This window comes from Durio zibethinus, chromosome 12, assembly GCF_047325235.1.
Source record: "Durio zibethinus cultivar Kanyao isolate XHJ-2024 chromosome 12, ASM4732523v1, whole genome shotgun sequence".
NCBI lineage: Eukaryota > Viridiplantae > Streptophyta > Magnoliopsida > Malvales > Malvaceae > Durio > Durio zibethinus.
The window spans coordinates 6,835,591-6,905,720 of NC_143173.1; the positions used below are offsets into that span (position 1 = coordinate 6,835,591).

Genomic DNA, 70,130 nt, shown 5'->3' on the forward strand with positions numbered 1-70,130 from the left:
AAGATAAAGATTATTTTTGCTTGATCTTTCACCCTTCTCATCCTAAATAAATAAAAAATGTATCATCATTGGCTTATGTTCCTTTACTTAAAAAGTTAGATCCAAGTTTTTTCTAGTTCAACGATAAAGGATAAACAAATTGATGTTGCTACTAACCTATTGCATGTATTAAGTATCATCAAGAAGGAAAAAAACTCTTATTCAAACAACGTAAATTCTTGATTTAAAACCAAGCGTTGGTGCTAATAATATTGAGATAACTTCTAATTTTAAAGATTTTGAAAGTAATTTATTTTTTTGTTGTTGATTATAATCTTCCTATTGCAATTAGAAAGTTTGATAGAAAGTGCACCCAATGGCATGTAAATCTATTGTCTCACTTTATGTCCTATGAAAAGTTATTTAGTGATCATAAGAGTTTTCTTATCTATCTCATCACTATTATTATCCCAAAAACTATCATTGAAGCATTGGAAAATAAAGAATGAAAAGAAGCCATGAAAGTTAGAGTGGATGCACTTGAAAAGAACAAAACATAACACTAGTTGAAAATTGTGTGCACATTGAAAAAGGCACTTTATGACATAAAACAATCTTTTATGGTTTGGTTTGGTAGGTTTACTAGTAATGAAAGCTTTGGTTTACAAACAAAATTAGGGTGATCACATATTGTTTGTTAAGTCATGATATGAATAGGCTATGAAGGTTTTATAGCTTAAAAGATAAAGAGAAAATGCATATTACAACTATGTATATATCATGTTGGAAATATTTTCAAAATAGTGAAAGATATATTAGTTATGGTATACTTAATCAATATATTCTTTTAACAATAGCTAATAGTTACTATTAAACTTTGGTAAAGTGTTATAGCTCAAAAATCATGATTTTCTATAAAAAGGAAAATGGTTTCTCTTGGAATAGGTCATAATCATTCTTATGTGATTTTTTTATTAATAAAAGATGAATAATTATGTTTCTAATTATTCATAATTATTCAAATAGATGTGTTTTTAAGTAAATAATGTGATTGTCGAATGAAATAATTCAATTTAAGGGATATAACCCTTTGATCAAACTTATATAAGTAAAGATGATAAGATACATTTTAGAAGAGTTAATGAAACATTTAAGTGAAACTCTTGTTGTATTATTTTTTTCTCATTTCTAGATTTGAAAGATGATTTTGCCACTTATAAAATGGTGTTTAGTGGTTTGATATTATTAGTGCAAAGTGATATCAAACAAGGGTTTCATTATGTCTTATAGGCTTTTCTGTTAGCTTGCTGTGTAAAATATACATAAAGAATAAAATATACATAAAAAAAGTGGTATTTGTTGCATCCCTTAAAGCAAAATTCTCTCACATTGTGACTTTCCTTTAAACCTACAATTAACACCATATTTATTTCTCTAACATATCTTTATAATCAAAATGTGTATTTTGGTAGTTATTGTCCTTTATTTATAAAGATTAGGTCTTTAGTCTTAGTAGAGTTTCCTTTTATAGCTTAGGTTTTTCATATATATTTTTATACATTCTTCGTTTGAAAAATAAAATATTTTCTCACATTTTGTCACCATATGCTAACATATTTGATAGGTTAAAATGGACTTTAATAAATGAAATGAGTCAAATTTTGGATAAGTATTTTGAAGTGTCAATCTGACCCAACCAATCTGAATATGGTATATAGACATTTCTAGGCTTGACCCCAACGTTAAGTGTGAATCAAATTCCAACCTCTTCTTTTGTAATGTGGTGGCAAAATCAAATACAATTCATGACTAAAAAGTAAAGGTATGGACAAATCCTTGCTCTTAGCTTTCTTGTGCTCAAGTATGTAAAAAGCTAGAAATTATAAAATGTTTGAAAGCACAGATGAAATGAATACTCTTATGAATAGCCATTAGCTTTTTAGAAAAACTTAGAAAAGTTAGAAAATACTACCTTTTGTTTATGGATTAGCCTCCCAAAACAATCATTTTTCTAATTGACAAAAATCTATCCCCTTTTTGCTAAAATAAACTCAAATGTTGATCATGAAAATTCAAATTTTACTAATAAAAGTTGTTTGTCGAGGTGACAAAGAACATGTTTTGCATGGCCTTGTAGTTGCAATTGTGAATTCTTTACATGTTAGTATTAGATGTTGAATCATCAACTTTGGTTAAAGCTTGAAAGCGTAAAACTGGCTATAAATGAAAGCCTGCTCTCAATTATTTTTGGATCAAATTTGATGTAATTAATTGCTTAATGAATTATGAATAATGCAATAGCCTATAGCCCATGGAATGTGTAAGTCCTCATTAGTAGAGAAATATTAAGACATAACATCAGTTAGTTTAAATTTCAATATTTATAATTCATTTTCAACATTTGCTGATAATGAACGCATGATTTTCACATTTATAAAAAATAATGATGCTTGAAAAATATGTTAAATTCCAAAATATTTGCTTAATTTGGTCGAATATGATACTATTTTTACTTTTAATAGTTTTTGAGAAAAATAATTTTACCATTAAAATTTTTTATTGTTTTTTATACTCCAAGTTAGGAGAAAGAAAAGAGGAAAAAATTGCTGATTATTTATGGTTTGTATATGGTGGCAAAGGCTAGGGATTGAAATGCATACCTTTGTTGAAATTAGATAGAAATTAATTTGATTACTAAAAAAACAGATGGAATAGATTATGAAATTGAAGCTGACAATGATTTTAGGAGCACATAAGCATTTTTAAGAATAGAAATGAACCACAGAGTCTGTATTATTGTTGGTTTGAAAACAAAAAAAATGAGTGTAGAAGTAGGATCCATCCCTTATAAATACAAATACAAGTCGTTTAGGACCAAAATATTCAAAGAAAAAGATTAGACACAACCACCACAGCTTGATCCCATATTCCCCACTCTTCATTCTCACTATGCTACGATTTCAATTTAGTTGGATGAACGATGAGATTAAAAATATATGTTAATTTTAAAATGTCATGAATGAATTTTAAATTATAATAAATGTGATATTTAGAAGATTTTTTTATTTATCATTTGAAGTTAGCTATATTAAGAGTTAATATCATATTAGTTAACAGGTTCATCATTCAAGTACTATATTAAAAAATTTTAAAGTTCAAATATCACATTAAACATTTTATTATAATTTAACGATCATTAATAATATTAACCTTAAAAATAATAAAGAAAATGAGATTAATTATTATAGTGAAAAAATAAAATCAATAATAAAAAGTATGAACAATATGTATTTAAAGAATACAAGTCATTAGAAGTGATAAATAAATAAATCAGATCAGATTTGGGTTGGATTATTTTAAGTTAAAGGGAAAATCAGATAATTTTAGGTTCAAATCAATTTGAGTTTAGATTGTTTTGATCTTGGATTAATTCAAGTTAGAATCATTTTGGTCTTCAATAGTTTTGATTTTGGATTATTTAAGTTTAAATTTCGAATCATTCTGAGTATAACACTAAGTTATTTATGTTCAATTTGCAACTTCTAAAATCAAATACATATAATTAAATTATAAAAAAAATTAAAATATACAAATTAAATGATTTGAAAGTCATTAGCATGAAATTATGTTGTATTAAATATAAAATTAACTTTTATGATGAAAAATTATTAATAATTTTATTTTGGCTGATATTTAATATTTATTTTTAATATTTCATTTATTTATTATTAAATTATTATTAATAAGTCATTGATATTTCATACAATTGTATTTGTTCACATTAATTATTATTATTTTTTACTTTAGTTGGATGATTCCGTGTGTTATAATTAGCTTTACAGATTTATTATTAATTTTTTAAAATTTATGAATTTTTTAAAGTTATTATTTATCTATTTAATTACTTTTCACTATATTATTATGAGTAAAAGAATAAGGAAATGGTTTTTAATTTTTAAATATAATTTAAAAAATAGTGGTAAAGGAAAGCAATTGGAAAGATAATATAAAGTAATTAAATTTTAATAAATTAATCATTTTTGTTTTATTTATTATTTTTAATTACATTATATTTCTAAAAATAAAAATTATGTTCCCCAATTAAACTTTGGCATTTGTTTAATTAATTACCAACAATCAACTCTGTTCATTTCACCTCGCCGTCAATATTTTTTTTCTTCCTCGTGCAGCTAATGCAGACATCCTCCTTTGTTTTGCAACTGAAACCCCAAAGTTTATCATAAAAAACTTTCAATTTTCAAAATCCATTAGTAACAATTCTCTATGATTAGGCTCAACACTAGCTTGGCATCTGATCAAACTTCTGTACGTCTTCAAGTTATCACCAATGGCTTACCTGTTTCTTGCCTCCATTTTGTATTTTGTATTTTGTATTTTCTGCTTCAACCTTTTGCAATTAGCCTAACCAAATTACAGAGTAACATAGCGTCTCATGATTCTAATAAATATATTAGAACAGGAAATTTACTTTTGATTTATGGATTTCTTTGCTTTTTCTATTTTACATTACATATTACTTTATTTGTTGTAAATTGCTTAATATATGAATTAGGACTCACTGCAATCAAATTAGAAATGTCATAATTTAAAAAAAAAAAGATATAATACCTTATTTAAATAATTTTTTTATTGTTTTTCTTGGTAAAAAAAGAACTTTTCATCATTCAATAATTCAATATTGCCCATTGATGGGTTGCCCGTGAACCAACGGCAACAACTACTTTGGACGCTTAAGAAAACTGCCTTGGCAGTTATTAAGTCCGTTTCCGATAACGGGATGAAGATGTATACAATTTCTTCCCACCGGTGCTCCATTGCTGCTTGACTCCCTCCGAGAAGCAACGCTCCCTCCCCAAAGATCTTTAGTCTTTTACTTTGTGAGAAATGAAACTATCCACCCAAAAAAAAATTTGTTAATGTTGTTTTGAGACATTTGCCCTTTGTATTTGCTTAGATTACAAGGAAGGGGTAGAGTTGATTCAAGATTTGAAATTCGAAAATCAAGATAACTGCTTATGGGGAGTTCCTTATTGTGTCAGGTTAATTATACTTGTGCTTTCATATTTTATGTTTTCCCTTTCTTTTTTATTATTTGTGAAATTCATGCCTGGTAATAGTGTTTCTGTCGGCATTCAGGTATATATCCTCCACAAGTGAAAGTATATCAACTTAGGCAATTTTCAATGAAGTTTGAGAGGCGCCTGAATTCGGAAATAATCGATTTTCAGGTATTTCTCTTTGTTTATCACTCATTTTTGCAGTAATTTAAAACTCTTGGCTGCTGCATTTGTTGCACACGTGACTTTTTTTCTTAATTTCAAATTTTAATTAATTGTAAAAAACACTTTTTTTCAATTTATATATGATACTAAAACCTGTTTATTATGTAAGGGAAAATAATACCATTTGCTGCTAATTCTTGGAATAGATAAGAATTCTCTTTCTCACTCCTCCAGAATCTCCTTTTTGTGCCTTATTTAATGTAGTTACAACCTTCATTCCAATATAGGCTTCCTCTTTGCTTTTTATGATGTTTGTCCTCAAAAACAACAATCAACTAAACCATTTCGAAATAATTGTTTGTTTCTTAAAAAACTGAGGAAGAAACTTTAAATATATCTATCCATGATAAGGCATTTGATTCCAACTTTTTTGGTGGCATGAACTATTTTCTGATTAAAAGGGTAAAACTTCTTTGCAATTTTGGTAGGACACCAAATATGGATGGAAATAGTGTAAAGTTTTCTTGGCAATTGTTTAATTTTTTATAAGGTGTCATATGCTTCAATATTGGAACCACTGTTGTATCTTCAGCATCATGTTAATCAATTGTTTTTTTCTTCTAATTTGTTGACCCATCTCTTTGTAGATTGGTTAAGCCTGGGTGCTTCATATAAATGCAATACAATTCTTCTCTCTTTTTCCCTGAGTTTCATTGGGTTCCTTCTTTCAAACTTTAAGTGCTGAAACTCATATTACACCTAATTTACATACGTATCAAAAAATGAATATCTCCTTACCCTTGCTCACAATTTTCTCGTGTGGTACATTTTGATTTGGCATTTTGATGTATATATATATATATTTATATATATATATATATATATAGGTTTTAGGTGATGACTATTCAAAACTTGCATTCCTATGTGCTGATTGTTCTGTTAATCTACATGTAAAATATGGGAAGCACTACAGTCTGTGGATTTCAAAGTCTTGTAGTGTTTTAGTTTTTGCTTTTGCTCTGTTTGTTTTTTGAATTAAATTTTGTCACAGACCATCTGTTGCACATACTTTTTCATTCTAGATCAATGGTTGAGTTTTAGTGATCAATATATTTTATAATTAGCTCCTGGCACAACTCATTTGTATTCCAATTTTAAGGATGTTATTATTGCTATTTTATGTTTATTTGGGAAAAATGTTTTCTAACGGAATCTGCCTCATCTTTTCCCCTTCTGCACCAATGGGAATGAAAGGGAAAAATGAAGAAAAATAGAAATCAAAAGGAAAAAATAAAGAAAAACGAAAAAAAAAAATGATAGAAACGTGCCAATTAAGTTTTGACTTGTCATGCCGGTGAAAATCTGTTGGTCTTGATTGACCAAATTTATGGGATCAATGTTGCAATAATAATAAGGTTGAAGATTCAATTGGAACAATTTAAAAATTAGGAATTCAAACACAACCAACTTGAATGGTTAAAACTGCTTGTGCAATTTACCCTCCCTATGTACATAATGTTTTCTTTGCTCAATGTCTATCAAGACTGATTGTTGAATAAGAAATTGAAGTTATACTACCTAAAAGGGTCTTTGCAATTGCAATTCACTTCCTTTCTATATTTTTACGCTCATTATCCTTACAGTAGAAGTTGTCGTTACTTATTGTTCAGGATATATGTATCCTCTTTGACCTTTACTTATGCATGACAATTGCTAATTATTGGATCATTTTTGAAGAGTTCCCCTTAATTGTAAACCTTTTCCTTTATATGTTTGCTTACACTTGTCATCCTTGCAGAAGTTGTGGTTAGTTGTTGTTCCAGATGTTATTTGCTTTGACCTTTATCACACATGGTATTTACTGACTAGTTAACTAATTATATAACTTTTTAATGATGTTATCTTGTCCATCTGATGCTTGACAGGATGGGAAGGGATATTACATATGATTGCTGGTCCTGTGACTTGCTTTGTGCTGCTTCGTCTCCAGATCTATACAAAATTAATTTAGAACAGGTATATCATTGAGATTTTTTATTGAGTGGTATATCCCTTTATCATCTCTTTTTGCCCTTATTTGATATTTGAGATTTCTATCAACTTTTGATTTGCAATAGAATTACAATTATCTTGTAAAGATCCAAGCATACTGTTGCACAACTAGTCACTTTTGATTTAGCCAATAAGTTTATTTTTGTTGTATATTGAACAGAACCATATTAACAGCCATTTTTCTCAATTAATGTTTGTGGATTTTCCTTTGAAGAAATATTGGTAATTGGGTTGAAGTTTTGCAAGGAGAAACTATAGATATTTGTCGACAGAAAATTGCTTTATTGAATGTCAAATCAAATGCACAATAAAGAAAATTCAAACAAATTTTTTTGTCATCCTTGATAAGAACTTATGATCTATTTTTAAAGAGTTTGTGAGTTTGTTTATTTTGTGGATGGGGGATTATACTGCCTATATAATTGTTTGCGGTCCTGGATAATTTTTGGGAGGAAATTGATTATTGTTAACTGATGCGTCTTCAATATTGAAGAGATGGTGAACCTTCTTTTAATTTATTTTGTAGTAGGAGCTTTATTCAGTGTATTTTTTTATGAGTTGCTTTAGTGAATTAGCTTACAGGGATATGTTTGTTTTATGCTTGGAAAGGAAGTTTGGCTGAGAGAACATGATTTTGTTTAGGGCTATCATCTTTGATGTGGTGAGTTTGGAAATAATGGTATTAGAGGCATATAAAAATGCTGATTATACAGGTTCAGTAATTGATAGAAGATTTACCTCAGTTTACTGCACTTTCCTAGGTGGTAATCTTGTAACTTGGGGAGGAAAAAACAGAATGTGGTGGCAAGATCAAGTGCTGAAGCAAAGTTTAGAGCAATGGCTCAAGGAATTTGTGAACTATTATGGTTAAAGATTATCCTAGAAGACTTAAAGATCAAGTGGGATGGACCAATAAGACTCTACTGTGATAACAAGTCTGCAATAAGCATTGCACACAATCCTGTGTAACATGAAAAAACAAAACACATTGAAGTTGACTGACACTTCATAGAGGAGAAACTAGACAATGGGTTGATTTACACATCGTATGCATAAACCAAGGGTTAACTTGCAGATGTATTGACTAAAGCTCTCAGCAGTGCAACATTTTCAAGAAATGATTTCCAAGCTAGGAATGGAAAACACCTATTCACCAACTTGAGGGGGAGTGTGGGAAAACACTTAATTACAGCTGGTTGTGATCTGTATATATTTGTATCCCTAGAATTATGGAGAGAAAATTAGGATAGACAATCCCCTAATTATGGGATCAATTTTAGGAAGATTTAGTTTCCTCATTTACCCTCTAGTTAGCTATATGTAAACCTATGGCGCTTATATAATTCTGCATAGAAGTTTTCTATATACTCTCAGTTTTTCCACAAGTTGACTTTTTGGTATTTGTTCTGCATATCACTACAGAGATCCATGTCGCAGCCTAATGTGTTTCCTGCAGTTGATACTGTCTGGATTCCTATTATGTTCTTTCACATTTAAAACTCATATTGCTACTGCTTGATTTATAGGAAGTCATTGCAATAGAGTTTGATGAGAATGGAGGTTTTCTCATAGGTGCTGTAAGTAGTGCAGGAAAGGCATGATGCATTAGTAGTGATAATTGATCTCATCATGCCTGCATTTCTTTATATTTTTGTTATATCACCTTAAATATCTCATGGGGTTTCATCATGTGCAAGTGCTGATTCATGACTTACGGCTTCATCACCTATCCAAGCTAAGGATCACATGTAAGTGAGGGTACTTATTAACATTTCTATTTCCCCCTCCTGGTGAGGAAATTATGGGTGGGTACGTGTGTGAAGTCTTCTTGCACTAGTGAGCTCAATTTTCCTTGATTCAGTTATTAATTTTTGGAAACTGTATCACTGTTATACGGGTATGGCTGCCCAATATTGGATATTAAGTGGCACAGTACTCTGAACTTTGAGCGACAAAAATTAATTACTGCAGATAGACATTGTTAAACTTTGGGATCCTGAGACGGTAATTATCCTCCCTGTTCTTCAGGAAATTCATATCTCATCTAGATATACGCACAAATACATGTCTATGCATTTTCATGTGTGTTTCTGTCTGTTCAAAACTTTCCATTTGTCCATGTTTTGTAAAAGATGATGGTATTGTTTAATTACTTTCAAGTTTAGGATCTATATTTATCATGCTTTATTTTGAACCTACTTGTATTATTTATAGTAATGGTGGATAAATTTTCTAATCTCTAATTTAACGTCATGGTGATTTGTTCATCTTTTGTTGTTTAGATGATACAATTTGATGTATATTTTTATGATGTCTCCTTTTATGGCAGTTTGGTTCATCCATTGGTACAAGCTTTATCGAACAAGTACATCATGTTAATGTAAGAGAAATCAAAATTGTTTGACTCTGTTAAAAAATAGCTATCTATAAATAGTATCCTCTTGAAATTTATAACCTTTTTTTAGTTATGTTTGTAAATTGTTAGGGGCTTACTAAGGTAAGTGCCCTTGATAAAATTGAAATTTCATTAACATCCCCACAAATCTCCTTATATCATCTCTCGAAGGGGTACAGTGGCAATTAGAACTTCTATGGGATGGGCACGATGGGATTTATGAAATGAGAGAGGACTATCTTTCATTGTAGAGCCAAATATCATATGTACCAAAAAACCCCTTTGTCAGTGTATTAATTCTTCAGATCATTATTGCCATTGGCGGTAACGCTATCATAATTATTGTTTTTCAGTTATTGGAGGTATATCACTGTTCTCTGGAATTGTTATATGCATGCAATCTTACATGCACACAGGTGTACATATATGGATATGATGCTTGCCTACATACATGCATATGAATTGTTTTTTCTTTCGGGGACGTAAGAGGCCGATGAATTCATTGTGCACACATTGACGACTTGGAGTACAAAAGCATGTTAATGTACAACCATATAAATCTAATGTGTTTTTGGTGTATGTAATATATCCTCAGTAGTAGTGGAAAACTGTCTGCATCAATTTCAAAACTCATATCTAACTTTTGAGTTATTTTCTTTTGTCAAGGGAGAAGGTATGACCAGCATTGAACCAGCAGCCGGAACAATCATTGATATCCGTGTGTTGAAAGAGAGTGGGCTGATGGTACTGGCTTTGGACGGTAGCCAGATACCTGCTTATTTCATACGTGCTTTGGGACCTTTTCCCAAGTGGTGTTCTTCGTTGGATCTTTGTTGGAATCTCTAATGGTGTGTTTTAAGTCGTATCCTTATATCATTTTTTTGTTTTATACTTTTATTAGATGTACTATATTAGGATCTGTAGATATAGTGCTGGTGCTTACTTTGTGTATATTTTACAAGAAGAGCTTGAGGAGGGTGGACTATCAAGCATATATGACAATTATAAATTTCTAATAAAAGAGGATCTTGAGAAGTTGAATTTGACAAATCTAATTGGGACCAATCTTCTGCGAGCCTACATGCGTGGGTTCTTTATTGACTATCGGTTGTAAAAAAAGGTGAGACTGCTGTTCCTCTTTTTTTTTTTTTTTAGGATATTATGCGGTTTAAAAACTTATTATAAAATTGCATTGTGCCACCTGCTGGAAATTTGTGTTTGGGTGTTTGAAACTTGAAATATTGAGGAGCACAGAAAAGTTAAGATGCAGAAAGCACAAATGAAGTCAGAGTTGCCAGAATAAATTCTGGAAAGAGAAAAGGGACTATTTTGTGTTAATATACTATTTGCTGCACACATCGTGGTTTTTCATGCTCAATTTGGTAATGTTGCGCCACTCCTATCATTGCTTTGCTGTTTAATCTTTATCTTTCACATATATTTGCAGGCACAAGCATTGGCAGATCCTTTTGCTTATGAAACGTACTTAGAGCAGCAAAAACAAGAGAAACTGGAGGCTGAACACTGCAATCTTATTATGGTCAGTATTTTCATTCCTCAAATGAATTTTCTTATTTGGGTATTTTATAAAGCTTGGAAAGAGAAAATAAATCAGAAAAGAAGAGGGGGAGGAGGGGAAATGTTCACGGTGCTAGAACATGTATTATTTTGTGGGTATTGTAATTGTCTAGTAGCAGAATTTTGACTTGGCATTGTGTTTTTTAGGTTAGATAAATTTTAAGGCATTTTTACTTTTGATAATGGATTTTGTTGGATTCATAATGTGGTCATGACTCATCATTTTCTTGTATTAATTCTTTTCTGTGCTTTTATGGCTTCACTGTCCCCAACATATGAAGTAGATATGTAATTAATAAGCTGCGAGTTGAAAAATTAGGACAACATCAGTGGAGGAAAAATACCTATATCAATTTTACAAATGTTTTCATTTGTGTGGCTGGGCTTGGAGTTTTAGTGGCTAGTTTCCTCTTTTAAATTTTGCTCCCATTGTTATTTTGCCTTGACTTATTCCATAAGCCCTTAGGTTTGAGATATAGAGCTCCTGCATGTGCCCAAAGTAAAAATTTTGGAAATTATAAGTTACGCACCCGATAATGCCCTAAGAAACCTTAATAGAAATACCAATTAATGCTGATGGGATGGAAGCTAATTGAGAGATGAAACATTTTAAGATTTATTTTGTTACTTCGTTACCTTTTATGGGCTTAATTGCAGCTTTCATATATATTGAGATAGGAATATGTTTTGTTGCTTCTTGCTGGTTTATGATGTATCAAGTGATGCATTCTTTATATCATGGATGTTAAAAGACTGGTTATACTATATTTGCTTAGAAAAGTGCAGTTAATTCTATTAAATTATGATTTATCTTGCAGATTAAGTTATCATAACTTTTTAACAACCCATGTTTCTTGACATTGTTCATTGCTAGTATTTTAAACTTGAAAATCCTCCAGCTAAACAATGCCTTTGGTATAAGATTTTTTCTTAATACAAAGAATAGCTTTGTTTCAAAAACTTGACTTCTGGGGCAGGAAAGGTGATTATTATTGATGCTGGAAAATATAATGCCATTTACTAATTTGTTGGCGAGTCAAGATTTGCAAATATTATAAACTGTCTCTTTCTTCTTTCTTGACTACTAAAGATGTATCACGGTTCTGTCTATATGTAAAAACATGGTGGCAAATGAAAGCTTAGGAGTTCTGTTAAAATGCTGTTAAAACTCCTTTTTTGTTTAGTTACTGCATCCTTTAAAGAAAGAGATCTTGAGATCTCCTCAAGCTTCCTCACTGATACAACTGTTATAAATCAATTCAGAGTTAGGTAATCTACATTCGGTTGATGAGGCTTATATTCTTCTTTTCTTTTTACCACAGATTAAGAGGAAACTACCAAAGGTTAAGGTCAATCAAAATCTTGCAGAGCGGAACTTGGAGAATGAAGAAGCTGAAAATGAAAAGAAAGCACTGATGATAATGAAACTAAGAAGACTTAAAAGAAGAAGAAGAAGAAAGGTGCACTTAGCACTGATATATTTAAATATGATTGATTTGCCCAAATGTTTGAAAACAAGGTAAATAATCTGTTCATCTAGTCATGCTACTAGTAGTTTTCAGTTTAATCTTCACTTTTTTCTCCAGTTTTCTTGTTTTTGTAATTTTTTATTGTCAACTCAAATTACCATGGTAATTGTTATCCCCGTTGAAAAGTAGTTGCAGGATCAAGAACTGTGGCTGAGTATTTTTAATTGACAATGTATCTAAGAATGGAGATAAATATGGTAGGCCATCTTAATTTTAAGTTGTCGAAAATCAGCATGAGGAAAGAAAAGGTTAATATAGATAAAACAAAACTTGTTCTGTTTTTTTTTTTTTTTTTTTGAGTAAAGCATGATCTAATATTTTTAAATTACATTAACATATTAAAGCAGAAAAAAAGTTGTAAATAATATTAAAAGGAAACATATTTCTTGACTCCTTTTGGTGAATAAGAGTTCAATGTTTGATGACAAAAAATAATATTATAAGTATTAAGATTCAAACATTAAATTCATAGGATGTCACTTTTAAAATAAATATATGAATCAATTATTTTTTTCCTTAACTTCTAATTTACCTTTGATTTTCTTATCTCACTACTTATTTCATTGAATTAAACATTAAACGCATAAATTTTTTTGAATTTGTAATCTTCAAATATCAATTTTAATAATGTATCAATTAATGCAAAGATAGTAAAATGGATCGTTAAATTTTGAGTTTAAAATATTTCTCTAACTTTACCATATAGAAATTAAAAAAAAAAATGAGGAGAATTTCCTTATAACTTGCTAAATTTGGAGTTCTGGTACAACAAAAAAGCAACAAGGAACTAATTATGCCAATTGGCTGTTCAGCTTATCAAACATTTAGATTTAATGAAATGGCCTACCATATTTATTTATAAACTAATTAAAAAAAATCCAAAAAATGTATTTATATAATTTCATTTAGAGTTGACCTTCACATTAAGAATTTTCTTATTCGGACGGTCAAAATGGTGGGTTTTATTTTCGTATTTAAAATTATTAAGGATGAATTTTGATTATTAAAATTATGAGCTTATCTTTTTTATTTTAGTAGGAAAAAGTTCATCGAAAGAAAAGGCCCAGTGTTTTCATGTATCTTGCAATCATGTCGTAAATTAAAATCAACGGTTTGCTTCTATCCAATTAAAAACTTGATCAACTTTCCGAGGATATCCAATTATCTTCAGACCTAACTTTAGGTGGCCATTAAAAAAATGTTGAACAAATCTCGATACAGTTGTTTTATATTCTCCAAGGAGATCTTAAACGACAACCCTATCCCTCAAAACTAATTAATGGCCTTGGTGCCGGGTTCACTGTACCTCTCTACAACTTTTTTTTTTTAATATTAATTTAGCAATACTATTGTTTGTTGCACCTGCTCCTCAAATCCCATTATGTATATATATATTTTTTAAAATTTTTAAACTGCCCCATAATGTTACTTATTACAAAATTTGTATCATTTAATTATTTATCCTATTTAACAAAAAAATTTATTATTTATTCATAAAATAAAATATTTCAAGTAAAATAATTTATCCGGTGATGTCAATAAGAAATGATGGTGAATTCCGTCCCAATTGGTGGGTTAAGGGTTGGGGTTTTTAATATTATCATCTAATTCACGTTGACTTCAGCTGATGGCCATCAGGCGTTGCAAGTCAATTATTAAAAATATTTGCTTTTCAAAGTTCAAATTAACTCCATTTTCCCATTATAAAATAATAATTATTTTGTTTATTGGCTAATACTTTGAAGATGAATATCTCATTACAAACTTTTCTAAGTCTACCATCTAAGTGCCATTTGTAAGCTATAAAGGCAATCATGATTTAAAAAAAAAAAAAAAAAGCTCATAATTTGAAGATAGAAGAATGCATTGTACGTAGTAGCTGATGTAAATTGATAGATAGGGTACCCAAGGATATTTAAATTTTTTAAAAATAAAAAATTTTGGAGAATTTTGTTTAAAATATTTTAAGATTTTGAATAATAAAAAATTAATTGATATTATTTTTTAGATGAACATCATAAAAATATTATAATTTTTTTTACATATAATCAGATCTCATATTTAACTTTAATTTCGTAAACTTATATAATTTTTTTAAAGAATTTGAGTTAACTTTAGGAGTTTTTTTAAAGAAAATAAATTCAAATATGTAATCAATTGCATTTAAATGAAAAAAATTAATGATAAATTTTTTTGTTGTATCTAGTAGTTAAATTTTGATAATGATAACTATTAATATAAGCATGTTAATTATTAATAAAATATAAATATTTAAAAGAATAAAAATATATCAATTACGCTTACAAAGATTTTTAAAATATAAATTATGTAATTTATGTATGATTATTTTTAATATATTTAATTTTTAATTTCAATTTTATTTTATTATTAAAGTTATCATTATTGATAAAAATATTATTATTAATTAAATATAATTATATTGATATTCACATATATTAAAATTCATAAAATAATATAATACTTTCAAAACTTATTTTTGATATATATTTTTTCATAAATTAAATTAGTTGAATTTAGCCACCAATTCAATACCAAACAAAATAAACTTTCCCCTTCGTTGCCGTGAATTGATTATCAAAAAAAAAAAATTAACCACAAATGCAATACTAACAAAAAAAAAAACTCGCTCTTCAAAAATTTAGTTATGCTTTCATAGCAAAGTAGGATGTATTACCTAATTATTATTATTATTATACTCATAATAGTAGATTGAATTAGATTTGGTTGATATCAAATCGAATCTTAATGAAATATAGTTAGCAATTATAACATATGATGATGAGTTCCCACTTAATGTGGTAACCTAAATCAAATGTAGGCCATCTTATTTGTGGAAGCAATTTGAGTGAAAAGGGGGACCATTAAGCTAAAAAAGAAAAGGCCCTATCTAGAGACAGGGAAATAGGGTGGGGGACCAGATGCTTGTAAAAAAGGGGAGTGCTAACCAATTTTAATCAATCTGCTAAAAACCTGAACGAGATGAGCCATTTGGTGACATGAACGAACGAACCAATGAATGAATGGATGAATGTTCTTGTGCACAAATTTTCTCTAAGCTATTTCATATTTCAATTATAACAAAAAGCTTCACTTTCTATGAACTTTTTTTTTTTTTTTGTGATGTTTTTTTAATGATATTGAAACATGAATCAAAGGAAACATAAATAAGCATTGAGACTCCATTTGTTTTGTAAAAAATGATTTTTGAAAAATAATTTTTATATTTTTAAGTATTTATTTAGTGAAAAATTGATTGATTAATAAAAAATAATTTTTTGATCAATGAAAAATAAGATATATATATTTTTAAATTATCTTATAGATTTAAAAAGAGAATACATTTAAAAAAAAAATTGTCTATAAGTATAACTATTTATCAATACTTTTGAGCATAATTTACCTTATAAAAAATATTATATTAATAAATAAAATTATATATATAATATATATTAATAAATAAAATTAATAAATAATAATATTATATTAGTAAATAATATAATAAAATATTATTAATTTAATTAATAAATATTATAATAATATATTAATAAAGAATATAAAGAATAATAAATAGTTTTATTTTTAAGTATTTTTTATATTAACATAGTATTTTAATATTAAATATTATTATTAAAATATAATTTTTTTAATATTAATAATTTTAGTGGTAAAAAATTTTAATATATTTTAATAAAAAATAATTTGTAATATTTTAATAGTTATATTAATATTATTTGAAAAAAAAACAGATTTTTCAAAAAACAACAAATAACGAAAAATATTTTTCATTAATTTATCTAAACAACAGAAAATCTCTTTTAATTCAAAAAATAAAAACATTTTTAAGAAATCATTTTTCAAAAATTATTTTCTGCAAACAAATAGAGCCTGAATTTGTATTACAAAATTTTTTTGATATGTTACTAAAATATATGTACTAAATATAATTATGATAACCGTAAATGTTACTTTTAAAAATGAATAGTTTTGGGTAAAATTTAAAATAGATAATTTAATTCAAATATAAATTTTTAAATAAAATTTGCGGATTATATTCTGTATTAAGTAATGAGTAGCTTTTCATTCAATTCAACAATTTTTTTGTTGAAAATTTTCTATTAAGCCGTATTTAAGATGAGTTATAAAATATATTGAAAAATTAAACTGTTGAAAATTATCTTTTTAAATGCATTGGAAAATTTCAATTCATTATCAAACAAACCCTTAGGTTCTGTTGATAAACTAAAAAATTAAGCGTTAAAAAATTAAGTACTAAAATTTGATAAGTATTGAATTTAAATTATAATTAAATTTAAATTATAATAGAATTTAAATAAGTACTGAATTTGATAAGTACTTTTTTTCTTGAAAAAATTCTTTTAATTGAATTTTAAAATGTGTTACGAAACGCATTGAAAAAAAATAAGTACTGAAAATTTTTATTTTCAACATAATGAAAAATTTTATTAGTTTATCAAATAAGGCCTTAATCCAAAGAATTTATCAAAATCTTTTTTATTTTCAATTTGTTCTAAATCCATCCTTCCATCAACATACTGTTAAATTTGGATGAAACTTGTCATATACATGTCCAACATCATGTTTCATTCAAATTTTAATGGGGTAATCATAGATGAATGGATTTGGAATAAGTTCAAAAGGAAATTATTTTCTAATAACATGTCTCCATGCATATTGAGAAAATATAATATTTTAGGTATAACGAATTTTATATCGTTTAAGGCAATAGGTATATTTTTTGCTTTTAGGTTAACAATGATTTCTTTACCATCGATACCTACTATTATTATAAGATGCTTCATGGGTTGTCATTTGGTTGACGGCAAAGCATTAGGTCGACAGCTAGAGATTGTTGCTCCTGTGTCGATCAAAATATTCAGAAACTTTTGAATTTTTATATTTATGTTTATTAATTAATTATTTTGTTATATATTATCAATCTAGTGATACTACATAATTAGTATAAAGACCCATTTTGATGGACGGTGATATTAATTCTAGTGAGATTAAAAATAATAGTAGAAGTAAAATTAATTATTATAATAGTGAGATTAAAATTAATGGTGAAATGAATGTTTAAAAATAAAAAAAGCTACACCAAAGAGAAGAATTGTAATGAGAAAAGAAAATAATTATTAAAGATATTACATTAAAATTTATATATAATAAAAAATTTAAATTATTAATATTTATAAAATTAATAAATAATTAAAAATTTATTTAATTATTTTTATAGTAAATAATAATTATGTTAATAAATAATTAATAATTAATAATAATATATCAAATAGTACTTTTATTGTATTAAATTAAAAAAATTTTAAAAATTTTAATTAAAAAAATCAAAAGAGAAAACAACAAAATTAAAGTATAAAAATATGTTTGTATTTATAATAAAAGTTAAAGGATAAAAAAAAGAAAAAAAAATTAATGAACTGCTCGGTGAGCCTAAAAATGATCAGTGGCCAACTGGGATTATTTTTTTTGCTGTCCAATGAAATCTAAATGCATATTTTGTACCATACAATGCGGTTGGGCAAAATCTCATAGCAACAGGGGGTGCCACTAAATCCAAAGACATCCTAAGTTCCCTTGAGGTTATGTACGGAAAATTAATTAGTCTAAATAGAAGTATATAAATCATTCATTTTATCATAAAAAATTCTTTATTTTTTGTATAATCCTCCAACCAAACCATAAAATGTCAGCTATAAAAAAATGCATTTTAATAAAAATTAAATAATTATATATTTTTATTATTTTATTGTAATCGCATTTAAATATTTATTTTTATTTAATTAAACTCTTAAACATTTATTTTGATTTAATTGAGCCTTTAATTGGATGGAAATATTGAGGGTTAAAAGGTTAACTTATTTTTACCTACTAAATATTTAATTGACAAAAATAAATATTTAAAAACTTAATTTATTACAAAAAATTAATAAAAATTTAGAAGATTATTTAATTTTAATTCAAAGATCTTGTTTATGTTGGGAATAGTAACTTAAATCCTATAAAAGATTTATTTGAAATTGGTTAGATATTACTTGATGGACAAGAACACTTGTAAAAGAAAAATTTTAAGAAAAAAAAGATTTTAAAAAGATTCTTGATAAGCAAATTAGAATGTTTATAAATAAGTAAAATATCCATAGGATTATATATAAGAAAAAAATGTAAGAGAGTTCTAGGCTTTTTATTGGGTAGACATTCCAAAAGATCAAAGGAGATTGAAAGCATTTTTATGGGTGTATATATTTAAGTAGACTAGAGAGAATGAGATGGTCCATATAAGTATAATGCATAAGTGCACATAGGCATGTGTTTATTTGAATTGAAAATACTCTATAAGATTAAAGGAGAATAATATGGTCTATGGGTATTAATTGTGAGTAAAATTGATTTGTTTCAATATAATTCTCCGCAACTAGTAAATCTTTTTCTCATTCATAGAAGTATGATGGTTAGGCTGAACCACATTAAATTACTATATCTTATATGGTTGATTGATTGTTTGATTATGATTTTGCTTTGTTGGATGTTTAATTGGATTAAAGCTTTTTAGCCTACCAACTATTATTAGAGCTGTTATGATCCTAATAAATAGTATAAGATCGTAGGTTTGATACGTGAGAAGAGACAAGCTTAAAGGAGCTCAATTAAAATGAAGAGTTTGAATTCATATTTTGAGAAATCGATTAGTATAAAGCATGAAGACACAAGAAAAAGAATGTTATGAGACTTTCATTGTAGGTGGAACGAAGCATATCTAGCATAAAAGCTAATGATTTGATGAAATTTGAGTCAATGTGAATATTGTTAGGAATAGTGACTCAAATCCTATAAAATATTTTTTTGAAATTGATTATATATTACTTGATAGATAATAACACTTACAAAAGAAGAATTCTAAAAGAAAAATGATTCTTGATAGAAAAATTAGTATGCTTATAAATTGGTAAAGTTTCTATAAGATTAGATATGAGAAAATATATAAGAAAATTATAGAGTTTTATTTGATAGATATCCCATAAGACTCGAAGAGATTGATACTATTTTTATAAGTGTGTATATTTGAATGAACTAAAAAAGAATGAGAGGATTTACATAAGTGTGGTGCATGGGTATACATGGGTATATATTTATTTGGTTTAAGAATAATTCACAAGTTTAGATGAGAATAAAAAAGTCTATAAGTATTATTTTAAATTGATTTGCTTTGATATAATTTTTTACAATTAATGAATTTTTTTTTATCTGTGGACATTCCAGTTGGGTTAAATCACATTAAATTATTGTCTATTATGTGATTTATTGATTGTTTGATTATACTTATGTTATGTTAGACGTTTAATTAAATTGATACTTTTTAATCTAATAATTGGTATAAAAACTATCATAATCCTAACAATTTATACTTATGCCTTATATTATTTATTTTTTTATCAATTACTTTTCAATGCACCTTTAATTGTTAAATTTATTTGTGACATGAGTTCAATAATTTATGAAAGAATCTTACACATGTAAACAATGGTGATGGATATGTTGGAGAGTAATACTTAAAAAGTAATGAACATAAATATCAAAGGCATTTTGGATTATGATTTGTTGGTACTTTTATAGTTTTAAAATTTATATTTTAATATTTTTTAAACTTTCAAATTCATAATTTTTAAAAAATAAAAAATTACAAAATTATTTATATTTTGGTTAGAAATGTTTAATGGTTAGGCTATTTACTTAAGCTTATGATTTTGACTATATCGAGTCAAACTTGGTTATAGATTTTTAATCTTGCACTTGATTTGATTATATTGTGTTATCAATAATTAGTAATATATTTTTATTTAATTTTATTTTTTTAACTTGATGAACATTTCTAATCATAATGGTACTCATCAGATTTTAAACTACTTAAAATCTTTTTCCTAAATTTGTATTTTTGGTATAAAAAAAATATTTTGGATTTAATTTAGAATTTCTCTAGTTTTGCCCAGCATTTCTACCACTTGAGTTAAGTCTTAACGATAATTAAAATATATTCTTTAATCTTACCTTCTTATCATTTAATATTAGAGATATTTATTATTTCAGATTAAGTGAAATTCAATCAGTACTTCTAAATACTTAGTTCAACTTACTCATTTAGGCTCCATCAATAACATTAAAAATATTATTAAATATACAAAATAATATTAATATTTAAATAAAATTATTTTATCATTAAAATAATATTTTTAGTTTGATCAAAGTCAAATTCGAAAATTAATGTTGAAGATCCTGGCTCAAATGAGGCCAAGCTTGTAATCTTGGTGGGCCCTACATCCATAGACAAATCTACCTTGTTTGTCGCTTTTCTTTGCCAATTTCATGGCTTAAACTTATAATTGAAGTAGAATAGTCTTTTGCTTTATAAAAATTTATTATTATTTTTTTATCTATTTTTCTCATAAATTTAAAAATGCGTATGTGAAATTTGGACCACTTTTACCTAGAAAAGAAAACACATATAATCAAAACCTTTTTATGCACCCTTTGCAAAGGTTAATTATGTCCAACAAAGTGAAGAAAAAGGGAAGAAATTACTAAAAAGAAATTTAGGTTACATTGGCCCACTAAGATTTATACCTTACTTCACTATCATTGAAAGTCTCTTGAGATTATCTATACACTTTTATAATCTTCGATAACATACAATTAAAATTTTCTTTAAGTGGAAACAACTTTCAATTTAAGTACAACTCATCAATTAAGTTGCTCCATTGATTGCCACATTATAATTAATGTTTGATTAAAGTGAATAAAAATAAAAATATTAAATTTATACATAAATATAGTGAACATGATTTTAAATCTTATGTTTATTCTATATTATGTTATAAATATAAACTTATATGTAATCTTTTAAATAAATGTGAATGAAGTATGATATAAGTTATTATTTTTATTATTAATAATTGAATCAAATTTGAGAATGAATAATTTGATAATATAAAATTAGTATTTTTTATAATATGAATATTTATATAACTATGTAATTAGTTATTAATAAAGTATAAATATTTTTCAAAAATAAAAAATATATTAATTATGTCATCAATAAGTTCATGATATGAATTATGTAGGTTATGAATAATTACAATTAAAAAATTTTATTTTAATTTTATTTCATTATTGATGTAATTATTTTTATTAATGAAATATAATTATATATATTGATATTCACTATATTAATATTTTCAAAATAATATAACATGATTAAAAAGTTATTTTTTGATAAGTATAATTTTTCATAAAACAAAGTACATATTAAATTATTTTCATGAATACTGAGTCATTTAATATATATATATATATATTATATGAATGAAATGAAGAAAATAGTATCATATAGTTAAATTTTGACATAGGATAAACACTTTTTTAATTTATTTTTGGTGAGTTAAATAAGGATAAGTTTTCTAGAGGGTCAATCCGGTCTTGTTGTTAGATTCTTTAACCCTTTTGATGACAATTTTGAAGAAACTTGTTTGCATATAAAGACAAAGGAGAAAAAAACAAAAAGAATCGAATTTTGTTAGTCAATCGCCAAATCTTGAATTTGGGATTTTTTTTTTTTTTTTGAACTTTCCATTCAACTTACAATATGTTTCCATAGCAATTCAAAAACGGAATTGAATTTGAAACTTTGGGGAAAACCATGGGTATTTTCATCAGCTACCACACGCTCTGTGGATAATCATATCTCTTTTGACTAAGAAGCTTCAAATTCCAATTTTTTATTCTTTAAAGCATATGTATTTACAAAAAAATTAAGATTTATATAGAATTTGTTAAATAAAATCCATGAATTTTTACAATTAAAAATAATTAAATGAAAATTAAAAATTGAAGATCAATTCAATAGATTATTAAAACTCGTTGATTAAATTCCATATATATTAAAAGCCAAAATGCCGAGCCGGACAACAGAAAAGGTGGTGTTGGAGCGGAGCATCAAGGATATTGGATTCCCCCAAAGCTTACAAAACGTAAAATGCACTGTTAGGATTAGGAGATATCAAAAAAAAAAAAAAAAAGATCAAATCATGACATATATATTGTTGTTGGAAAGTTTATTCTTTTGGCATAACTGAAACATCGTTACTTCAGGGCAATTTGTCATCATACCCACCATTAGAATTATTCATTAGCTTATTCTTTCTCTAATATTTTTTTTTTGTAATAAAATTTTCTTCATCACCATAAAAAAATAAAACACCTAACATAATTCTTAAAAGATAAGGGAGAAAAAGCTTCTTGAAAAAAAGAAATTAACAAATACTAAAATTTAAACTTTAAATTTATTAAATATAATTTTCTAATAATGATTGAATGAACTATTCAAATTCAATTTTAAATTAAAAAACATTTTTAAATTGTTAATTCAGTTTCAAATTCCAGAACAATGACCAAAAATAATGGAATCAAGGAATTTTATTTTCCTTCATGATGAATAGAATTTTATTTTATTTTTATAACATACAATCCAAATGATTGATTAAAATTAAATCTTAAAAAACTTTAGATTTGGGTTTCAACTTTTTTTTTTTTTAAGCTTTTAATCTATCCTTAAATTTTTTTATCTTATTATATATATGATTAAAAAAATATTATGCATCTTAACTCTCTTAAATTTATAATTTTAAATATCAACTTCAATAATATATTAATTAATCCACAAAATAATTTTTTTTTTTAATCCCAGAGGTTGTAGGTGAAATTAAATTCAGTTTGAAAACATAGAAGACCTAGTCAAAAAAATGGAACGTGAACAATCATTTCATTCCAAAGTATCGTTGGATTTTGGAATAGAATGTGTCAGCTGATCTGCCCTTACCAAAGGGTTAAGATAAGATGCATGAATGAATGGGTGAACATGGATAGAAGGATGGACGATGGATGGCTGACCATAACATACATTCATTGATAAGGTCAAGAAGAAAGAAAAAGTGTTTTAATTTAGATGAAGTTAAGCATTGCATTTTGACAAGAACACAAAAATAATGATGGGAATGGGTGCAATGGGCATGCATGGGAAACAAATCTTAAAAGGGGATCAAAAGCTCTTTCTTTCTTTCTATCTTTCTTTGCCTTTGCCAATTGCCGCCACTCCCACTCCTCCACCCAACCTGCTCAGGATATCGTAAGCGCCTCAGGATTTTATAGATATATTAATTTAAAACAAAAAACAATGATATAATATAAAAAATTAAAATGATGAAGATTAAAATTTAATATATTTTTTATTTTTTATTTATACAAATTTAATTATATAATTTTTATGTAAAATATACTCGTATAAATACGTGAATTATCTATACTTTATAAATTCATAAATTCCCGTTTAAGGAAAAAGCACCTCCGCTGACATCATCTGTATCTCTTGGGAAGATTTTGTTGGGCCCACTTAACCCCCCTCCCCTCCTTCCGTCCCTCTCACCTCTCCGCTTTAGCTCTCATCCAAAACTTTTTTTTTTCGTTTCTTCCAAATTATTTCTCATTTTTCTTTTTTTTTTTTTACGGTATTATAAAATATTTTTGTAATAACCTTTCCTTTTATAAGCAGTTGCTCTTGTCTACCTCACTCTGTCCCTTGGTCTTTTACATATATAAATCAAGACCACCTCCCCCATTCGCTCCTTCAAAATCCTCATAGAGATTTATTTCATTATTTTATTCCTTTGTTATTTGTCATTCTGTTTTATTTTTTTCTTCCGTTGCTTGCCCTGTAATTCAAAATCAATCAACTTGGAAAATTTACAAGATTTGGGTTGAAATCTGGTCGGATCTTGCTTTGTGGGGTGTGGCAATACAAACTCTTTTTCTTCTTCACCTCCTATAGAACCAGAACAATTAAAACACCAAAACAACCCAATTCCATTGCTCTTAATACATAGTCTATCTCTGGTTTTTGGGATTGGATCTTTGGAACAATGGGCATGGCAGCAGAGTCACAGTTTCATGTTCTGGCTGTTGATGACAGCATCATTGACAGAAAGCTTATTGAGAGGCTACTTAAAACCTCTTCATATCAAGGTACTTGGGAAATTTTTGTTTCATGAATCATGGGTTTCATTGGTTGTTTTTTTGTTCTGCTTCTATCTAGTTCTAAGTGTCATTCATCGTTTGATGCCAATTGCAGTTACCACAGTTGATTCTGGCAGTAAAGCTTTAAAATTTCTGGGTTTACATGAGGATGGCGCAACCAACCCCAATACGTCCTCTGTTTCTCCTAACAATCATCAGGTTGGTCATTTCTATTTTAATATATGAGATTTCCAAACTTTTTTTTATGCATTCTTTTCTATCATTTTCCTTTTTTTTTTTTCTTGGTTTGTAAAATTTCTCTGCTTGTTTTTGTGGTGTGTACAGGAAGTTGAAGTAAATCTTGTCATTACTGATTACTGTATGCCTGGCATGACAGGCTATGATTTGCTCAAGAAAATCAAGGTATGCTTTGTTTCTGATCTTTTTCTCTTTTCTCTTTTATCATACATATTCCCTTATTCCTGTCCAGATCTTTTTATTGTTCAAGCCAGGAAATTTTAGGATCTTTTTAATAAAAAAAGATCATTTCTAGATTTGAGATTTTGCCATGCCAAATTATTACTATACCATATTGTAATGAAAAAAAGGTTGCCAATATGGGGTCCTATTGCTGCCGCTTGCTTGAGAATGTCAATGAAAAATCTTTTGGAATATTTTGCCTCTTGCTTTAGGCAAAGTCAGGCAACATAACCAATGGAAACATGATTTCATGATTTCCTATGTCTCTTTCTTTGTTTTATATTACTTTCCATCATAAGAAATAGATCTGAGAAGTTTACAGGATTTTTTTTTTATCTAATTTTGCAGGAATCTTCATCTCTAAAAAACATACCAGTAGTTATCATGTCATCTGAGAATGTCCCTTCAAGAATCAGCAGGTAAAAAGACCAAATCAAATAATCGAATTACTTTTGAAATTGCTTTAATTGCAAATAAGAAGGGTAGAAGGGAAGGAATTTGATTTTTGAGGTGAAACTTATTTTTTGGTATAATTTTTTTTTTCCAGATGTTTAGAAGGAGGTGCAGAAGAATTTTTCTTGAAGCCAGTGAGGCTATCAGATTTGAATAAACTTGGGCCCCATATGTTGAAAACTAAATTCAAGGATCACAATCAAAAACGAGAGAAGCAAGAAGAAAAAGCAGCCTTTCAATCTCCAAAACGACAAGAACAAGAAGAGCAGCATCAGCACCAGCAACAATTATTGCAACAACAATCCAACAACAACAAAAGAAAAGACATAGAGGAAGGGCTTTCACCTGAGAGGACAAGACCAAGGTACAGTGGCATCACAGCTGCGGTTTAATGATCTTGAGGAAAGAAATATGTCATAAATTCTGGGTTTTATTGAACATGTAATTCAGATAAGTTTTCCCTTTTTTTAGGGTTTTTTAGATTTTTACTGTTGGTATACATGTTCTAGAGGTGTGTGGCGATAAAGTTCTTCATGCATACAGCTTACATGATAAAGAAGAGTTGAAATTTTCCAATTTTGTTGTGTTATTTGAATTCCCAAGACAAAAGAAACGAAAAAAAAACAACAATACAAAACAAGTGTCAAATAACAGTATGATTCGAGATTATCTGAAAATTGTAAATATCAGCACATTTTCTTATGACAGAGTACAGACTGAGCGTTCTCCTTTCTTTTGCCCTTTTTTTTTCTTTGAAAGAAAGGCAGAGTCCTTTTGCAGGCTCTTTTTTCAATGTGTAATTGAACTTGCTACTGTCACGCAATAATTGGTGAGTGCATGAAATTGATCAAAGGCTTGCTTTGGTGTTTGTTTTGGATGATAGAGCAGAAAGGCTTGTTTTGGTTAAAAAAATCGTTTCTGGTTTTCAATCAAGCAATGAGTTTTGTTTTCGGATGTGGTTTGGTGGAATCAATCCCATTGTCACGCAATAAGTTTTGTTTATAACCCACTACTCAAAACAAGAAAAAAATTCAATGATTTTATGCCGCGTTGCCTGCAAAATGATTCTTTCATTCTGATTTTATTCTTGTCTCATCTTCCTCTTCATTGCCCTTTTACGTTTTTTATTGTTTTATTTTTTCTCAATTAATTTTTATCCTTTTAATTCTATTTTGTCCTTTTTTTATTTTAATTTTTTAGTCTATCATTGAATTCTTTATCTTTTTATGGATCTAATAAAAGAAGATATTATATATATAATTTTTTTTAAATCGGTAATCTTTAAATATTAATTCTAAAATCATATAACATATTCAGAGAGTTCATCGATATTTAATTTTTAAAATTAAACAAAATAACTCATTGAAATTTTTATTAAAATTTCACTTCAGCATAATAAAATATTTTTTATTCCACATCATTCATTTGTGATTTGCCAATAAAAATGTACATGTCAGCATACTTATTGTTACATCAGCATAATTAACAGTTTTATTTAATGGCAATTAGTCACAAATGAGAAATACAATAATTAAATTACTCAAAATTGACGTAGACGGATTGATATGCTCTTTTTATCATATTGTAGACTTGCCGGATACTTACAGGGTGTTTATAATAGGGTTTAAATTGAATTAATTATTAAATTGAATTAATTTGATTAATTAGTCAATTATTAAATTAATTTTAATTGATTATTAAAAATAATTTTACAAAAATGTTAGGTTTTGATTAATTTGATTTAATAATCAAAATTAATTGCAATATAACAAAATCTTATATAAAACTAAAAAAAAAAATGAAACATTCATTTTATAAGTTATTAAAGATTTTAAGTTAATATTTCGATATTTAAATATTTTGATGGATGATTTTTTTTAGTTTGTTTTAAAGAAAAAATTTTAAATGATGTTCATAAAATTTTTTAATATAAATGATTGAATTAAAATTTTAATAAAAAATTCAAATAGATAAATTAATAAAAATCAATAAGAAGATCAATAATATGCAAAAAAGCATTGAAAGTATTGTTTATAATTCAAATTTAATCGATACTTATTCAACGATAAAAATTTTATTAATTTTTTTACTAAAAATGATTATCTAAAAAATATCAAAATTTATTAGAATTTTTTTCAAAATGTCTACACTTGATTTATGCAACAAAATTTTTTAATTTATCAATTTTAATTTTTAATTTTAGTTTTTTATTTAATCATTTTTATTAGAGAACTTCATGAACTTCATATAAAAAATTTTATCTATGTCTTCTCCTTGTTTTAAATATGTAAATTAAAAAGTTTAATATATAATTTAATTTGAATGTATTTTATTATTTGACTAATCAAAAAAATTGATTGAATAAATTTAATTCAATATCATTAAGTCTTTAAATCATTAAGTCTTATATTTAAATATCATTATTTGTGGGTATGTTTCAATTTTAGGTTGAATTTTTTAAATTAAGTTTTAATTTGTTGATTAATTTATTTGATTATAATTGTAATTTATATTTATAATTTCATTTAAGAATAAAAACAAGGGAAGAGGGGAGTGCTTCCACCAAATCCCCATACCACATCCTCTTCTTCATTTGGGTTGCCATCCAATCATCTGTCGCCAGTTTGGCCCATTTCATTTCCTTTGACCTTTGGGCTTAAGTCTGATTTGTTTTTAAAAATTATTTGATATACGATCAGAGTTTTTATTTTATTTTATTTTATTTTATAAGAGCGATTAAAAATTGATATTATCATTTTAATTAATTTTTTATTTTTAATATATTTTAAAAGATATATGTTATTTTGTTAATTTTGTTTGTGGAATTTAAAAACTTTAATATCAGTATATTTAATAATTTCTAATTATTATTTGATTTTTGATTTTTTGTTCTTAAGAGTTTTCCCATTGTTTCCTCATGTCATGTTATAGTAGTTCTTCTCAATTAGTACCATGTGAAACTGAATCAAAGGTCCAAAATTAAATAATCATAGTATAAAAATAGAAAAGGCCCATATAGAAAACAAAAACAAGCCCAAATGTAATCCAAGAGGCCACAATAATATTCACCCTTTTAGAAAAAAAAAAGGGTGGGGGGGGGGGGGGGGCGGGGGGGACTTTCCAAAAGGCAAGAATCGTCTGCCAACCTGCCAGCCCTTTCCACCGGGCTTCTAATTTTTTTTTTTAAGGTAAAAAAAAAAAGAACACCGCCACCTTTTATGATCTTCCCTTTTATTTCCGTTTCCAAATATTTTCTCAGCTGAGTTTTGTACGGATCGCCTTCCAGGTGAGAAACCTCAATTCTCTGTTACTTTATTTTTTTCTTTTTCCTTTTTTTTTCGCAAATCTTTACTACTTTATTAAACGCTCGAACCGTATCCGGTACGTATCTTTATGAGATAAATCCGCGTTTCCTTGCATGCCGCCAGAAATTGAAATGAAATTGCTTCTTCAATTTCTGTATCTTATGCGATTTTCCCCCTTATTTTATGTTTTTAATTGTCTTTTGTTTCCAATTCAAATGAAAAAAAAAAGAGAAGAATCATGTTGATCACTGCTTTAAACTTGTACTGTTAGATGAAATTAGAAAACTTTGAGCTAATATAATCTATTTTTTAATCGTAATCAAGTTTGTTGTTTGTAAAGTTCTTTTTTATTTGATTGCTGTTAAAGGATTTATCTGTTTTGGTGCATATGATATTGGAGCACACGAATTTGCTGTTAAATTGTTGTCGACCTATTTAAAAAGCTGTTAAAACTGCTAAGGCATGTATCAATTGTTGATGAAAGATTGATCAAGAGTGAATTTTGTATAGGTATATTAAATTATTTATTCTTGAATATTTGCTTTTTGTGTTTGATGTCAAATTGTGTCCGTTTTCAGGTATATAGCTGCAGGCAAGGTTGCCTGACTCGTTGTTTCAGTAATCTGGCAAAGACAATTTGTAATTCTTGGTATATTTGTGTTAGGTCAGTATCTTACTTTGTTTGGAACGTTGAGTAAAAGAAATGTCGACTGGAGCGGTAAGAAGGGTTTCACGTCAAGATATACAGCTGGTAAGATGTTGACCTTGATCTTTACGGTTAAAGAACAATCATGTATAATAAACTGTACACTTATACATTAATTTTGTCGTTTGTATAAATTTACATATTGATTTTGTTTTTTTCCTTTTTCCTTTACGAAAACTTACTAAATTTCTTGCTAATATTATTACTTTGTGTCAGACAGAGTGGAGTGAGGTTATTACTGTGGATTGAGTGCAATTATGTAGATATGTTTGTTTAGTTGGTAATTCACATTTTCAGAAATTTTTTTTAGTGATTCTATGATTTCAAAATTTTGAAGCTGTTTAGAGGAACGAACTATTTGGTGGAAATAATATGAAGGACAAAAAATATGTTTGGTAAGCTTACAAATATGTAAATTTAAAAGCAAAATCATAGCCTAAATTATTGAAATTGTGGAATCTACCTTTGATTTATGGAATTGGTCCTTGTTTGGGTCAGATACTAGTATCATCCATCTTCATAGTAAACAAACGTTTTTCAAGAGCAATAAATTATCTATATAATTTGTAGTTCATCAGAAATTTGTAATTCTGACAGGTTTTATATTAATGAATAATTACATATTTGTGCAAAGATAAATGTGAAAAAGGAACAGAAGCTAGCTTGCTTTTTACCATAAAGTGGAAATACACAAAAGATAGAGGCTAGTGGAGATCTTTTAAGGAAAGTGGCACTTGACATTGAAAGCAAAATTCTAATGGCCTAGAGATCTCCGTGGATTTTTCTTATAGCCAAGCTATTTTGATCCATTTTTTTAGATGGGCTGCTTTTATTTCACTATAGAAATCACAAGCAGCTTCTAATCTCAGTCTTCATATATTCTCCTTCTGATTAATCCCACCTGATCTACCCTACTACTAACATCTCAGACCTAGAATCTAAATCTCCAATCGTCTCCAGTGATATGGAAAAACAGTCAAACAAATCCTTGGTGAGTCCTTGCAAAACAGTCATTGTATTTCATTTTCACTCTGTAGCTTATATCAAAATAAAATGTTGTGCTTTTGAATTTTGTTTTCTGGGATCAACCATCTTATGGGAATGCTGGAGAAATGGTTAGTCTTGGGATTCTGTTTCCTTGAATTTCCAACTGCATGGACTTTATAATGTTTTTCCTGATTATATGTGGCAATTAGCAATGAATGCATCTTCATATGCTAACAAAGCAAAGTTCAGATAACTGAGAAAATTTATAATTTTAACTGATGTAAGTATTACCTGTCATTTATCCCCTCTTGATGAATATCAGGAATAAAGTTCTTGACAAAGTATAAGCCATTCATTTGTTAAGGAGAGAGGAGTGGATAAATGGGAAACAACACAAACTGCATAAAACTGTTTCTATTTTGTTCCCCATGTAAAATTAAAATGTATATCTGATGTGCTATTCATTCCACATGGTTGGATGCTATTCATCCTTTTGTGTGTGTGTGTGGATGGAGGTGTTTCTACTGTCTTAGATTTGTTTGGCATGTCGGCTCTGAGAGGTAGTGCGCTGTCTAAAGTGTCTAATGGTGTTTTTCCTCTTATGTGTGATTCCAGGTTCAAAACCTTATAGAACGATGCCTTCAACTCTACATGACACAGAAGGAAGTTGTGGAAACTCTGCTGGCTCAGGCCACAATTGAGCCTGGTTTTACTGAACTTGGTAACAGACAGTTTAAATATTTGATTTTGCCATAACATCCACACTTTGTTCTGGTTGTCCGTCCTTATGAAACACCACTAACTTGCTAGATATAGCCTATTATTAATCACATATTAGAGAAATTACAAGAGATACACTAAATCTATGCTATGACTATATCTTCCATCTGCCAACACTTACAAAAGGAAAAAGAAAAAAGTAGGTCCCAGTATGTAGGAACAGGGGTGTCAATACAGTACCCATTGTTCGCATAGATTGCCTTGCCCTTGTGGTAAAAATCCATTTTTAAGGGAAGCTTATAGGCTTGACAATCCAATCCCCCTAATTTACTACCTAGCTTTAACTTATTGTTCGGTAATGATTGTTGGTCAACTAATGGATAGATAGTTGCCGATCAAGGGTTTCTGCCAATATTTTACAGTCATTACATAATATTATTTTTTTTTTAGTTTGCTTTCACAAATATTTCATGCTTGTCAGTCTGGCAAAAGCTTGAAGAAGAGAATAGAGAATTCTTCGAGGCTTATTATCTGAGATTGATGGTGAAGCAACAAATAATGGAATTCAACAAGCTGCTTGAGCAACAGGTGCAATTGATGCATCAGATTCATCCAACTGGAGTTTCCTCGATCCCTAATTCTAATGGACCTCACATGCCACCGAGTAAGATTGCTTTTTGTCTGGTTGGACATGCTATTCTCATTTTTGTTTAATTGCACGGTTATGCTCCAAATTTGTGAAATTGGGACTTTCTGAGTGTGCCTTTTCGTCTGTTGAGATTTCATTTATTAAACAAGCATTATACATTTTTCTAGCAGAAAAGATTGAGGGTAGTTTTTTATGCTCTTTTTATGTTAGTATAACAGTAAAGACTGATGAAAAGAGAAGAAATATGAATCTTGTCTAAATTCTTCTTTAACACTGAGTGTTGACAATATGCATAAAGACTTCATTTTAGCTTCCTCCATATCAGTAACTGTGGAATTTGGGTATAGGTAGGACTAGACGTCAGGGTGATTACTTCCTATACACTTATATTTCCATATCCACCTTTGATAAAAGAGACCAGATGCTGGAAAAATCTTATTGTTGCTCACCTTGTTTTCATTTATTAACTGCCCCAGTCTTCTTTTATATTTCTTGCATTTTCATTGATTTTGAGCTTATAGCAATCCCATGATAATTTGATAGATCACTTTTGGTGTGGTAGTTGGTATAATAGTTATTACTCTTACTAATTATTGAGTTTCCCTAAGTTTAGTTGCTGAAAATCTGAAAGCCAAGCTTTGGCTTTCTCCAATTTTCAATTTTTTTGCAACTGATATAGCTTTCTTTTATAGTGCCCCAGAACTCATCCTGCTATGCCCCAGAGAACACAGGAGAAGCTCTGAAGCAGGAGAACATGCACCATCCCATGGGATACAGTTTGCCTAATGTATTCACTAATGGTAGTTTGTCATTGCATGCTGGAATGCATTCTCCTATTGAGCTGCCTACCCATGCCAGCAGAATTGAAGTCCCACCAGCCATGCTTTCAACTCAGAGTTCAAACATGGGTCTTATGCAAGGAATAAATGGGAAAATGATAAAATCAGAAGCTGGTTATTCGGGCAGTTCTGCTGACATGTTTGGTGCCGAGAGCAATGTTCTCGAGGCACGGCCAACAATTGGGGATACGTCTTTCAGTACTGTAGAATCAAGCACACAACCACTGAATGAACCACTTCTGGATGCTGACATTTCTTCATTTGGATTTTTAGGCCAGATCCCTCGCAGTTTCAGTCTTTCAGATCTCACAGCTGACTTTTCTCAGTGTTCAGGTCTCTCTCTTTCTGTCAGTTGTGTGGGCATATGCATGTTCCCCATGCCACATTTATTTGTGTGAACGCAAGCATGTGTGTTTGCATCCATATCTTCATTGTGAGTTTATTTTAAACCTTGTGCTAGACTTAGCTGAGTTTGGGGGTCTTTTATGAGTTAGCTATCTAAAATATATAGTCCTGTGCATGAGCAAGTATTCGGCCTAATTAGCATTTGTTAATTCATATATGAAAAACACAATATTTTAAGAATAACCTCTTAATAATTTCAGATATACTGGAGAGCTACCCCCGGTCACCTTTTTTAGCAACAGATAATGAAAATTTCCTGGATTCTCATGAAAGAGAACAGCAAGGTGATCGTTTTTCCTCCTTGAAATATTTATATATTGAATTTTGTTAGTTGTGATTTATGAAGTTTGTGACATTTTTGTCTTTGGCTTATAGGAGATAACAAAAGGTTGGACACCATATCCGAGGGATTGAGTTATGAAGATTTTAGAAATGAATAGTCCTACAATGTCGATGGTATTGATTTACAAAGATATATATATTTATTTAGTTTCTGTTTTCATTTATCGGCTGTGCTAGCTACTGTTTTGGAATTTACTTGCATGTTGGATCCTTTCGAGATGATTTTTTTGCATCTGCTAAGATTCTTTTCTGCCAATGTTATTGCGTTTTCTCAGTTTCATTTTCTTTTGTCAATATATTTTTCTGTTTTGTATTATATCATAAAACAACCAAGTATTACTTAATCTTTGATTTGAGCCTTGAATATTTTCAGTTAAATATTTGTTCAAACTATTACAATTTAACTATGAGATCTAGAAAATGTAGTTGGTTATCTGTTTTTCACCTCTTGTTCTTTGTTTGACTTTTTTTTTCTTTATCGTCTAGTAAGTTACAAAAAGTAGTTTGATATTCAGCATTTTGATACTTTTTTATGCTCTCCTTTTCAACTTTGATTAATTGCATTTGGGTTTTAACACAATGATCTAAATATCTAATTCATTCTTCAATAATAAATTTGATGAGCTTCTTTCAACCACAAGAAAATGCTCGCATAAATTGAAGTGAAACTACACTTTTCACTGTTTCATATTTGTCCATTACCATGCGATGTCTTCTATATTCACTTGTGCACATATGCTAGTTAACTGAAGAATGCTCATGGTTATTGTTTGAGTTCAAGTAATGGAATGGATTAGTCATTTTATTACAAGGTAGTCAATGTGATCATATTTTGATTCTTGTTTCTCTCAACTCACAATGCAGTGTTACTCTTAGACTGCTTGTTTCTTAACTAACAAAAATTCTCTGCTGTCACTGCACAAGCTTAGTGAGAAAAGGTGATTGGTCATCTTTTATTAAGAAAACAACCAAGACTTTCATGTCATATGTATTAAAAACAAAAAAGAAGAGGAAATAAAAAGCAGTATGAAATTCTGAAGGAGTTATTAATAATTTAAGCATTATCATTAGTTTTGTGTGATCAAAATTTTCTTCCTTGGCATTTTTGTTTTATTTGGTGGAAAGCAATCACTTACAATGCATTTTATGCAATGTTTTACTGCAGGTCCAGCTGATCCCCAAGGTAAAAAAAAAAAAAAAAGGGTTTTTGTATGTAGCATTTTAGAACTCATCTGCTTTGATTGATGGATTGAAGAAGTTCACTGACCTCATTCCGTAGTGATGAAAATAGACAATAGGACGGTTTGGAGAGGCATAAAGAGGTTAAAAATAAATTCAAACAAAACATACAGTTTTTTTGTGCCAATAATGTTTACTATATAATTAATGCCTTTTGTTTTTGAACGGGGATTGTGGAATAATATAATGTTTTATTATGTGGATTATGTTCCAAAATAGTTTTGTGGGGTTTAATGTTAAAAGTTTATTAACCAATATGCAGAAATATGAATATCAGACGGTTTTATGATCTGGTTTTAGATTTGTCTGCTGGAATGGTTTAAATTTGCCATTCTGCCCATAATTTGCACCCCCTGATTCTGTACGACTAAAGTTGAAGGTGACCATTTCATGCCGTTATTTTGAGTCAGAGACGGTTTCACCCTCAATTGTGAAATTGTAATTTCTATTTCTATTTGATGATTTGGTTTTAGCCAATGCCAGCGGAGGGATATCAAGTTGACTTTTAACATGCAACAACTTTCAACTTATGCTGCACATAAGTTGTATATGTTTGTGTAGCACAGCGATATCAAGTTGTATTTGTTTGTTAATTTATTTTCCTTTGGTCAAATGAGGGCATATCTCATGCGCTCTAAAATTGAGCCTCCATGATCATCTATTAAGGTACCTTTGTTAATTTCAAACATGGTATATGGATATGATACAAATAAAAAATATGAAATGATATGGTTTAAAATTTTAACAAAAATTATAAATAAATTTAACAAAAAAAATATATATTTTATGATTTCATGTTGACATTAAATATAAAACATATTTTGTTATGTAAAACAAAACATGAATGCATGAATTTCTAATATTTTACATCACATGAATATATGAATTGTTAGTTTTCTTTCAACCATTATATATCAATAGCTTTTTTTTTTTTTTAAATAAAAACATTTAAAAAAAAATAAAAACATGTTCAGTTATTGTAGATTTGTCCTTAATCCCTCTTATAATTATTTACTATAATATTTTCGTATCATAATTATACAAATATCCCTTTGATTTAAATTACTATAATGTCATCATATCATAATTACGAAAATATTTTCTTCTCATAAATGATTAAAATTATTATAATACTTTTTCTATCATAATTACAAAAATACATTTATAAATGCTTAATAAGAAGTTGATATGTGACATTTTGTTCCAAAATTAATAATATATATTAAAATAATCCTCTTCATATAATAATCCTTTTTTTATATAATATTGACATGTATTCAAATTTACTACAATACTTTTCTATCATAATTATGAAAATATTTTTCTTATAATTAGTTAAAATTACTACAATACCCTTCCTATAAAAATTAAGAAAATATCCCTAGCATAATTAAACAAAAATTACTATAATACCATTCATATCATAATTATGGGAATGCTTTTATAAGTACTTCATAGGAAGTTGATATGTGTTTTGTTTTTCCAAATTAATATAATACTTCTATAAAATTATATGTTAAATTTTAATATATATGAAATTAACCACATATTAAATTATTAATATATTCTTGCCATTGCTTTATAAAATTTTGACATTTGACATTTTATTTAAAAATTACTACAATATTTTTATTAAATTACATATGAATTTTTAATATAATATAAAATTAATTACGTATTAAATTACTAAAATTTGCTTGCCATTGTTTCATAAATATTTGACATGTGAAATATTGTTTGAAATTTATTGTAACACCCCTATCAAATTACTTATTAAATGTTAAATAATATGTATTAAAATAATTTTCATTAAAATTACTATAATGCCTTTTTATTTATTTAATATGATATTGACATGAATTTAAATTTATTATAATGCTTTTCTATTATAAATTCAAAATATCTATTTTTTTATACTTAGCCAAAATTATTATAATGCGGTCCAATTATATTTATAGAAATGCATCTCATACTATAATTTGTCAAAATTACTATAATACCTTATTATCATAATTACAAAAATACTCTTTCTAACATAATTGATCAAAATTATTATAATATCTCTTATACCATACTTATGAAAATACCTTTCTGCCATAATTGACCAAAAATTATTAGGGGCAAGCAATTAATCAATTCAGTATGTTCAGTTTAAAAAAATCAATAATTAAATTAACCTGACTTTTATTTGACAAATATCTGAATTGATCAAATATTTTTAAATAATTGATCATAACCAAACTTATCAAAATTGATTTGGTTCGATCAATTTGGTTAAATAACCAAACTTTTTATCATTTTTTCTCCTATTATGAACAATTATTAAGTTAAAAATTTAATCCAATAAAACTTAAATTTAAGTATCATTCAAATTAAATCACTAAAAAATTTAATAATTTCAATAATAGTTTACAAGAAAAAGACACATAAAAATACTCATATCAACTTTTTTACTCTTACTTATTAGAAAATCAATTGACTCGATCGATTCGATTGTCAATTTTAAAAATCGAAATTAGCCAATTTAATCAATTTAATTGATTTAAAAAATCGACTATAACAAAATTGAATAAACCAAACTAAATTGATAATTTTTCATTAGTTTCAATTGATTAAATTGGTTTGAACCAATATTTTGCTCACCCCTAAAAATTATTATAATGCCCCTTATACTATATATACCCTTATGAGTACTTTATAAGAAGTTAACATGTAATATTTTATTTTAAAATTATTATAATACTCTTATTAAATTAAGTATTAAATTTTAATAGGATATAAAATTAACAAAATATTAAATTATTAAAATATCTTTGCTTTTGATTTATAAAATTAAACATGTGATATTTTATTAAAAATAATCAAAATTAAATGATCAAGTAAATCAGATAATTATAATTTTCAAATATCGTATTATTACTTACTATTTAAAAAAAAAGAATATTATTTTGCACAAACTGTGACGGTGGAGTTTTAGAACTGAACTTAGAGCACGTGTCGTGAGCTTTAAAAATTTCATTATCTTTTTCAAAAAAAAAAAAATCCATTATCTTGAGTATATGTAATTTTCCTTCTAAAGGGTTTTTAAATTAAGAAAAGCATGTTATATAAAAAGTTTAAAGCCTGTATGGGCAAACTCCATACAGCATTTCACCAAGTACCTAAGCTAACAAACATACTAAAACTAAACAACAAAAGTCACCAAATAACATACCAATAAGCTTTGATGGCTTAATCTCGACAGCATGTATAGCAGGCAGCAACTACAAAGGGCCAGTTCTGAGGGCATTGTCCAAATCTGCAATGAGGTCATTTATATCCTCGATGGGACATGAAGCAAGGCATGCTTACGAGGGATTTCACGCTCCCTAATAATTTAATGACAACCACATAGTGAGTTTCGTTCGCAGTCCAAAGGTTCAACAAGTTCAACCATCTGAAACATTAGTTAGCATTATATCCACCAAAATGTTACTGCCGCTATCAACTATCTTGCAACTTATTTTGCAGAACAAACGCAACTTGATAATCCTATTCGAACGCAAACTTAGCATAATAAGATTCAAAGTGATCATGGTGATGTAAAATATAAAAATATTATCCATGAAAGCATGCAAACTGTAACAGGTGAAAGATTCTCTCCAGCACAAACAATCCTTTGTCCTTCCATCAACATTTAAGACTCAAGTTATTTTCTCTTCTTTTTCCTTTTAGGACTTATCTATATGGTTTTCCCCCATTCTTCCCTTCAAGAAATGGAATTTATTAAGGCAAGCGACACAAATTCCATCACAGGAAAAATTTCAAAAGTTCGGATTGACAACTGAAAGTGTTGTTTTTTTAAAGAAAAATATTTAGTACTAAAAGTTCGATGAATATATTATATATTTTTGGAGAACAATGTGGATCCTCACAGAATACAGATTTTGGTAATCATTTTAGGATTGTTCACGTGAATCTCATAAAGAAACCAATTGCTCAAGATTAAGATTTATGCAAGGCATGTATATATACTTTGGTTAGGAAGTGTTATTACCGTAGCTAACCGTTATGCTGAAGTATTTAGTAGTCTCAACAACATGCTTCGAGAGTGCCAGAGAACCTGGCAAAAAACAAAGCACAGATCCTGCACCCTTTGCCTGCAAGAGCAAGTTTAGGGTATTTAATGCAAGGATGATAACAAAGATGTTGAAATTGGAATTTACATCTATCACCAGTACCTGAGAATAATGTAAATCATGTCCAGGGTGATCAAGAAGACCAGCATCGTTAGCTTTCTTCACTAGTGAATGGAAAGAAAGGAACTCAGCTATCTTCTATGCGTTTTCCTATCGGGGATTCAGAAACCTTCGTTTCAAGTTTGAACTCAACCAATTTCAACTGTTGAAAGTATGGGAAAATAGTAACATAGCAAGATGGAAGATTGCTAAGCCAGAACATAACAAACAGTAAAATTCTTCAGTAGCCTTAACTAAAGTAGATGATCACTGCAAAAATAATGTCAGGATACAGTTAACAGTGACAGAAAATGTGTCTAATTTGTCAAAGTACAAAACTGAACATCATTAAAACACACTAGTGGCAGGGGCAAATCTTCCCCCTCCCCTTCCAAGCTATTGCAAATCCCATGAATTTCACCCTTTTCTCAGCCACAACAAATAGTAAAATTTTGTTTTGACCCTGCCTTATAAAAAATTTCCATTTCAATCCATATGACATAATACCCTCAATCATTTTTGTTGTGACAGTACCGGGGACATAATACTGTTGTCCACCAACACAAGGGGCCCTTAAACATTAGCCATTTCCACAATTCTCTGGAAATTAGACAAACAGAAAAAAGCATTTGCTATTAGAATTTAGAGGAAGCACCTTGTAATTATGATTTCAGCAATGAAAAAACAAACTTAAGTACAAAGGTGTGCACACATATAACCACAACAAAAATGATTCAGGGTATGAAAACTGACAACAGATTTAAATCATCCACAACCCATCTATATCTTGTCATGTGCAGAAAACATAACAGATATGCATTATTAGATCAATGCATTTTAGCAAAATGTCAAATTAACATATATCTAACAACTGTAACTGAGGGACCAACAAAATCTAAACATTCTTGTCAACGAAAAGATATATAATTTGAGAAAAGAAAAACGTCTTACACGAATATCAGCAATTTTTTGTCGCAGGTTGGTAGGACTCTTCAGCTATACAAGCTTTGTTTTGGGGCCAATAACTGCTGCAACTCCACGCAGATCACTGGTGTTTACTCGTCTAAACATTTGAAGCAATTTATTTCAGATTTATATAGTAGTAGGATCACAGTGAAGAAAGAAGAGAATAATACACTAACTTCACCACAACTCCTGATTTTGGAGTTACTTGAGATGATAAATGATCAGAACCACCATAAATGTCATCTCCAGCAACAATTTCTAGGCCTAAGAGGAAAAAAAAATTATTAAGGTTTGCTTAAAGTGCACGAAAATATGAAAGGATTTTACAGAAATAAACTACAGACTCCCACAATTAACCATATAAAACATGCACGGAGCAAGGACCATGAACAGAAAGGAAAAAGTTTGACTCTTATAACCACATAACAAATAGTAAAAGGGAAACAAGTGGATTGAAACATTGTCATGCGGATGAGAAAATACCATCATAACCATTCTCAAACTTTCATAAGAGATTATAAGCATTATAAAACTCAAATGAAATATACTGCAAAAGGAAACAGCAAAAGTAATAAAAAAAAAGTACCAGTTCCAACAAGATTAGCAACAGCAGACAAAGCAGCCATTCCACTGGAAAAGAAAAATGCTTGATCTGCCTTCTCAAGCTTTGCCAAGACCCTGTGAGATAAGAATACAAACAGCTTAAAACTCCAGAAAAGTACATGAAAGAAGGTGAAATGCTTGGTTTCACTGATGATGGATAAAAGTCCTTCAACAATGCTGAGTATGGCAAAATGCAAAATTACATCTTTCCAAAACATTCCGTATAGGATTTCCACTTATAATATAATCATAGGGCCCATTTTCAGTTGCCGAAGGCGTCAAAACAAAATATAGAAAGCAGTAATCAATGTCTCACCTAACTGAGATGCGACATATAGGCAGGAAATAGATAATAAGCACTCCTGTCTTGCTGTATATTCTCAAAGTATTTCAAGATTATTAGCTTCTGATATAGAATTATTATTAGGACTGCTGTTTTGATTAAGTATAAAAATATACTTATCATTATTAAAATTAAAATCTGTTTTAGAAATTAATTCATAAATAATATCTTCTTCATAAACTTCTTCACCAAAACAAAAATTTCAATTTCGTTTTTCGAGAGTTTTAATAACTTTTTTAGTACTTTTTCTTTATTAAGACATTGATGTGCAATATGATCTTTTTCATCACAAATGAAATATTTGTATTTAAATTTGTTTTTAGAAGGTTTATTTTTTTAACAATTTTTTTTTTATCAAATTTATCCCTTTTAGGCTTCCATTTGACCAATTTATATCCTCTTTTTTTTTTTTTTTGTATTTCTTTGAATAGGTTTTAGATTGAGATTTACATTCAAATTCCCATTCATAATCTAATATTTTTGTACATTGTTTATAACTTAATCTACTTTTAACTCGCTTAGCTATCTTTGTTTGAAGGCAATGTTCTATAACTTGTTTAGAAGCAAAATAAACTCTATTTCCTGTAGCGTCTAAGTAATCTCTATTTTTTGCTATAGGATTATGAAATTCCAAATATTTGAGATACTATTGATTACAGATTTCATTCCACAGTGATGGTAGTTTATGAAAATATTGTTCTTTCTAAAATTTTGAATGTGATTCCTTTAATTTTCTATATTTATGAATATATTTTTTAAAAAATTCTTCTGTCTTATATCACATAATTTTATCTTGGTTAATACATAACTAGCTTCATTGTTTTGGCCAACTAGTTCCATTTTTTCACAAAATTTATTTTTTACTAAATTTGTAAGATTTTTTAGTAAATCTGATATAGTTGTCATTTGATTTAGAAGAGTTCCTTTTTGAGCTTTTCCTACTTTTGAATTTTTCTATTTGCGTAAAAATTGCAAAACATCTCCTTAAAATGTTTCACAAAAATAATTTAAAAAATTTTCTTTAGAACAAGTGTCTTTGTAGTTGTTTATTACAATAGTCATGGATTTTGCCCAATCTTCTATGGTTTTTCCATAACTATTTAGGAAAATTTTTGAAAAATCTAAATATGCACCAGTCTAAGCTACATTTCTTTCATTTAAAGATTCAATATAACTAGATTGCGATACAACTTTTATAATAACCCCAGAAGATGTTCTTGTTGTTTTATTTCATCTTTAAAAATATCATCCTCGATTTTATTTTCAAACTTATTTTGATCATCCATTTCCTGGTTAGAAATTTCTCATACTTTTCCTTTTCCCTTATCAACTGTTTGTTGATCGAGGTCCATAGGTGTGGATTGAGTATCAATTTCTTCTTCTACTTTTTCATAAGACGAAGATTTGAAACTATTCGTTTCTTTTTCTTTTACTATTGGATTACTAGTTAAAATATTATCTTTGTCTTTATCTTCTTCATCTGAGTTGCTCTCATCAGTAGTATCATAATTAAGCATATAATGATAGTTAAATTTTTTTTAAAAAGTTCTAAATGTGTTTCGTATAGTTCTTTTATTATATTTAAATAATCGATCCTTTCTTTAAGAATTGTTACTTTTTGTATTTTATATTTAAAATGTTCTATAAGGCTTTTATAAGAATTCAAATCTAATTGCTCGATTTTTGAAAACTTAGTTGGTTGGGAAGATAATGGTTTATCATCTTTAAGCGTAAGAATAGCATTACCATAATATAATAGTCCAAAGTTATTTGTGTGACTTTTATTTACTTATAATAATTTTAATTTTTGATTAATATTTACTAATAACTATTTAGATTTTCAGTTTAAATATAAACTAGTAATTTGTCCTAAATTATCTATTTTTTATTATAATATATCTAACTCTATTAAATAATTTTTTTAAAAAAAGTAGTAGATAAATCAATTTAACCATTAATACTATGATTGATTGCCAATATATAATTTTTTAATTCAGGATCCACATGCAGACTATGATTATGAAGTTTTTTTAAATAAACGCAATTTTTAATTTTTTGCTCCATGTTTTTGGTATTTAAATCTGTTTGTATACCATAACAAGATTTCAAAGTTAGATTAAAAGGCAACAACAAAGTCACAACACTAGCACAGAGATAATAAATAGATATATAGGTTTTAGAACACAAAGCTAAAAATTAAACGCTGAAACAATAAAGAAATACTTATAAGGATAGCTGTAAATTGGAGACCTCAACTAGAATATATATATATATATATATATATATATATATATACATATCAACTTTGATTATACAAACTAGAAATAGATAAGGTTCTTTTGATCTTAGACAAGGCTCTGATACTGATTACAAGAGAAGAATATAAAGGTAAGAAGAAGAAGATACAATGAATTTGGAAAAGGAAAAAATCGGATGAAAGATCGATGCCCTCTCTGATACATGGTATCCCTTATATAAACTAACCAATTTTGTCATTATCTATTTATGACATAATTATGAGATTAGGTAGACAATATTTATGAGTTAGATCTCCTATATTTATAAGTTAGATATACATATCCACCTTTTTAACATATTGTCTGGTCTATTGTTAGGTCGGCTATGATTATGAAGTCTTTATAGACAAATATATTTATGAAGTTGAGCCTTTTATAATTTATTACTATTTGGGCTTTATCTTTTTTCTCTCAGTATGATTTCTTACCATAAATGCAAGGCTTGAATGTGGACTAATAGTGGGTTTTATAAATTGTTTTTGTAAAAGCTTATTGATTTGTATATCAAATTCATCTATATCTTATTTGGTATAGATAATTGGTTTTACTTTAATTATTTTCTTTCAATCAAAAATTTTTAAACTACAAAATTAAAGACTTCTAGACTATAATTTTAATGGTTCTTCACTAAAGGTTTTTTTTTTTTTAAGATTTTTTATAACCAGTATGTTTCAATAATGATTGATTTAATTTCAGTTTGCTTAGTTTCAGCAAGTCAAAATTTAAGGTCACATATATGTTTATGAATTTTTACTAATGGTTTATAGATTCTTTATCAACAATAAATACAATTTTATTGGAACTAAACAAAAAAGGTAAATAATTATTTATAAAATTATTTTCTAATAACATTTTGCCATGCATAAAAGGAAAACATAAAATTTTTAAAATTATGAATTTTTCATTCATAAAATAAATAGAAACATTTTTTGCTTTATATCCTATTATAGTTTCTTTTCCATCAATTCCTATTACTGCTATAGGATGCTTCATTGGCTTTTATTTTTCTAAAGGTAAAGCATTACTTCTACAACTATATAAAGTTGCTCTAGTATCTACTAAAACATTTAAAGAGTATGGTTTATACTATTTAAATTTAAATTCTACTTCTATATAATTGTAATACCTTTTTGGTTGATTTTTTGAAAATATAATAACTTCATCATTACCAATTTTATATTGGTTGATGATAACCAAACTTTGAATATTATCTTTTTTAGTATTTCTAGAAGAAATTGAATTTAAAACAGAGTTTACGAAGTTGTAAATCAAATTATCTTGATTTGACTACTTATATCTCCTGAAAAGATATGAATATTTATATTTTTTGTTCCTATAGATTGTGGTTGAAATTGAAAATAATGTTTTTGAAAACTAAATGATGGTTCATTTTCAATACTTTCAATATCTTCATTATCTTTATTTGAGAATTAAGGTATGAAAGAGGGTGATAGTAAAACTAAATTGTTACTAGAACTACTTTTTTCACTATTTTTAAAATAAAGGTTATTTTTTAAGGCAAAAAATTCAATGGATTTTATTTTTCTATTAGAAGGAGCAAGTTCTGTAATTAGTATCTTTTCTTGCTAATTTCCTAAACAGGCATAATGGATCGAGGTAAAAAACCTCGATCAATTCTCAGACTAGGCTTAGACTGAGAATTAGGTCTACCAAAGTGCTTAGACTAGGTTTCTAAGAGAACAAGCTTGAGTTGGGTCCACCACGTGCAACCCATTTGGTTTGCTATGCCTTTTTTTTCCTTAATGAGCTATTTTCAGATTTCACCTTTTTAGCCCCCTTTGACTTTTGTAACACCTTTTTCTTTCACTTTTTATTTCTTTCTTTCCCAAATTAATTATGCCTTTCCTCTCTTAAAATTAACGAAAAATATATTTTTTTAATTATACTGCTTTATTTTTTTTTATTTGCTTGACTTTGGTTCTTCACTTTGGTGGGCACTATGATTTTTTTATTTATTTTTTTCTCATTTTCGAAGGAACAAAAAAAGGATTTTTGGGTCTATAACTGGTGGTTTTGCTATGGATGATGAAGTAAGCCAATAAATGTGTAATGTTAAGTGATAAGGGTTATTATATGAGCGATTTTCGACCGAGATGCATGTGTTAAGTGGAAGAAGTGAAAGTAGAAACGATTTTGGTTAAGTAAGTTTTAGGGATGCTTCAGGAGTTGATGGTTTGGGTGCAGGGGTTGGCATGGTGAAAGTGGTTTTCAATGGTGTTGGGTTTTAGTATTTGTGATGAAAAATGGGTGAAAGGGTTAGGGTTTTTGTTGGATGTTAAGAGTTTTTGCTTGATGGTTAAATGGTCTTTGAGATTTTTTTTTTGCTATTTTTTCTCCCCCAGCAAACTGCAAATTTGGCTTGTTATTGTGGCATGGGTAGGCAGCTTGTTGCCTTCTAGTACCATGATTGTTGACCACACATTGTCAGCTTTAAATTTGTCGATTTCATTTTTTTTCATTTTTAATAGTTTTTCATTTAATTAAAGCAATTACAGAGAATTGGGCCCTAAAATTTTGAGCTTTAACTTTTGATTTTGGATTTTGGGCTTTTAAATCCATATGACCTAATTGTCAATTGGCCTAAATTAAATTAGACTTGACTTTGGTCTATGTAAAATGAAAAAAATAATTAATTCGAAACAAGCCTAAATGAAATCAATTCAATTTAAAAGCTTAAGCTAGCCCAAATAAAAACGTTTAAACCAAACACAAAAAATTGAATAAACTCGAATCGACTCGAACAAAATTAAGTGCTACAAATGAAAATACAAATTGTTTCTAATGGCTAACCTTTTCAAAAGCCTTGTAGAAAGTAATGTAATTGTACTATTCAACTCCCCAAAATACGAAGAGAAATTTGCCCTAGTCTCGAAGAGAAGTTAGCGATATCTCCTAATTGGATTTGGTATTATTTTGGCAGAAATTTGTAATAGTGCTTGAAACCGATTTGTTTGATTTTTTCGCCCTTTTTCTCCAAAACAGGCATCTTTCCCTCTTCTGTATAAAACATAAATATCCATCAAACTTCAATCTTTTAATGATTGACTCTCTACTCTAAAATTTCACTAACTATTTTTTATTCTTTTTCTTGTCAATTGCTTTTTATTTTTTTTGTGACTTTGATGTTGATCTCATTCGATTTATATAGTGATTAAATCTTGATATAGATTAGATTAAAAATTTAAAATTACATCTCATCTATTAATCTGATTTCAATTTCAAATAAGTTTAATCCAAATTTTCTCAAATTTCAAAACTTTTCTTATCTCATCATTTTTTTGAATTTTTTTTGTTTTTGCTCTTTTTTTGTCTTTATCCTTTTTTTTTTTTAATAAAAATAGGTGAAATAAAATAAAATAAATTAAGCTTTTGAACAACCTAAAGCATTATAGCCCAAAAATAAGTCCCACAATGTTATGGTCAAAACATGACTTGGACTTAAATAGATCAATCTAATTCAATTTTAAGCTCAATTCTTATCCGTAAACAAACAAGTCTAAAAATTTTAAATATTTTGAATTAAATTAGGTATCTATAGTAATTTATATAAAAAATAATATTTTATAAATATAAAATATTATACAATAATAATAACAAATTAAGTCTTATATCTCATAATTCTAATATATACTATATAAAAGGCAAAAAAAATTATATTAGATCATAATTTTAAATAATTTACATCATTTATTTCTATTAATAATCGATGTTACAATATTATCAATCCCAAGCCCGGATGAAATAAGGAAGGTTGAGATAGACTGATGATTATAGTAAAATATAATCAAGCTATTATGAAAGACCAAAATAAAAAATATATATTATATTAAATTTAAATTATTAAATTAATTTTGATTTGGATTAAATAAATATATGAATAGAATATGAAAAAAAAATAATATTTCTGGTGTAAAGTCAAGCCGGAAGGAAGTGTTAATATTGAAAAGAGAAAAATCCGCTCCAAGCCGATGGATGCCATCCATCTCAATGGCCCTGTAGCGGTAGTGTAGCATCATCATTTCATAATAAATAATAAAAATTGAAATTTGAATCCTCAAAACTAAACCGAGAAAAGAATCTTCAGATTCATGGCGTCGCGGTTGCAAATTAAGGGCGATGACTCAGTGCTGCTCCGAGTCACTCACTCTAATCTTAAAAGCTTCAACACCGATGTTCGATTCTCTCTACAGGTTCCATTTTCAACAGGTTTTTTTTTTTTTTTAATTATTCCTAAAGTTGCTTTTTTTTTTTTTTGCAAAATTAAAAAAAAAAAAGTTGAACATTTTCTTTGGTTTAAAGATGAGCGTGGAAGCGGTGAAAGAGAAGCTATGGAAGAAATGTGGGACTTCAGTAAATTCAATGCAGTTAGAGTTATACGATGATTGTAAAAATAAACTTTGTGATTTAAGTGATGATTCAACACCTCTCGGTTTCTATTCTCCACTTGATGGGTTAGTCTTTTACCAATTCCACTTTTATTTTTATTTTTTATTGCTAGCTATCATTGTATTGCCTTTTGATTCCATTGTTTTACTATAAAAAAGGTTCCGAATTCACGTTATAGATCTTGATCCTTCATCAGTAACCTCTGGAGGATGGCTTGAAGATACTTCATTAGTCGAAAAGTACTCTATTTCTGAAGATGAATACAATAAACGTTCCGGTAGGTTAGTTACCTGTGAAAGCTGGTCATGTCAGAATGTTTATTCACGTGGAAAATTGTTATGTCTGCTTTCTCTTTCCTGTTAATTTAGCATGTAGTTGTGTTGGTTTGATCTTGTTTGTTGTTTCAGGTACTTTTAGGAAATTCAAGGAAAAAATGGCATCTCAAAATCCATCTGCATTTAGGAATAAAGTAAGTATCTCTTATTTGATATACATATATGTACATATATATATATATATATGTATATGTATTTGTAGCTTTAAGCTATATGCAACTGCAAGTAGTCACAAGCAACGATACCTTTTATATTATTATTATTATTATTATTATTATTATTACTACTGGTATTTGGAGCTGTTAGGATTTGATTCCAAATTATTACTAAGTGTAATCATGCACAAATTGCTGCTATTGTTGTCTTGATCATACTTATTTTGAATTCATTTGCAGATGTCAGATGACTACATGGAAGACCTCTGTGCAAATATCAAGGTTGGTTATATATTTTCTTTTCTCTTCTTCAAGGATACTTGGCTTTTTTGCAGAATTATTAAAATGCTTTTTGGAATCCCAGTCTTTTAAAGAAAACAAAATATTGTTCAATTTCAATATGTGCTTTCTTTTTTATAAAGAAAAAGGGAGCAAGATAATACCTTAGCGTTTTATTGATTTATTCCCTTTGAACACATGATAGTTCTGGCTGGAACTATACCACGTCTGTCCACCATCTTGACTGATGAAAGAACTTAATAAAATTCAATTTTAGCGAACTTTTCCAATTTCATCATCTTTATGGATCAGAGATTAGTTAGTGTTCTGCTTGGTGCTTTTCTTTTTATCCTTTTGAAATGTTACTTTGGTACCTAGTAAATAATCATTAAAACATGTGGTTTTTCATTTCTTGATGCACAAGGGAAGCTAATGAAGATCTTAGACTAATTGATAGGGTACTTTGTTACTGTGGCAAAGAAATGGCTAATTAGAAAATTTATAGTTATGGGAGGATGAACTTATATAAATCCTTCTGTTCTGTGTGTATTGCATGATTGCTAATATTTCTTTGATAATATACAAATCCCAAAAATGTTGCAAATAATGTATGCAAAAATGCTTCTTGGAATTACTGGTAAGTCAACTGCACTATGTAAGAATCATTGGTAGTTAGTTTTTTGATTGTGATTTGGTTGACAAGAAATCTGCTGTAACAGCTCTTGACAATATTTACAGCTGAACGTGGGAACATTTTTCAACTCTTTTCACAGTCAGTGCTTGTTTAATCAAGAAAAGTTTAGTTGTACCTTTAGAAACATAAAAGGATTTTAAAAGGCCAAAATCTCAACAAATTCACCACTTCATGCTTGATAATGCTTACCTACAAGCAAGCATAGTTTTGATGTCTTAGATTCAACTATATTAAATGTTTTATTTACATATTACTTCTAGAATTTGTTTTGCATCATTTTTTTCTGTAGTTAGGAATGTCCTTGATTCCTCCCTCCTGTTTCTCAACATATCAAATGTCTTTTGGGTTGTTTTGCCAGCTTGCTTCAACTTATGTGCCATTCCTTCTCTTTTCATTGTATCAAATCAGGTAGGAGACAGATGTGAAGTTGAACCAGGGGAGAAAAGAGGGGTTGTCAAATATGTGGGTCGAGCAGAAGCATTAGGGCCAGGCTTCTGGATTGGAGTTCAGTATGATGAACCGTTAGGAAAACATGATGGCATGTATGTAAACTGTATTCTTATTTTCTTATTGCTCTCATCATTTTTCGTATGGTTTTTCCATTATTTTCTTGTTATATATACTTTTTTGTTGTGTGATAGAAAGTTAGAAACTCCAAGAAGGATTGATATATATATTTTTGTTCAATGATATGTCTTTTAAAGAATGCAATTTAATTTATTCATGTTGAAGGTGGTTAGGATTTTTTGACACAGATGCATTAAATAAACCCTATTAGGAGTGAGGATACACATTAAATAATTTATCTTGTTTGGAGGCGTTTTTATCTAATTAAAAGGAGATGACTTTAATGCTTTGAGTTTAATGATAGACAAACAAAGTGGGAAAATCAAACAAAATGAATGAGAACCTTTTGGATTGAGTTGACATTTTTCATCAGAGTCCCATAACAGAGTATAAGGATCTATATTCAGGGCCTCATTTGCAAGACCGTACTGTGCTTGGTGTAGCATCATCCGTTTCCCCCAACATTATGAATTGTAGCTTTATGTCATGTTGAAATTCATGTTGGCAGCTGCCTGGGCTTTACTTTGCATTTCGTGCTTGCACCATACATTGCAGAATTAATTCTTCTCTCCAAGTCATTTCCTTGCACTACTCATTTTCATTTGTTGTATAATCTGTTGATCATACTGCAGGGTGAAAGGAACACGATATTTTCAATGCCCTCAGCTTTGTGGTGCAATGGTTAGGCCTGACAAAGTAAAGGTTTGTATGCAACTATGTTAAATGATCTATGCATTTTGGGGTTCCTCCGAGGCCTTTTCTAGTTCAAATGTATTAGGTAGATACATCCTATTATGAAGCCTTTTGCTGTTTCAAAAAGATGTCTATGAACTGTTTATTGTAAGATCTCCCAATGCATATTTACCTAGAAGAATAGTTTGATAGGCCAAATTGCCAACTAGGAATTTTTTTATGAGGTAGAGTGTAGATTTGAGAATTAATCTGCGTACTTCAGTGAATCACAAAAACCATACTGCAGGTAAGAATTTGATTTCTTCCTTGTAGCCAGTTTTTGAGGGTTTGACCAGATCCTCTCTTTCTATATCATCTCTTTCAAAGATTTTCATTTATGGTAATTGGAAGATATAGTTTATATTCTATTCCCGTTGTCCCAATTTGTTAGTCCATGATAGAATTGCACAAACTTTTAGAGAGCAAGTTTACTACATTATAATTCATTTTCCACATGTCTACTAATTAACCTTAATAGTATTATTTGTTTTTTGTTTTGTTTTCTTCTGATTGTTATTTGTAGCATAATTACAAATAGAAAGCAAAATTAATACTGACTGCTAATTGATTTATGGTAGTGGATGGGTCATGGAAAAAGTGATAGGCAGATTAAAAGATGGGATAAACACAGTAGACATTAATTCTTTGCAGATTATACTCTAGGGAACCGGGTAAGTAATTCTTTTTGCTTAGAAAGATTTGGATCCAAGACCTATTCTAGTTCCATTGTGCCAAGTGCCAACCTATGAAATGGCTAAGCCCAAGGGCAAACTAGTGAGTTCTCTTCTTTATTTACATTTGAAATAACCGTGCTAGACTTCTCTGTTGAATACCTAACAAGTCTATCCAAACAGCTGATCCGACTCTCTATTTTTATTTTTTAAAAGAAAAGATTTTGCATATATGTTTAATAGATAGCTTAATTGTTTTTCATATCCAAAGTCCAAGAATGGGCCCAGTTAGTAAATATTTGGGGTCTTCCAACCCTTTATGTATACTACTGCTTTTATTTATTTGAAACTAAGATAGGTGCTTTCCTGTCATTCCCAGGTTGGTGACTATCCTGAGCGAGATCCTTTTGAGGAGGATGAATTATAATTGTGTTCATGAATGGGTACTGCTGCATTCTATGCGGTATAAATAACCTTAATGAGATTGGTAATGATTTTTCATTTATGTTTGATATTGTTGTGACATATTTGGTTGGGAATGATGTGTGAGATTGTTTGGAAGATAAGAAACTTTTAAGCTTCAAGAAGATAGTATTTGCCTTTTTGTGTTTGCCTCTTGACTATTGTTGTAGCAAAAGAATAGAAATGATCCCAAAAGGGGAAGGATACCTACCTAGGTTCTTCTTGTTTCTTTTGTACCCTGGCTTGGAAAAAGAAAACTATTATTGTAGTTTGATTGCTTAAAAAAATACAAATTGAGCTCTGTTGAAGCTCGCTTAAATTGCACCAGATTTTCTGTTGGCATTGGAATTTATTTTTGAATCATTTTTTGAAAGGCTTTTTGTACTCACCTTGTGGTAACTAGTGCTTTCAAACACATAATGGATTCCAAAGTAGCCAACAGGTGACTGTCTTTCATTCAGAGACATGGTTGGGAAGATTAGGTAAAGCTGGAAAATAAGATGTAGAGGTGCAAGTATTTTGCAGGTAACCTTAATGGAAGAGGATGCACGGTAACAAAATTTTCCAATGGATTGGGTTGTGGCTTTTGAGACTTGGTAAAAATTGCTGTGATTAAGGTGATCCCTTATATCTGTCATTCTCCTTTCCTTTTCATTAATGAAAAAAAAAAAGGGGGGGGGGGGGGGGAACGTAACAAAGTAAACTGACAAGAAATAATATTTCTTGATGGGAAGGAAAATGATTATTGTCTTATGCAATAAAAGAGATATCTAAAGCAATTGGGGAACAAATGTTTAATTTTTTCGTGGGTGATACTGTCTGAAACTATAGGTTCAAAATATTTGTGGAGAGAACCTAGCCTTCAAGCAGAACAATCTTGACCACCGACGAGTCACCAATCTTCTGGAAGACTACAGCTTGATCATTAGGCTTGAGCAATCCTACAGATTTACCGTGATCCAGGGCGAGTTTCAACCCTAATTCGCCTGAAGTAGCCTGTATACACAAAGGGAAGAAAAAAAAAAAAAGATGAACGCTAGAGTTAATCCACACAAATAGTATTCCCCACGTTTTGGAAGAAAGAAGAGGAACGTGTTCTTAAATTTGATAATTCAAAACACAATACAATGATATAATATAAAAATAATATAAAAAAAGATATGAAAATAATATTATTTAAAATTTTAATAAAAATTATATATGAATTTAATAAAAACAAAAAATACATATTTTATATATTTGTATCTATGAATTATAACACATAATTTTTGTATAAAATATGATACAAATTATGAATTATCAATGTTTTATATAATGTAGATCTAAGTGTTTCCTCGTACGAATGACCTTCTAAGCTGCAATGTGCTCTAATACTAACAGAACGCTTACCATCTCAGGAGTGGTCAAAAGAGGGTAGACTCCTCTAACACCAAGCAACTGCCTAGCCTGAAAAGCAAGACGTTTATGCTCACTTGAGGATTATAACTCTTGAATAAGAATATTTTAGATAATTAATATTGCTCAGAAGATTTATGGAAGGAAGTTGAAAGTACCTGTGATGAACCGGTGAAAGTCCACTTAAGTGAATTTGTTTTGAGGCGTGGAACGACAATTGCTAACACAGGCATCGGTGGCTTATATTTTGCAATCAGCCTGTCAAATACCAAGTTGGAAACTCAGCAAGTAACCTTAGATTTCCATTGGTCATCTTCAGGGATATGTCTATATATACCTTGCTGCTCCACCTGATGATGTGAACACAACAATAATTGCTGCCTTGACCTTAATCGCAGCTCGTACCTGCAATTACAGAAGAATTTGTATTGAATCCTTTGGTTTAAAATTCAAGAACACAGCTTTTCGTACTAAAGGACTGGAAAAAATTAAGATACCGCTGATGAAGCGACAGATTCTGCATGAGACATGGGTTCTCCAACATGCTTGACAATTCTCTTGAAATGAAGGGAGTGATTATATACCCTTTCAGCCTGCACATATCAGAATAAAACATTGATCATTGCATGATGCACATGAACTGAATCGTTCTCAATATGATTTTAGTGGAAATCTTGATTTTATTCAGTTTCTTAAAACCATTCAAGCTTAAGGATCATATGTAATTCTTCAAATCGTACCTCATTTTCGTGCTGAGTGCAATTATGCATAAATTAATTATGTGATTTTATATGTTAATAATTATTTGATAATTCTCTTAAAAAGTTGGTTATCATTGAAAGGAAGAAAATATTCATGTTGCCACCAAAAAGTTTATAGAGCAGCGCATGGTAAACACATAGGGATATATATATATATTAGACACACTTACTTCAGCGCAAATTCTCCCCACAGTTGTCACAGCTTCAATGGGATACAGGCCGCGTAAAGTCTCAGCGCCCAATAGGATACCATCAGTACCTAATTTTAAACAAAAGGAATGGAAAAATTTTAATATAAGGGACCAAATTGAGCTGATGATTTATTTTCTCATAAATCAATTCACAAACCATCAAGAACAGCATTGGCAACATCAGTGGCTTCTGCACGTGTTGGCCTTAGATTTTCGGTCATACTATCGACGACTCGAGTAATGATAGCAGGTTTTCCTACCATGTTGCACCTATGTACAGCAGATTTCTGAAACAAGAAAACCTACAATAGAAAGAAAAGGTTATGGTAGGAAAGGTGGCAATCACAAAATTTCTAGCCATCCATTGCAATTTGCTAATTAATCTGGTCAGTAAAACAGGAATAATCATCAGTGAATGACCTAAATTACATTAAAATCATACTAATGCAGAATTTCTAGAAATATTACCTTTTCCGGTGGAAGGTCGATGCCTAAATTCCCACGAGAAAGGATAATACCATCAGCTTCATGAAGGATGTCATCAAAATGCTTTAAACCCTTGCATTATAATTTAAAAAAAAACCATCATGGTGTGATCAGTTGAACATCAAAGATACACAAAAGGTAATGATAAAGGAAACAATTTTCAAAGGTTGAGAGACCCACAAAAGTAATTCTATGAATTGAATAAATAATCTTACCTCTACGGTTTCAATTTTGGCAAATATTTGAGTTTCATGAAGATTCTGTGTTCTAAGGAAAGCTCTAAGCTGCAGAATGAATAAACATGCATGTGTCATCAGCAGTGTATGCATCCAGTCAACATTCAAAACTTTGAAGATAACATTGAAAAGTTGCTGTTATTTATATGCTCAACACCTTTGGCTGGCAAAGGATCTAGACAAGCAACCATGTAGAATAGAAGCATCTTCTTGATTATAAGAACAAATTCATCAGATTTTCTTTAGACAAGAACTCTTAAAGGAAAAAGAAAGATAAATAAAACATACCTCTCGCACATCTTCGGCATGCCTTGTATAAGAAAGGGATATAAAATCAACATTGTTGCGTCTTCCCCAAGTTGAAATGACCTATCCCAGTGAACACAGAGGACACATATTTTTAATTGATGCCAATCATCTTCAACTTGAAAGCAGTTAGAACTCATAATAAAGCATCAACCATATTCTGAGACCTACATTGCACTCATTGAGCATTAAACTTTCATTCAGAGTAATTGGAGAAAACAGCAAAAGGCCAATTTAGCTAACAAGTTGAGGATTTAACATTTCAAACATGCTCCGACTATTAAGTCTGTTTACAAGTACATTGAAAGAAGTTGACAAGCATATAATCAAGAATTACCTGTTTGTCATTCTCATTTAAAGTTGGTAAGTCGATGTGAACCTGGGAAACATGCATGGTGAATATTAACCCTGCAAGAGTAGCAGTGTTTTTCACAAGACAAATAACATCCCGATCCTTCGTCTCCAAGACCTGGCAAATTAAAGAACAGAATCAGCACACTAATATTAGCTACTGACCTAAAAAATTCTTTAATGAAGCAATACTCAGTCAATGACAATTTGTACCTCAAGCCAGACTGATGTAGTTTCACTTCCTGTGAAGAGATACTGCCCAAGAAAAATAGTATCACCCTTCTTCACTGTCTGCAGTTCACATAAAAAAGAAACCGAGTACAATTTATTGAATGTAAAAAAGTAATGGTTCATTTACCTAATGTCAGCATCAAGCCAGTAACTACTGTCTGCAAGAAAATAACATAGTAGCCATTGCATTTCCACTACGCTTTTCACATGGGAATGCATCCGAAAAATCAGAGGTACAAAGAGCGAAAAGAAAAAGAGCATAACAAAGTATATTCTGAAAGGTTATAAAAGAAACAAAGGAATAAAACCAGAAATAGATCAGAACATTAAGTGGATATGATGCTCTATTTTCTGCTGAAAAGAGTGAAAATCAAGGTGATAAACTTAAATCAATAAATTCCTCACATAGAAAGCCACATGTAAATAACAATATGAAATCCATGACCTCCATAGCACAATTTTTATTCCTATCCTTTGTTTTTTTTCCTTTTCATTTTACTGAACCCCTATTATTTTCTTTAGTTCTTTAGTTGTTGAGTAAAACTATATGACATAAAAATGTATAACATACCCCAGCAAGTCCAGAATAACTAATGGGTAAGACTTCTGCTGATGGTTCTTTTGTAGCATCTGGCGTGATGGTCACAACGTCATCAGCCTTAAGCTCGATCGGATTAGCAGTCTTGTTGTAAACTTTAAGTTCTGGACCCACAGTGTCTAGCATAACCTGAAAATTACGGAAAACATGAGTTTTAAACTCCATGTGTGAGGTTAAGAGACAAGCACACATTCAATTTCATTTTTAATTAGTTTTTTTAATATACTCTAAAAAAAATTCCACCGGCGGTGGATGAGATAATTTTCCTTAAATCAAATCAGATAATATGAGATTTCATTAGCAATAAAGCATGAGAGGGATATTACTGAACTAATTTTATAATTAATTACTTACAGCACAAAGCTTCCTTGCACTTTTCACAGCTATTCTTAAATTTTCAATGGTTTCTTGATGATAGTCACTGTCCAACCCAGAAAAATCAAACCGTGCAACTGTAAATGAAGACTACAATTAGACATGAAGGATAAATATGAAGATGCATAGGAAATCAAAATGCAGAACTGATGAAGGCATACAAAAGATTACCTGACATTCCGGCCTTTAGGCATGCTTCAATTACCTCAACAGAACGTGACTTGGGTCCAAGCGTGCCTACTATTTTTGTCAGTGATGGCAAAAAGCTCTGCAATGTCACACAAATAAACTTCATACTTCAACTTAACTCCATGTATCACTTCAACTTTTATATAAATTTCATAATTCTAACACTCATTTCTGGTTTAATTTTTATAAATTTTTCCATTCTATTTCCGCGGAACAGCTATTGTATTCTCCTTCATCACATTCCATGAAAACGTATAGATTCGAATTCCTAACTCTATCCAAGACAGTTAGCTATAGAAGCATGGGAATGCCAAGACAAGCATATAATGACTACTCAAATAATTTGTTCATGAAAGAGAAACACTGGTTAGTTGCATACCGATTTAGAAGAAGTTAAAACAGAGGAGAGCCTGAGAGGGCCTTCAGCCACCATTTGTCCCCCTTGCATTGTCCACAACTTGAATTCAGACACACAGGGATAAAAGTGGAGTGAGTAGTTAGTTAAGGAGGTAGTTTTTGGCGGGCAAAAATAAATAGGCAGCGGTAGGTGGTGGGCAGGGCTCCCATATGTTTGGGGTTAGGTATAGCTAAAGGCCTGACTCAGGCACGAAATCAGATACAACTAACATGTCTTGATATGTTCTGCGTTTACTTTAATTGGTGTTTAACGGCCGCCAGCTTTTCATGGTTGAATTTTGAACCTTCTGTTCATCTAAGTTACCTAACTCCCAAGCGACAACTAACATTTCTTTCTCCCCCTACAAAATAAAGGATTTAAACCATAGCCGCATTTTACATTTTAGGATCATGGATGGGTTGCATTTTATAAGGACTCAAATGCATTTATGAAAAATAAAATAATCAAATAAAACAAATTAATCATTACTTATGATACACTAATAAAAGGCTAAAATAAAAAAAAATTTTAAAATATTAGAAAATTGTAACTAAACTCTAATACTATTTTAAATCTAAATAAGCCTTTCAATTTTTATTTTTCACTATTAAACCCTTCTAAGACGTGTGGACTCAATGATATGACAAAAAAATATACATAGGTACACAATAATGTACACATAACAAAAAAGAATAAAATTTTTTTTAAGAAAGGCAGTCTAACAAATAATTTTTATTGAATGATACCATGACAAAATTTATTAGCAAGAAAATAACAATATATAAAATTAATAAAAAAGTCTATATTTATATGAAAATTAATAAAAATGATTAATTATTTGATATTATTATAAAAATAATTAGTGAAAAATAAATATCTATATGTAAAATTATTATTTATTAATATAAAAGAAATGTTTATATCTAAAATTGATAAAAAAAAAAAAGAAAGAGTAATTTATATGAAAATTAAAAAAAAAGATTAATTATTTGATACTATGACAAAAAAATTAGTGAAAATGAAACATCTATATGAAAAATTAATATAAAAAGAAAATCTTTATATTTATATGAAATTTTAAAAAGTGATTCTAATTTCTTTTTCATTAGTTTGCATATAAATGTAGACATTTCCTTTTTTTATTATTAATTTTACATATACACAATTTTCTTTTATTAATAATAATTTATTGTATTTGTTAAAAATATAAGAACAATGAAAATATTTATTATTTCATATCATGATAAAAAATAATTATTGAAACGAAAATGTCCAGACATAAAATTAAAAAAAATAAAATTGCATTTATGATCTCCAATGTACATATTTTATAGGATAATTTTACAAATTTTATTTATACATACATACAATAATCACTTGTAATCTTAAGCTAGCACTCATTCAACATTAAAGCCACAAAAGTAATTTTTATTTTTTACTAATCTTATATATTATTTTTTTTACTAATAATTATTTTTCTCGTGGTATCAATCAATAAAGTTTTTGTTAGATCAAACTTTTTGGAAATTTTCTTTTCTTTTTTTTTTTTTGTTTTTTAGACTTTTTTTGGCCAAGTCTACATTGTTGGGTCCACATGTACATTTTTATGTTACATCGTTGTGTTCACGTGTCTAGAGCAAGCAGCCGACTGCTATAGGTTCTTTCCTCAAAAAGAGTGCGGGTATTCGGATAGCCCACGTGGGGCATTCAATTGCTTACTTTATGGCTTTCAAGTAGACATGTGCCGTCCTAGTCAATTTAATGATGCATGTAGCTCAATAATTTGTTTTAGTAAAAAATATACTTATTTGTTAGATTAAAAAATACTTGGTAATGATTTGAACATTATACATTTGCTCCTTAATTGAAAATCATTCCAAAAATAAATCATAAATTGAGATTTAGCCCCAAAAAAAAAAAATTCTCTTTACAAGATTTCAATTCCTAATAACATACAGCATGATGTGTAGTAAAATATCATTAAAAATTTAGGGTTTTGTTTATTTTAGTTGAGGATCATTACAAACACTAAATTATAGAGCACTCCATCATGTGGGGGAAAAGAAAAAAAAATTATGCATATAGTTTTGATGCACTATTGGTGTGTGTTGAATCTATACATTGCCACTTAATCACATTCGGACAATTTATTAATAAATAGATTAAATAATTTTGAAGTCTTTAACAATAAATATTTATTTTTGTAAATTTAAGTATTTAAAATTTATGTAGATTTATTCTTAAGGACTTTAAAAATTTTGTAATTTATTCGTTAATGAAGTGTTATGATGTGATTAATGATAGCGTATAAATTTAAGATATTAACAATGTGTAAAATATAAATCACATAACTATAATTATAGTTTTATAATAAAAATTATCATATATTTTTCAAAAACACATAATTTTTTATAATAAAAAAAAGTAAATTTTAAAATTGAATTCTCTCTCTATTTTCAAAGAAAAATATATTATTATTATTATTTTATTAATGCATATATTTTATTTTTTAATTTTTTGTCAATTTCTTAAAGTAACGTTTAATATCATTTTCAAAGTCGCTATAATAATTTAATCACCTAGGTGATCTTATTATTAAGGTAATCTTATCACTTGTTATTTAAAATCACTTTATTTTGTTTACAATCATTAATCCTCATAAATTCAATATCATTATGTTTGGCATTACTAAAAATCAAATATTATTTTGTATAAAAGTACCAAAAGAACAATGTATATTATAATAGCTATCCAATTTAATGATTTCAATAGTATTTAAAAATAATAATTTATAAAATATTAGCAATAATTTGTATAATTTATAATAAAAATAATTATATTATTTAATTAAAAATATTTTTATTGATAGATAAATTAGTTTTTATAATACAAGTTATGTTAAAAAATTGAATTAAAAAAATAAAAACTAATCTATTAAAAGCAATTATATTTAATCATATAAAACATTAAAAAAGTAAAAAAAAAAAAACACATAAATTATTTTGAACTTGCTAAAATGAAAATTAGTTTGAAAATATAAAAATTTATAAAATAAAATAATTACTATAAATTTCAAGAAAAAGTAAAATTTTAATTCACATATTAAATGAATAATATTGACTATTCTTAATTTTGCATATTACTTTATCTCAATGCTAAAAGCTTTCTATCTTTTTACATATGAATTATATTACCTTCTAAAACAATGATTTAATCACTCTCGATGATTTAGATTACTATCATATAAAATTAATAAAAGAATATTTGGTATGTGGTGATTCGTTTAAAAACCATGATGATTTGCACTCAATAATTACGTCATCTTATTTTGTAGCAATTTAGAAATTCTATTTGACAGTGATCTTAAATCACTGGGTGATAAGATCACTGTCTTAAAAAATGATCTTATTCCTACCGTAAAATTTTGAAATTTTCGTTTAATGTTAATGTGGCAATTGATGTTATGACATGAATTAAAATTTTTAATACATGTTAGCATCTTATTAGATGTTAGGCCATATTAATAAATTGACTAACAATGTTAGTCTATAGTACTAAAATAGATGATGGAATGAAAGTTATAAAACTAAATTGGTAATTTTATTTGTTTAGATATCAAATTAATAAAATATATATAATACATGAGCTATTTTCGTATTTAACCTTATTCAATTATGTAATTAACTCAATTTCTTATAAATTTAGATTGTTACTGGAATTTATTTTAATTTTAATTTATTATTGAATTCAATATTTCGATGTCAAATTTTGTCAAATGAAATTAAAAATTTTTTTTTTATGAAATCCATTTTTTTGATTGGGCCTTGAAACCCAAATTGAAATGCTAATTGAGACTATATCTCAAATTGGGTGGAGCCCACTAAAATTTAGAGTCTTTAATTGTTTTGTTTTTTAATTTCTTGTTTGTTATTAGTTAATTTCTTTTTATATTTCCTTTTATTTTTTAAAAAAGTCAAAAAAAAAAAAAAAAAAAAAAAAAAAAACAGAATTTGAGACATCATGAGTGCTATGTCATGATTTATGTTACAAAACCTTGCCACGTTGTGTCTCTTCTTTTTTCCTTTTCCTGATGAGCCTCGTATGCATGTAAAATGTATTCAAAATGAGTCATGAGGTCGTAAACATGACATATTCAAACCTATAAACAAAAAGAAGATTATTGGCTACATTTGAAAAGCAAGTTTCAAAACAAGTCTCATCTAATTAAATAAAAATCTACATCTTTCTCTTTTCAAGTACATAAATCTTATTTATAAAAGTAAAAAATTTTTTTATGATGAAATTAAGAGAAAAATACAAATGGTGATCGTTTGAGAATTTTTATGTGATGAATTTTTTTCAAAATAATTTTATCAAGCATGTCAAAAGGTTTTTTAGGGAACTTTTTCAATAAAATGAATTTTGATTTACTTTTAATAATAAATTTAATAATTAATTCATAAAATTACTTATAACAAATAATTCTTTCAATTATAAAATTAAGAGGGAAATACAAATGGTAATCACTTTGAAAATTTTCAAGTACCAATCATGTTAATTAAGAGGGTTTTTTTTTTTTTTTTTTTTGAGATCTTCTGATAAAGGAAATTTTATCTAATATTTCATAAAAAATTCAAATTTAATTTAAAATTTATTTCAAAAATTAAAATATTTAATAACCAATTAAGAATAGAAAGATAATTTAATTAAGATCAATTTTAAGATAATATATAATTAATTGATACCCTTTTATGATAAATGTTATAAAATATTAATATTTTTTTTCACACATAATCATATTATCAAAATTAGTTTTGTTTCGTATACTATAATTTTTTTCCTAAAAGTCTATGATTAAATTTATGATATTTTTAAAAATGATAAATTTATTTAAGTAATTAATCATATTTAATTAAAAAAAATTTTACGATTTTTAATTTTATATGTAATGATCAAAATTTTAAATTTACGTTTGATTTAAATACATGTAATATTAAATTATATAATAAAAAATGATTTTTTTTTGTTACATAAAAAAGATCTTAATATAAATACAAAAAAAATTTTCATTCCAACTTAATTTTTTAATATCGCTTCAAACGTCTTTAATTGTTAAGCTAAACGAGAGAATGGAAAGTGACTTTGATCTAGTCTCATCACACCAAAAAAGGACATAAAGTTTTATCTCTTCCAAACGCCAGCTAGCGCTCTTTCTCACCGATCGTTTCGCTTATCTTCTAAGTCAATCCTTTGTTTTGTTATCTGATTTTAAGCTCGCATTGGTATACCAAAAAGGAAAGGCAACGGACCTTTGTTACATTATTGTGGCCTACCCATCTCTGTTATCTACTCAGGGATGCGGCCAATTTCCCTGCTTCATTAGCTTCTACGTTTTTTTTTTTTTTTTTTTTTTTAAAAATCTATTTTCTATCCCTTTGTTCATAAACTTTTTCTATTAATTTTCTTTGAAGAAATTTATGATTTCTTCACATAACAGCTTGATCTTTATTTCAATTTTAAAATTTTGTCTGATGGCCTGTTTTAGAGGTTGTTTTAATTAATGAATGCCTTGCTTCAGCTTACGCCATTCGATCCTAATAAGAAGAAGAAGAAAGTGGTTGTGATACAGGTCCCTGCAGATGATTGTGTTGACAGTTTCTGATGGGCTTGACTTTAGCAATCTGAAACAAGTAAGTGTACATATGGTTTCTTCTCCATCAACTAATCTGATGGTGCTTACTATGATCTTGTAGGGAGAGAGCAGTACATTCAATGAGGAGATTGGGGATATGCACAGATGTTTTTTATGGTTAGAATTTTCTTTCATTAAATCTGTAATTAATATTTTTATATTTTTTTTACTACTTATCTAGATCATATTGATGGCCATGGGTATGAAGACGGTAACGGGAGTGTCTTGCAACATTGTTATCCTTGGGAAGGAAGTAATCGTGATTATGATTATGATGAGGTATAGTTTGTAGCTCAGTGTGTTGTTGATATTGCAAGCTTCATCTTATTTATATGATTGATTGGATATTGATAAACTTGTCATGATAATGAGCCTATGAACTGTACTTGATGGAATCTTAAATTTCCTATAAGGTTTTAAGAATTTCACCATTCGCAATAATCCATTTTGTAGTATGTTTTTATGCTTCTCTAAGGCTACTGATTAAATAGCTGTCTTTGTGTCTTTTCATAATTTTATTCACTTTTCTCAGCATACTTGAAAATTATTGAGTTTATATGCTATTCTTTCAGTTATACCGTTGATAAATTGTTTAACCTTCACTTAATGTGATGCATGCAGCTTGTTGGTCTGGTGTTTAACATTCTCCGGGAGAACAGCCCCGAACTTGCCGGAGATAGGCTTAGAACTGTTATGAGGCCTCCATAAGTTCTTTGTGAAGGCACCACGAAAACTGTATTTGTGAATTTCACGGATCTATGCAAGACATATGTTACTGTTCTTTTGCCCGTATTCTGTACACTGTTCAGCTATGTATAAGGTATTTGTGCTATTTGGGATGGTTGAGGATCGAATATCTCTTTTAGGGGCAAATTTTGGATTCTGGATTTTTGTTATTTATTCTATAAAAATATAGTGCTTGCTTGTTGGTCTTGCTTCATATTTATGACTTACTTCCTTGGTCCTCATTCCAACAGTCTCACTTAGGAGTTAATCTGATTTGGGGTTTGTAGTTGAGTTTACCATTTAATAGTGTTCTATTTTGCAAAGTTGGTTGACTAAGTTTCATAACAAACACCACATCCTCTCTAACAACTTTTTGCCTGGGAAAATCTTTTAGGATGCATCAACAATCAGAGCATGTTATGAACTTCTTGCTTGCTGAGTTGGGGACAAATGTATCACCTGATGGGCAGCAAAGGTTGGTTGTGAAGGGCAGGTTTGAGCCAAAAAATTTTGAAGGGATCCTTAGGCATTACATCAGTAAGTACCATTTTTATGTCATGCTAACTTATATTGAGATGATAGCAAATGTAAACTTGAAGCTGGGAATATTTTGATTGACTTCCTTCGTAAAATTTGGTTTCCTCTTCTCAGATGAGTATGTTATTTGCCTTGGATGCAAAAGTCAAGTTACAACTCTCTCAAAGGAGAATCGTCTTCTCTTTCTCAGATGTGAGAAGGTGTAGCAATGCTCACATTCTTCTTCAACCCCTTTCATCCTTCTTCTCAGATGAGTGCTATTATTTGCCTTGGGGGCTTATGCATATATAGAACTTTTTTATCTCATTATGTTATTACCTCTAGTTCTTATAATTTTTTATTAACTGGGTGGTCATGCCTATTTGGTAGGGTGGACAACCCAAATTCATCTTCTCATGGTATTAAACATTCAAGATGGTCTGTATATAGCCTTGGTTTGAGTGATGTAATTAGTAATGAATCTGTGCTTTTAGAAGGCCTAAGAATTGCCTATATTGTCAGATTTTCACTCGGATGACAGTAAAAATAACAAATCTGAGGCCTAGAGTGGCCAGTCATCACATAAAACTTGTGAAGGTGAATATTATTAGGTCTTATCCTAAATATTCAGTTTATTTTCAAGTTAAATTGATTTGATTGCCATTCTTATGTAATAGGGAACCAGCTTGGTCTTTTCTGTAGTCCAGCTTTTAGGCTTGTGAACATTTTTAAAAAAAATTATTGTGGGTCTCTAGCAGTTGCATTGCTGCAAGTTTTTCCACTATGGAGGGTGATGATGTTCTGTGAACTGCCAACATTGTCTGACTGTCTTGTGAGAGAGAAATGAATTTGTTCTGAAACCTCTTCGAAGACTGTCTTGTGCATTGATTAGAGTTTTCTGGTGGGCTTATTGACATCAAATAAATTTGTTTTTTGAGAAAAATTTTAATGGGTTTTCTAATATTTTTCTGCCACGTCTTTCTCCAAAGGAGGCTTATGATGTTCTAACAACTGCCGACATTGCCATATTGTATTGTGAATGAGAAAATGAAAGTTCTGAAGCCTCCTTTGTAGACTTTCTAATAATGTTGGTTAGAATTGGAATTGTAAGGGAGTTTCATTGTGAAAGAGAAGTAAAAAAAAAAAAAAAAAAAAAAAAAAAAAGGGAGGGAGGAGGGGTCGCTCATTTATTCTAATTAAGTTGTCTTTAACTCTTTTTTTTTTTGTTCGTGTCATCTGCCAGCTGTTGTCCTAAAAACTTGTGATCTCATTCTTGCAGTGTGGGTCTGGACGATCTTTTGCTCCAATTAAAGCTGGTTTCGTTGCTCCCGTTGGCCACAGAAATGCTGGCACCTAGGCTTTTTGATTTGGCCAAAATGATATCCCCAGTTGAGAAATTTTAATGAACGTTTTAAGTTGTAATGTCCACGGAAGCATAATTTCTATAATTATTGTAACATAATTAATTAATGATAATTTAAAAAATCAACAAAATGTTTTCTAAACTTTGATATGTTTCTATTTTAGAATCCTAAGATATAAAGCTGATAATAAATTTGAATCGATTTGATTTGATTATTTCAATTAACACATAATATTTTAAGTTTATTTGATTTAATTATTTCAATTAATACATATCATTTTTAATTTTTAAAAATCAATCCAAATTCAAATTGATTTTTTTTTAAATCAAATAGATTTGAATAAAATTTTATCCATTTAATTCATCAATTTTTGAAAAATAATTTTTTTGTTATCATTTTCTATTGCTTTTAATATATTTAAATATAAAATAATTCAATTCAATTCAAATATTTTTAGTTTTTTCATTTTATGATTCTAAAATCGATTCAATCTAAGGTTAAATATTTAATATTTTATTCAAATTAAACCAAATAAAAAAAATTAATTCAAATCAAATATTATGATTTGAGATTCCAAATCGATTTTTAAATTTTTGAATTTTTTTCTTAGTCGTCCTAAGATTTGAAATTTTAACATAAAAAGATAGAAGCTATACCCACCAGTACTGGATTGCACGGTCCAGATACAAGACTATCCGGTGCCTGCAGTTTCAATGCATTTCAGAAAAGTAACAGATGTATTTAACCAAGCAAAAACTATAGTGCACGATGATTTATAGAAGATTAGAACTCAATGTTGTTATCAAAAGATAAGGAGGCAAGTCCAAATATATCACGAAAGGCAGTGATACCATTTCATCCATGCTAAGTGTATATTATTTGATGTTGCAAACACCGTTGCATAAAAGTACAGAAAGAACTTCTGGCTTCCTCCCATCCAAAAATGACAGAAATATGTTGAGCTCAATAATTTCATTCTTCTACCTGCAAAATCATTGATAATTGTTGAACATTTCATTTAACTTGATTTAGAAACTGTAGCTAACAAAAAAAAAAAAAGGAAAGGGAACTGGGTTCTAGGTGTTACACGAAAAAAGCCTTGCATCCATTAGACAATGATTTGTTCCATTAGACAAGAAATCATGGATGCAAGGCACTTCTCATTTTCTAGACATACCATCCATTAGTCAGGCCTCATGATTTGTTCCTCAACAAATTTCAGATGGAAGTAAAATAACCATCCCAAAGAAAGTATGGCACTAATGATGCTATCAGTAATGGACATTATCAAATGGGAAAAAATCACATTCCAGTAATGCCATCGTTGGTGAAAACAATGGGCAAAAACACACGTACATATAAAGGAAATTCAAGTAAATTATGCCCAGCAAACACTGGAATACAGTGAAGCTACCTGTTTCTTTGACCTGATATTTCTCTGGGTGGTTGCGGAGAAGTCACCCTTCAAATCTTTCACATGGCTTTTTTTACCTCGGGATCGGGACACACCTGTAACAGTGGCATAATATTGTTACTACACATATTCAATAAATTTAAAAGAGCATAGTTATGAAACTAAAATTACCTTTCCTGTCAACTCTCAGTGATTGAATTTCAGTCTCCTCTTCCTGTTCACTCACTTCACTAGAAGCTCCAGAAGATTCCTCTGACTCAACAAATTTTGATGTCGACTTATCATCCAAAGACTCGGTTTCCCCATCCATGGATGTATTAATAACTTCACCATCACTAACACCTAAAAGATACAAAGTGTTAGATACCAGCTTCACTACTTTAAATGTGAATTTATAGATCCGAAGTAGATATATGAAACTATTTTCTCCAAATGGAAGCAGCTAAGCTTACAAAGAGTGAATAAGATCATAAAGAATTACAGCAATACATGTACTTAGAAACACATTGGATACCATATTAACTTAAGAGTGGAAATTAGGTATTACTATCTATCTAACATACTGACACACTTGTTTTTGTTCGTGATGTATCACATGGTACATGACATAATTATATGTCAAATATTTTTGCACCTACTGTATAAAAGATAGAAGAGGCATATCACTAGTTGTCTTTCTTGTATTTATACAAAATTTTGGTCCCTGTGGTGCTAGAGTGCATGACCCATAGGAGAAAACGTTTGAAACTTGGAACACGCTTTTCATAACCGCTTTTTTACACCAACCAATTTTCATTAGCTAAGTAGTAGAGTTGCCTAGTATAACAGTTTCCTTGCTACGTCTTTGTCTAAGATGCCGATAGAGAAAATCAAAATGCCACAAAGTACATAAATAAAGTCAGACCAGTCACAATCCTCTCTCCTCAAACATCATATAAATTTTATTATTGAAGCATGTCCGAAAATTTTGCAAATTAAAAAATCACCAATGGCTAGTGCCTTCAAATCCTCAATAAAAGATGCTAAGATAATGTTTGTTTACTAGGCTGCATGATGTATCTAAGTAATTGCAGTGCAGCAGACCAACTCCTGACATTTTGTTATATTTATCTTTTATTCCGCAATATGAAGGTGCCCAACAATTTTGACAATAAAATTAGATATAAAGTACGTTAGTTTTCCACTCACCATCAGAAGCTTGCAGTTTAGAGATCCAAGAAAAACAAGATAGTGGAAGTAGCAAGAAATTAGATGAAGTCACAGGCACATGGCTTAAGGGAGTATGGTTCTTGCTTGGGTTTTGAGGCGTTGATGCTGCTGATGTTTGAAGATTTCCTTTTATGGTCATTATGTGTTCTTGCCTCTTTTCGGTTATGCTTTTGGATTCTAGGTTTTCTTGAAACTGTCTCCACTTGTAAACTTCTACGCTGGCTAAAAAGAAGGAAGAATGACAGTACAGGAAGCGCTTAGCATTGACTTCGATTTTTTGGTGGCTGTCAGCTGTTGCAAGAACGCGGAATAGGGTAGTGTTTTTTCATGGCTTGGTGGTGAAACTTGGTTCCTTTAGTGGGTTGAGGAATGGTGTCAGATTACAAAGTATTTATAAAGGAGCTAATGGGATTGCTGGTGCTTGAGATGAAGGAGTGGATAGAGTTGAGATGCTCATAGTTTTATGGTAAAACATTCCCTGTTTCTAGGCGTGTATCTGGTTTTGCTTGGGTGTTATTATGGTTTTTTTGTTCAATCTGTTTCTTTTATTCAAGGAGCAGCTATCTGAGTTATATGGTTCCTGGAAGTTGGATGTAACCTTTCTTTTACCATTAATAAAATCATGGCTTTGCACGAAAAAAAAAAAGGCTTAAACTCATGAACCAACCTTCCACAATGTCAGATTCTGCCCTTTCTTCTCCATTTCCGGCCATAACAAAACCTTCTATGTTGCCAACCTTCTGTTGATGTATTTCTGCATTTCTTGCAGTAACCTCTTGCTCCTTCTTTTCCATGTGGAACTTATTAAGTTTCTCCTCAAATTCCTCAATGCATACTTTTAGTTCCGGTTTAGCAAACTTCTTACCCTGTTTGCAATCAATTTGAAGAGAAAATGGATCACCTGAGTCAAAAAAGAGGCCAGAAAAACTGAAAAAAAAAGGGGTACCTTGTTAATTATGTTTCTAAAATGATCCATCACAGAATCCTCAGATAGGGCGTGTTCATAAGTCTTGAATGACTCTATGAGCTTTTTCACTCCCTTTTCAGTGAATGACAACTGAGAAAGGCAGTAAGAAATTTTCTCCCATTGCAAAACATCTGCAGCAAAGATGAACCATTTTGTCAGCAAAATCTAACTTCTACATTCATAATAAAGAAGCATCAATTAGTTATTGTTTGTTCGCAATATTAAGCAAAGCAGTGACAAAGAGAAGAGAGACAGGGAAACATGGAGGCTGCAGCTCTCCGGAACCCTATATACTATAAATAGAAAAAAGGTGTTGTGCTTCCTAGATCCTACACATCCTACTAAAGGCAGCAAAATATGACAGAAACCGATTGCTCTGAAATAATCTACTATTTCAACTATTTGCTCATGCAATTGTTCTCAGCCAGAAAAAGGGCAAAAACATTTTTAAAAAATAAAAAAGAAATCTATAAAAGAAAGGAAATGATCTTAAGAAATAACAATCATAAATTTTGAAGCTTAAACTGAAAGTTGTAGCTTCCAACTGGATAAACATTTTTTATATATAAACACAAGGGATAAGGGACAAAACTTTAATGTTGTACTCAGGGTGATGGATAAAATTTATCACCCATTTTTAAAGGGTGCATTTTTAACACTATACTTTTAATTTGGTTAAAAAATGTCAAAAGTTGACAGCAAATTGGAATTTTCGGTAAAGAATGAACAAAATATTCTACAGAAATTTTCTTATCACTACTTTTGATCATGTTTTAACCAAATTTCAGAAACACAGTAACAGCAATATTCAAAACAGGACATTATAATAAGAATATAATCTTGAATGAATAAATATGAAGACAAATTAAAGATAACAAAGATTGCATGCCTGTGACTCCAATAAACCTATTGCAAAGCTTTTCAACAAGTGATTCCATTTGTTTTTCCTGAAAAATATTATAGATATTAAGTTAATGAGATTA

The 70,130-nt window shown here is 28.9% G+C and overlaps 7 protein-coding genes, 1 long non-coding RNA gene, 1 other non-coding gene and 1 pseudogene across 29 annotated transcripts in view; 7 read left to right on the top strand and 3 right to left on the bottom strand.

The window, feature by feature from the left end:
• Window positions 1-4,145: 4,145 nt before the first annotated feature.
• On the top strand, window positions 4,146-12,987 carry LOC111297334 (uncharacterized). 8 transcript variants are annotated; one of them, XM_089769237.1, is made up of 9 exons: window positions 4,146-4,305; window positions 4,955-5,039; window positions 5,137-5,228; window positions 7,148-7,238; window positions 9,604-9,654; window positions 10,336-10,517; window positions 10,635-10,789; window positions 11,117-11,209; window positions 12,570-12,920. In XM_089769237.1, the coding sequence occupies exons 4-6, from the start codon at window positions 7,149-7,151 to the stop codon at window positions 10,513-10,515; spliced, it is 321 nt and encodes a 106-aa protein (XP_089625363.1). In that variant the 5' UTR covers window positions 4,146-4,305; window positions 4,955-5,039; window positions 5,137-5,228; window position 7,148; the 3' UTR covers window positions 10,516-10,517; window positions 10,635-10,789; window positions 11,117-11,209; window positions 12,570-12,920. The 8 variants fall into 8 exon arrangements, 5 of the variants coding, with proteins under 5 accessions (XP_089625363.1, XP_089625366.1, XP_089625365.1 ...); XM_089769238.1 differs by lacking the exon at window positions 4,146-4,305 and adding an exon at window positions 4,334-4,877; XR_016346877.1 differs by lacking the exon at window positions 4,146-4,305 and adding an exon at window positions 8,972-9,022 and having other exon boundaries at window positions 4,338-5,039.
• LOC149515635 (uncharacterized) lies at window positions 7,247-8,637 on the top strand. The gene is made up of 2 exons (XR_016346880.1): window positions 7,247-7,935; window positions 8,036-8,637. It is a non-coding gene; the product is annotated as an uncharacterized LOC149515635 (long non-coding RNA).
• Window positions 12,988-24,397: 11,410 nt separating the features above from the next.
• On the top strand, window positions 24,398-26,399 carry LOC111297333 (two-component response regulator ARR9-like). The gene is made up of 5 exons (XM_022892048.2): window positions 24,398-24,899; window positions 25,006-25,109; window positions 25,236-25,313; window positions 25,719-25,789; window positions 25,918-26,399. Exons 1-5 carry the CDS (start codon window positions 24,797-24,799, stop codon window positions 26,213-26,215), a joined length of 654 nt encoding a protein of 217 aa, XP_022747783.2. The 5' UTR covers window positions 24,398-24,796; the 3' UTR covers window positions 26,216-26,399.
• Window positions 26,400-28,913: 2,514 nt separating this feature from the next.
• LOC111296062 (uncharacterized) lies at window positions 28,914-35,231 on the top strand. Of its 9 annotated transcripts, none has more exons than XM_089769249.1 (9): window positions 28,924-29,109; window positions 29,793-29,879; window positions 31,437-31,542; window positions 32,023-32,205; window positions 32,883-32,990; window positions 33,303-33,362; window positions 33,635-33,718; window positions 33,810-33,890; window positions 34,942-35,231. In XM_089769249.1, the coding sequence occupies exons 2-8, from the start codon at window positions 29,832-29,834 to the stop codon at window positions 33,872-33,874; spliced, it is 654 nt and encodes a 217-aa protein (XP_089625375.1). In that variant the 5' UTR covers window positions 28,924-29,109; window positions 29,793-29,831; the 3' UTR covers window positions 33,875-33,890; window positions 34,942-35,231. The 9 variants fall into 9 exon arrangements, 8 of the variants coding, with proteins under 8 accessions (XP_089625369.1, XP_089625375.1, XP_089625374.1 ...); XM_089769248.1 differs by having other exon boundaries at window positions 32,883-32,977; window positions 33,303-33,462; XM_089769246.1 differs by adding an exon at window positions 30,764-30,825 and having other exon boundaries at window positions 28,990-29,109; window positions 32,883-33,362.
• Window positions 35,232-38,067: 2,836 nt separating this feature from the next.
• On the bottom strand, window positions 38,068-41,062 carry LOC111297478 (cystathionine beta-lyase, chloroplastic-like; annotated as a pseudogene). The gene is made up of 7 exons (XR_016326325.1): window positions 40,785-41,062; window positions 40,375-40,462; window positions 40,184-40,295; window positions 39,758-39,832; window positions 39,236-39,343; window positions 39,052-39,154; window positions 38,068-38,383 (listed from the first exon to the last, which is right to left on the bottom strand). The product of XR_016326325.1 is annotated as a cystathionine beta-lyase, chloroplastic-like (transcript).
• Window positions 41,063-47,357: 6,295 nt separating this feature from the next.
• Window positions 47,358-52,070, top strand: EMB2804 (tubulin folding cofactor B). 2 transcript variants are annotated; one of them, XM_022890475.2, is made up of 9 exons: window positions 47,358-47,463; window positions 47,547-47,668; window positions 47,762-47,913; window positions 48,007-48,125; window positions 48,256-48,317; window positions 48,579-48,620; window positions 49,720-49,853; window positions 50,511-50,580; window positions 51,661-52,070. In XM_022890475.2, the coding sequence occupies exons 2-9, from the start codon at window positions 47,579-47,581 to the stop codon at window positions 51,706-51,708; spliced, it is 717 nt and encodes a 238-aa protein (XP_022746210.2). In that variant the 5' UTR covers window positions 47,358-47,463; window positions 47,547-47,578; the 3' UTR covers window positions 51,709-52,070. The 2 variants fall into 2 exon arrangements, with proteins under 2 accessions (XP_022746210.2, XP_022746208.1); XM_022890473.2 differs by having other exon boundaries at window positions 47,385-47,463; window positions 47,547-47,652.
• Window positions 52,071-52,447: 377 nt separating this feature from the next.
• Window positions 52,448-57,457, bottom strand: LOC111296470 (pyruvate kinase 1, cytosolic-like). Its single transcript, XM_022890788.2, has 16 exons — window positions 57,242-57,457; window positions 56,845-56,941; window positions 56,653-56,750; window positions 56,272-56,427; window positions 55,683-55,760; window positions 55,456-55,587; window positions 55,101-55,181; window positions 54,792-54,860; window positions 54,559-54,648; window positions 54,248-54,392; window positions 54,070-54,158; window positions 53,636-53,731; window positions 53,476-53,543; window positions 53,297-53,396; window positions 53,133-53,189; window positions 52,448-52,739 (listed from the first exon to the last, which is right to left on the bottom strand). Exons 1-16 carry the CDS (start codon window positions 57,308-57,310, stop codon window positions 52,599-52,601), a joined length of 1,566 nt encoding a protein of 521 aa, XP_022746523.2. The 5' UTR covers window positions 57,311-57,457; the 3' UTR covers window positions 52,448-52,598.
• Window positions 57,458-62,397: 4,940 nt separating this feature from the next.
• Window positions 62,398-65,698, top strand: LOC111296471 (eukaryotic translation initiation factor 2 subunit beta-like). Of its 4 annotated transcripts, XM_089769250.1 has the most exons (7): window positions 62,398-62,949; window positions 63,013-63,068; window positions 63,160-63,230; window positions 63,573-63,771; window positions 64,072-64,214; window positions 64,329-64,414; window positions 65,473-65,698. In XM_089769250.1, the coding sequence occupies exons 4-7, from the start codon at window positions 63,710-63,712 to the stop codon at window positions 65,548-65,550; spliced, it is 369 nt and encodes a 122-aa protein (XP_089625376.1). In that variant the 5' UTR covers window positions 62,398-62,949; window positions 63,013-63,068; window positions 63,160-63,230; window positions 63,573-63,709; the 3' UTR covers window positions 65,551-65,698. The 4 variants fall into 4 exon arrangements, 3 of the variants coding, with proteins under 3 accessions (XP_089625376.1, XP_022746530.2, XP_089625377.1); XR_016346882.1 differs by lacking the exon at window positions 63,013-63,068 and having other exon boundaries at window positions 62,584-62,949; window positions 63,133-63,230; window positions 64,329-64,790; XM_022890795.2 differs by lacking the exons at window positions 63,013-63,068; window positions 65,473-65,698 and having other exon boundaries at window positions 62,573-62,949; window positions 63,133-63,230; window positions 64,329-65,357.
• On the top strand, window positions 64,979-65,058 carry LOC149515636 (small nucleolar RNA SNORD34). The gene has a single exon (XR_016326423.1). It is a non-coding gene; the product is annotated as a small nucleolar RNA SNORD34 (small nucleolar RNA).
• Window positions 65,699-66,297: 599 nt separating the features above from the next.
• The window catches only part of LOC111296441 (binding protein), a 9,410-nt gene continuing 5,577 nt past the window's right edge, over window positions 66,298-70,130 (bottom strand). The window contains exons 12-17 of the mRNA XM_022890745.2: window positions 70,037-70,094; window positions 69,127-69,278; window positions 68,848-69,046; window positions 67,143-67,313; window positions 66,972-67,066; window positions 66,298-66,541 (exon numbers count right to left, since the gene is read on the bottom strand). Of these exons, the coding sequence (XP_022746480.2) occupies window positions 66,530-66,541; window positions 66,972-67,066; window positions 67,143-67,313; window positions 68,848-69,046; window positions 69,127-69,278; window positions 70,037-70,094 (687 nt within the window). The 3' untranslated portion in view covers window positions 66,298-66,529. The remainder of the gene's footprint in view (window positions 66,542-66,971; window positions 67,067-67,142; window positions 67,314-68,847; window positions 69,047-69,126; window positions 69,279-70,036; window positions 70,095-70,130) is intronic.

Coding starts and splice junctions, on each gene's coding strand:
- LOC111297334 (XM_089769237.1), top strand. CDS start 7,149: ATGGGAAGGGATATTACATATGATTGCTGGTCCTGTGACTTGCTTTGT. Junction 7,239..9,603: donor ACAAAATTAATTTAGAACAG/GTATATCATTGA, acceptor CTTTTATGGCAG/TTTGGTTCATCCATTGGTAC. Junction 9,655..10,335: donor AACAAGTACATCATGTTAAT/GTAAGAGAAATC, acceptor TCTTTTGTCAAG/GGAGAAGGTATGACCAGCAT.
- LOC111297333 (XM_022892048.2), top strand. CDS start 24,797: ATGGGCATGGCAGCAGAGTCACAGTTTCATGTTCTGGCTGTTGATGAC. Junction 24,900..25,005: donor TAAAACCTCTTCATATCAAG/GTACTTGGGAAA, acceptor TGCCAATTGCAG/TTACCACAGTTGATTCTGGC. Junction 25,110..25,235: donor TTTCTCCTAACAATCATCAG/GTTGGTCATTTC, acceptor TGGTGTGTACAG/GAAGTTGAAGTAAATCTTGT.
- LOC111296062 (XM_089769243.1), top strand. CDS start 29,832: ATGTCGACTGGAGCGGTAAGAAGGGTTTCACGTCAAGATATACAGCTG. Junction 29,880..31,436: donor CACGTCAAGATATACAGCTG/GTAAGATGTTGA, acceptor GTGTGATTCCAG/GTTCAAAACCTTATAGAACG. Junction 33,363..33,634: donor TGACTTTTCTCAGTGTTCAG/GTCTCTCTCTTT, acceptor TAATAATTTCAG/ATATACTGGAGAGCTACCCC.
- EMB2804 (XM_022890473.2), top strand. CDS start 47,551: ATGGCGTCGCGGTTGCAAATTAAGGGCGATGACTCAGTGCTGCTCCGA. Junction 48,621..49,719: donor ACCTCTGTGCAAATATCAAG/GTTGGTTATATA, acceptor GTATCAAATCAG/GTAGGAGACAGATGTGAAGT. Junction 49,854..50,510: donor TTAGGAAAACATGATGGCAT/GTATGTAAACTG, acceptor ATCATACTGCAG/GGTGAAAGGAACACGATATT.
- LOC111296470 (XM_022890788.2), bottom strand. CDS start 57,310: ATGCAAGGGGGACAAATGGTGGCTGAAGGCCCTCTCAGGCTCTCCTCT. Junction 56,428..56,652: donor GTGCAAGGAAGCTTTGTGCT/GTAAGTAATTAA, acceptor CGTAATTTTCAG/GTTATGCTAGACACTGTGGG. Junction 54,159..54,247: donor TGCCAATGCTGTTCTTGATG/GTTTGTGAATTG, acceptor GTTTAAAATTAG/GTACTGATGGTATCCTATTG.
- LOC111296471 (XM_089769250.1), top strand. CDS start 63,710: ATGCAAGACATATGTTACTGTTCTTTTGCCCGTATTCTGTACACTGTT. Junction 63,772..64,071: donor ACTGTTCAGCTATGTATAAG/GTATTTGTGCTA, acceptor AAAATCTTTTAG/GATGCATCAACAATCAGAGC. Junction 64,415..65,472: donor TCTTTCTCAGATGTGAGAAG/GTGTAGCAATGC, acceptor TCATTCTTGCAG/TGTGGGTCTGGACGATCTTT.